Raw genomic sequence first — 52,347 nt, forward strand, 5'->3', positions numbered from 1 at the left:
TTCCGTGTGATAATGTACTCAATTTCCTCTTGCAAATCTGCTCTGGACATACTTGTGTCTCTGAGTTCTCCACCAAGTTGAAAGTAGAAAATAGAAATGAGAAAATACCCAAAAATCCGACTCTAAAATATTAGCAAAGAGTGCCATCTACCGGTGGTTCTCTTTAGTCCTCAAGGAGCTATTTGTCCTACAGATTTAAGGCGGCCGCTCACTGGGCAGCTTTTCTGCGCCAACCAGCCCTAGTTTCTAATTTATTAAAAGCTGTGACCTTTATTTTCATGAGGACTGGTGGGGAGAATATCTTGAACATTTTTCTATAGAGGAAAAGTTCTCGGCAGTTTCTGCCAAAAGCCTTAAAGGGTCATGCCCTCTACTTAGTTATCCCACTTCTGGGAATTTCTCTAAGGAAGTAAGGGGTGGGCTGTATTTTGGCTACATGGTTGTTTACTATGGCTTTTAAACGTAATGGCCAGCACTGGAAATAAACCAAACAGCCGACGGACTTGCTTTGGCAAACGTGGTGGTATCCAGACGGTCGGTGGAACATACAGGGGAACTGTGGAACATCAGGATGTGAGACAGTATTCTCCTGGCACAATCTAGTCTTGATTTATTGAAGAGAAGGATGGCATGTAACATTCCAAAGCCCCATTTGGCAGACTCTTGATGTGCTCTGGCTAAACGGGGTCTCCCCTTCTATTTTTCCAAGACCTGGGAAACCTGCCGTTTTGGAGGAAGAGCGGTTCCTGTTTCTCAGGTAGAGGGTGTAACCAGGCCTCAAGGCCAGTGCCTCTCCTGGGAAGGAACGTTTCCCAGGGCCTCTTGGAACAGGGAGGATTGGCCTTGAAGAGGCGGGACCGCTCTGTAGGAAGGCGTACCCTGTGCTTCAGGGGGGCAGAGCGGTATCTGTTGTGGGGCTAGCAAATCACGACCCCTCTTAGGCGGCCTTTCTCTCTCTCCTGTTTGGAGTCCCAGAGGCTCTGGGGCCAATCTGGGCGGAAGAGAACCCATCGCAAGCCCCCCAGCTGCTGGAAGATGGGCTGGACGTTGGGCCGGTGTCGTGGCCGCTCTGCACACTCTTCCTGCTCTCTGAGTGCTGTCCTGTCATCTCCAGAGCGGCCCCGGGGTTCAGGGTCCTGGCGGCAAGATGCGGGGTGCAGGAAATGGGAAGTGGGGGAGGACGAGGGAGGGGCAAAGGGAGTCTGAAGACACAGACTCAGAGGTGTCGGTGCTGGCCATGGTGTGGTCGGCAAGGGACCCGAGTTAACAAGGCGGGTAACTATGTGGGGGGACGGGTGCGAGGTAGACTCGCCGTGGGGTCGCTCAGCCGCATATACAAACCACGAAACATTACGCGCGGTGCGCCTGAAAGTAACACAATGTACCCATCAATCCTCTCTCCGTAAACCTTGGGGCGGGGGGGACACAGGGGGAATTTCACGGCAGCAGCGTAATCCTCGGGCTTCGACTCAGGCTCCTGCGCCCACCCCTGGCCCCATGTCCTTGGGGCCACCAGCTCAAGGACCTGGGCAAATCCAGCCCCTCTCTGGGCCTGGGTTTCCCGGGCTCCACGTGGGGAATCATCGCTCCCAGTACAGAGGAGTACCGAGAACAGTGTCGTCCCGGAACCACTCTGTCAGTAGTGATCACCGGTAGGGGTGATGGTGTCTATAAAACGGCAGATTTGATGAATTGAGCCCCGATGTGCTGAGAGCAGCCTCCCCCTGGTGTGCGTGCGAGCGTGTGTGCGTGTTACGTGCGACGTTTTCTTCTATTTCCCTGTCGTTTCTACACTTTCCACAGCGAGCATACACTTCTTCCTCGTTCTCAGTCTCTCTAAAGGTCCCATGTCCCAGAGCCCCAAGGTTGGAAGGAAGCTTCCCAGGGCACACGCATGAGCGAGCGCTGCGTTCTGGCCCCCTTCCCACATCGAGCTGCCCCGAGCCTGGCTTGCGACTCCTCCCTGGGGAAGCCAGGAGTCTTCGGGAAGTTGCCCTCCTGCTCCCCTGGCTTCGTATCCGACTGCCGTTTGGGGCACACTCTGATGTTTTTGGCCTTGGGGAAGAAAAGTGTGGGCCCCTCGCCCGGGGAGAGTTGGACAGCCTCACAAACCCTCGATCACCGGAAGTGGGTTCGCTGCCTTTCACAAATATTCCGGCAGTCATCGCCCGGCGAGCTTTCCTTAAAGCAAGCCTCCTGTCCCTGAAGGTAAAGAGAACTTGCAAACCACGCACACAGGGTGATTTTCTGCCTTGCTGAGAGACCCTTGGCTCCCACAGACGAGGGGCTCACTTTGTCTCCAGGGTTTAAAAGGCTTCCTTCCCACCCCGGGGGGTACTCATGGGTGCCCCCGCTTTGAGCTGCCCCAGGCAACACCTGCTGCAATGCTTGCAGCCCAGCCAGCAGCCTGGCTTGGAAAGGAACCTCCAGCCGTGTGTCTGGGCGTCACGCTGGGCCTCAGCTTCCACACGGGTAAAAGTGGGGCAGTAGTTGGGGGTAGAACGGACATAAGGGAGCCGCCCGCCCCCATGGGGTAACCTGCATTACGGCGGAGCCCTGCAAGGGGTGGGAATGAGGTGACCCTTCGTTGGCTCGGGCCCGTGAGTCTGTCTGCCGCTCCAGGGCTGTGCTTTGAATCGCCCCGCCAGCTGGTGAGGGCCTGGGCCTTTACAGCTGTATCAGATCCTTGCTCTCCTTTTGAACTTCTTTTTCCCAGGAAAGGGCAGACCCAAAAATCCCTCACTGATGTGGAAATGTGCCCCCTGTCTGCCTCTTCCCAGTCCCATGAGAAATATCTGTGTCCTTTTCACCAAGGAAGCTTCCTTTCTTTTCCTGGAAATTTGTTGGTAAAAGCCATGCTTTTGTTACGCTCAGCTGCTGGTTTTTCCTGTCCGCATGCTTGAAAAGGCAGGACGGCCCTCAGCAATATCTGAAATGAAGTTCCGTTCAGGAGCAGACCACACGTGGAGTGGTTCGCCCGGCCAGGACTTGGGGATGCTGTATGTTATTTAAGTCCTGCAGCAACATCGTGAGGCCCTGTCTGTGGCTGGAGAAATGAGGCCTAGTGTGTTCAGGAGGGGGCCGAGCCCAGCCTCAGCCGCAGGGTGGGCCTCCTACACGGGCAGCCATGTCAGCCACCTTCCAGCGCCAGATGGACGGGCTCGCGGATTCTTCTAGTTCTCGGAGAGTGTCGTTCCCGCTGCTCCTGGAGGCTCCCTGCAGGTCCGTTGTCCTCGGGCAGAATCCTCGCCCACTCTCAGGGAGAAAAGAGCTCCCGACTTCCCTTCACAGAATCCTTTTGGCTCCATTCACATGCTCAGCAAGGCCACCCAACTTTCTCAAGATCGTAGGCACAGAGATGGTCACAGTCTTCGTGGCTCCGGGTGGGACCCACAGCCCCAGGGAATTTCTGAGTAACAGCAGGGAGGTTAGAGAGATCGTGGGGCTAGGTCTGCACCAAGGGCTCAGCCAAGGGAGAAACAGAAAGCGGTCCTACCACCGGCCACTGGGCTCAGGCCTCCCTGCTCAGCGTGGTTCCCCGGTTTGGCCCCATGGGCGCACTCAGGAAGAGCGCCCGCTCTTGAGGGTTACGCAGGAGGCAGGGGCAGGGAACGGGGACGGGGCGGAGAGTTCAGGCCAGCCCACCAGTGGGGAGATGGGGAAGAAGCAGGACCACATGCGGGAATATTAGCCGCCAGCGTGAACTGTGAGGCGTCACGCTCCGTGAGAGGAGCCAGGCACGCAGGATTGCACGGTTCCCCGTACGCGGGATGTCCAGGGAAGGCAGCGTCTAGAGACAGAAGGTACATTCTCGGTTGTAGGGGGAGAGAGCGGGGGCAGGGGCAGTGACTGCTGATCGCGGGTTCTCTCCGGGGAGACAAAACGTCGTGGAACCAGATAGAGGTGGTCATTGCACCACAGTGTGAATGTGCTGAACGCCACTGAACTGTCTACTTTAAAAGGTCTAACGGGGGCGCCTGGGTGGCTCGGTCGGTTGGGCGACCGCCTTCGGCTCAGGGCATGATCCTGGAGTCCCGGGATCGAGCCCCACATCAGGCTCCCTGCTCGGCGGGGAGTCTGCTTCTCCCTCTGACCCTCTTCCCTCTCGTGCTCTCTCTCTCTCATTCTCTCTCTCTCAAATAAACAAATAAAATCTTTAAAAAAAATAAAAATAAAAGGTCTAACGGTCACTTTTATGTTACGTGAATTTTAACCTCAAGAAAAGAGAAAAGGGTGCTGGCCTGGACTTGGGGGCCCTGGGTTCAAGTGTGGCCTCTACCACTGTGGTTAATGGTGCTCCAGGCAGGGCCCCACTCAGCTTTGGAGGCTCAGTTTCTCTTTTATGAAGCAGGGCGGTGGGAGAAGCCGAGGGTGAAGCACCTCACCAGAAAGGGGATCTTCCAGGACTCACGGGGGACTGGTTCCTGGGGTGCGGGCCTCCAGTCCTGGCTTACTTTCCCAGTGTGGGCTGAGCTGGAATGTGTGTCCGAGGAAGCGTAGGCAGAAGTGGTTCTAGTGCTACCCTCACTGCGTCTTCTGCTGTGGTCACTCGTCCGGGCGTGGTCACTCGTCCAGACATGGTCACTTGTCCGGGCATGGTCACTCGTCCAGGCGTGGTCATTCGTCTGGGCGTGGCCTCAGTGGCGGGAATGTCTGTGTCAGGCAGCTGATGAGCCTCTGAAAATGCATGTCTTGCTGCCGCCACGTGTCTCCCCTCCTGCAAGCACTGACCATTTCAGAAGACCCTTCGGACCCGCCAGCAACCGGACAGCCCTACAGCCAGCTGGTGTCAACGGCCCCACCCATCTCTGGCACAGTCAATCATCAAACCATTGACCACCCAAGCCAATTGGGTCTTCCCCCTAAGAGGTCTGGGTTTGGGACTCAGGGCTTTTCCTGGGGGTTTATGCCAAAGGCCTAATGAACAAGTCAGAACACTGGTTGGACATTTTGGTCTTCGTCTGATTTCTTCATGTAGATCATATGCAACCGGTGCTGGGCTCTGTCCTGCACCTCCTTGCACAGGCTTGTTTGGGAGGTGGCCCCCACCTTTTTAAAGGGATATTAGTTGAATTGTGTCCCCCTAAAACAACAGAGAGAAGTCCTACCCCCCCACCCCAGGTCCTCAGAACGTGGCCTCATTTGGAAATAGGTGATTGCAGAGGTAACTAAGGAAGATGAAGTCATCCTGCAGCAGGGTGTCCCCAGCCCAGTGGGACTGTGTCCCTACAGGAAGACGGCACGTGAAGACCGGACACAGTGACAGTGGAGAATGGCCAAGGACCACGGGTGACCAGAGGCAGGAAGAGGGAGGACAGGTCCTCCCCAACCGGCTTCGGAGGACACATGGCTCTGATTTTGGACTCTGGGCTCCAGAACGCTGTGAGAATAAACTTCTGGTGTGGAGAGCCCCCAGCGTGTTGTGCTTTGTTGTAATAAGCCCTAAGCCGGTCCTGAGATATTATAGAAAGGGTGGACACCTGTGCCCAGGCCCCTTCTCGGACCTGGCCAGTCGTGTCGGCCCGTCAAGGGCACAGGTAGAGCTCGCCTAACTTGTCTGCGTGACATTCCCCCGGAGTCCCCATCTCACTGAGCACCCGTGGGTCCCTGTGTGTGCAGCTCCGTGGGGGGCCTGGCTCTCCCTGTGGGCACGTCTGAGCCGAGGGGGCCAAAGGCCCCAGCAGCTGGGAGAGCACGTCCGTGTAGAATCATCTTCTGGTGGAAGGAGGGACAGATGGACCGAGGCAGTGCTGTGCCAGGCAGCCTCCATGACGGGGACCTGCACGCGCAGATGTGAGCTTGCAGGGTCTCCTCCCGCCTCAGACTGGCCACCTCCAGGCCATCTCACACCCTGAGTTTGCCTCGCTCACGGAGTACAGGGGGAGGAGGTAGTTCCCAGTGGTCAGCCTGCCTCCTGCGGCCAGCTCAAGCCCACAAGAAGGAAGTGCAGGAAGAGCCGTCCTGTTCCCATCGCTAGTCCCAACCTGAGTGGACACAGACAGTGGCAGGGAGGTCTGGGCTGCCTCTGCCTCCCACCCCCGGGCAGCTAGGGGGAGTGGGGCAGCCTCGGGATGAGGTCCTGCCCGCTGGGCCCCAACACCCCCCTGGCTCCCTGAGGCCCCGGGGGCAGCACCTGCCTGCTGGGGGTCTGACCCCAGACATTTCCACCCTGTCCACGTAGCAGTGTGGCCCACACACGCATCTGTGTCACCGTACTCGGCCCTTTGGAGGTTCTAGAAGTGAGTGGGGCGTGGAAAAAGGAAAATGCCAATCAAAAGTGTAGCTCCCACACCTTGAGGCCAAGGAGGAACGATCGGAGCTGCAAGGGGTTGGCGGGGGGGGGGGTCCCTCCACCTTCTTCCCCCGACCTCCGCCCCAGACTTCTAGGCCAGCAGAGCGAACCCTGTCCTCTGAGCCGTGCATCAATGCCTTGACCTTACCCTTGACCCCCCACGTTCTCTGGCTCCCACAGCCAGGGGGCCAGAAATCACAGTGCAAATGTCTCCAGCATCCAATGCTTCCAGCCCCTGCTGCCGACGTGGTTCACCATTGGGTCTGTGTCTGGAACACGAGTGACACGGAGCCCTGGTCACCTCTAGCGTATTCCACACTTGCTTATTACATCCCGTCTCTGCACTACCTTCCCCGTTGATGCACGCCCCACTGGGGCCAGACCCTGTGCACTTTGCTGTTTTGTTCACGGACATATCCCGACTGTCTTGCACACTAACTAGTACACACTGGCTGGAGGTGTTTGATAAATGGTTGTTGGACGTTAATTGCAGGGAAGCTGTGTGTTTCCTTATGGAATCGCGGATACGGATGTAAAGCCTGAGCTATACACGTGCTGTTTGATGTCTGTATCTTTGATTTGTGTTTATATGTTCAGGGACCTGGAACACCTGTAGGGCGGCCCCCTCTGAATTTCCAGAATTTAGCAAAAGGATCAGAAGATTTCACTTTACTTTAAAATAGTTTCCCTATTTCAATGCTACTAAGAAAAAAAAAATTCACAAACTGACACAGGAAATTCTGATACAGTATAATCTTGACATTGAAAAAATACACAGCCTTAATCTTCAGTGCAACAGTCGGTGAACGTATCTTAAGTATGACGGAAACAGAAGAGCTTTTTTCCTGTTGACATCCATTCTAACATTTCCATGGACTTGGGGCCAGGCATCTCACTGCTGAGCAGCCAACATGGGCGCCCAGCCGCGTATTAGTCAATGCACGGACAGGCTGACTCTCACACTGAACTTGCTCCCACCTTGCCCTGGATTATCGGGGGAACTCATCCTACATCCTACAACCTGGCACTAAGCAGTGCCAGAGCTGAGGTGTGCCCCTTGCGAGTAGCTCTTATAAACCTGCAGAGTCCGGAGACACCTACACTCTTGGCAGCCAGGGCTTTCAGAGCTGCTCACGCAGACCCCGTGGCTCTTCCTCTGTGTTTTGGGCACAGTGGCTGCTGAGCCAAGGCCACACACACCAGGTCAGGTACAGGACTCAGAGCAGAAAGGTAGATTTGGGGAGGTGAGAATTCAGTTCCATTCTTCAGAAATCTCTGGGAGGATAATGTTCACCACCCTACACAACGCTTTCTATGGTGAGGGCCAAACACCTAGGCTACTTCATGCTGTCCATGTCTGTTCCATGCTGCTCCATGCTGCTCCTAGCTGCTCTGTGGTGCTCCATGCTGTTTATGCTGTTCTATGCTGTTCCATGTCTGTTCCATGCTGCTCCATGTCTGTTCCATGTTGCTCCATGTCTGCTCCATGCTGTTCCATGCTGCTCCGTGTCTGTTCCATGTTGCTCCATGTCTGCTCCATGCTGTTCCATGCTGCTCTGTATCTGTTCCATGCTGTTCCACAGCTTCTCCATGCTGTTCCATGCTTCTTCATGCTCTCCCTCACTTGCTTTCACACACATCAATAGGACATGCAGTAGCACAGAGAGGGTCAGTTCTCTGGGGAGGTGCCGAGGAAAGAATCACTGCGGAGGAGGCACTTGGGCTGAGCCTTGCATGATAGAAGTTTATGAGCAGAACCAGGAGGGGAAGGGCATTCCCAGGAGAGGGAACAGCATGACCCAAGGCCTGAGGCAAGAGCACGCCTGGCTGACTTGGAGAGGGCAGGTAGTACCTGAGCGTTACTGGTCGGAGTACCTCACTCAGTTTCCACAGACGAGTGTCTATTCTGGGCTGCAAGTCAGCAGGTAGATGAGGACACCACCCTTGCAGGGAAGCAAGCCGTGGACCAGGGACAGGATGAGTGCCCTGTCCAAGCACAGGGCTGGAGGGCTGCAGGGAGGGGGACAGAGAAGGGGGCTCACTAACACAGCTGTGGGGCAGCAATGCCGGCAGAGAGGACCCCCGCACTCAGAGGCCAACGCGGAAGGGAGCTTGACCTGCAGGCGTGGTAGGAGAAGAGTGGGTTAGCGGGGGCAGGGAGAGCTGGAAAGAAGGGGGGTCCTCAAGAGGCTAGTGGTGCAATCCAGCTGGGGCGCGGCAGAGACCACGGAGGACAGCGAACGGATCTAAAGCACGTGACGGACTAGGGCTGCCACCAACAGGATCCTCGGCTGTCTGGGATGCGGGGAGCAAGGGGCAGGAGCTCTGAGGGGCTCCTCAAGGCTGGCCTTAGCACTGGGGGGGAGAGGTGCCATTTACTGAGATGGCGTTGGTGGGCGCCTTCTGGCAGGAGGCCAAGCGCACAGGACGAGGAACCCTGGTGAAGGCCGAGGGCTCTGGGGGGTCTTGTGTTCCCGGTGTTTCTGCGGAGAGGTGGGGGAGCAGAGGGCAGCGGGCGGGAGAGCGGGGTGTCCAGGCCGGGGAGACGTGGGGTGAGAGGGGCCCAGACTCCTGGCTGGTGCAGACTGGGTGGGGGGGTGGGTGGGCAGGGGCAGTCCGCGAAAGGAGTGGCAGCGGGTCTTGTCCCCAGGGGCAGCACGGAGGGGATTCAGTCAGCCCTGCGGCCCACCAGGAGAGAGCCTCCCTGGTTCTCGAGTTAGGAAGGGGAGGGGAGGGAGGAAGGGACAGCAATTTGCCAGGAACCAGGCACTTCTTACACATTTGTATTTTAAAAAATGAGAAAATAACATAAAAGTACAGGGAGGAGGCTTTGAGCTTTCAAGTTTGGGCCAGAGTTTCCACAATAGGGTCCTCAGCCACAATTGTACCACACTGAGAGCCGGTCCCACAAACCCGCGGACCTTGACCTCTGCATCTGGCGGCCATTCAGGACAGGGAGTGGGAGCATCTGTGTTTGTTTTTTGTACCATTGCTTTGAGGGCTGAGAGCCACGTCTTTCCTCTTGGGGTGTTTGTGGTTTCAGTGCAACGCATCCAGGCTCGGTGTGGCTCCCGGGAGGGTCTCAGTGTCCCAGGGTTAACGCCGGCTTTTAAAAATAACTGACAAAAGAAAACACCTACCAGGAGACTTTCAAAGGCGTCCGTGCCCTCAGAGGAAAGGCTTACATCAGCATGAAACACGAGGTTGAAAGTTCTCCCACCTGCTCCTGGAATTCTGGTTGGGACACGGTGTTACCGCGTGGCGGGTAGAACCGAGCCCAGGCTCTGCTCTTCCTCTTGCAAGGCCCCTCTGCACCCCTGGGCCTTTCTCTGCCCCCAAAGTCCCCGTGGAAAGGGACGGCGCAGAGAGCCCATTCTCCAATTCCCCACATGCCTTCATTATCTGCAAGCGTGATTCTCAGAAACTGCGGGACGTCTGAGCGGTCGCCTCTTTGGCTGGAAGCGTCCATCCAAATGTGACTGCAGGGTCTGATGGCATGAGATTTTTCACTGAACGGTACAGTTCAGGACTTGATCTTTCCGATGGGAGGCGGCCCTTTTTCTTGTCTTTAACTGCACACTTCAGAGGAGGCAAGACCCCAGCCCCGCCCAGGGCCCTGGCGGACCACCTCCTGTCAGAGAGCGGCTCTCTCTCCCATCTCCGCCTCTTCCTGGGTGAGTCGTCATCGCTCAAGTGAGCCTCAGTTTCCCCATTAAAACCTGGAGGCTGTTTCCCAGAACATCCATAGAGCTTGTTAAAACAGCTAAGTGGGATGGCCGGGGTCTTGTCCCTAGCCACCCAAGCCAGTCACTTGGGAAGCTTTCTCAAACACCGCTCCCCAGAGCAAGGGAACCACAAGCTTTGGGGGTGAGGGCTGGGCCCATGTGATCGGACACGTGCTCTGCTGTTCAGTAAACTCCTCTTAATTATGAATGAAGTGACCGGAGACATGAGCTTAGACTTGGAACAGAAACATGTCCATTTTGGTGAGTTCCTCCTTGGATATCTCTTCTGACGGCTTCAAGCCAATCCTCTCAGCTAGCATCACGACCAAACTCAGCCCTCTTAAGCGTCAAAACATGTTTATTTTAAGCCATTTCTGTTGCAAACGAACGACCTGTGGCCTGATCAGTACAGAGGCGCCTTCCCTCGGAGGCGCCAGTCACCTACTGGTATAGCAAGTTTGTGATGCCCACAGAAGTGATGGACTTGACATCCCAGGTGGCCTCGTGTCCTGTCTGCAGGGCCTCAGAAACCTCAGCTCTCAAGTGGGCCGTCACGTAATATACCTGCTCCGGTCCCGTTAGAGAGCTATGCTGTCCAACATGGCGGCCCCTGGCCGGTCATGGGTGGCATTTGAATGCGAGTAATTAAAATCATGTACCGTTACAATTCCGTTCCTCAACTGCACTTAACCCAGTGTAAGTGCTCAATGGCCATGTGTATCCAAGAGCTGCCATATAGGACAATGCTATTCTGGAACATCCCAGAAAGTGCTAGAGGACAGCACGGTTCTAGAACATTCCGCCATTACAGAAAGGGCTATTGGACAGTGCAGCTCTGGGGCATTTTCAACACCCCTCCCTCTCACCCCTGCCTTCCCCCAGCACCTTTCCCAACCCATCCCCTCCCCCACCACCTCAAGAGGAGACCAGGCTCAGTGCGGTTTTGTGCCCACAGTGTGGACGGCTGCATAATGGCCCAAGGTGTCCTTGTCCTCATCCTTGGGACCTGTGGATATGTGACCTCACGTGGCAAAGGGACTTTGCAGCTGGGATGAAGGATCTGGAGGTGAGGAGATGAGCCTGGACGACGCGGGTGGGCCCCGTGGACTCACAAGGTCCTTGTAAGAGGGAGGGCGAGGGTCCAAGTCAGAGGGACGCTGTGGTGATGGAGGCAGAGGCTGGTGGCAGTGACATGCTTTGAAGGTGGTCTTAGGAGGGGCCCTGAGCCAAGGGACGGGGGCGCCTCTAGCCGTTGGGGAAGTCTGGAAACAGCCAGAAGCCTCCAGCGGGAGCCAGCCTGCCCGCACCCTGACTGTCGCTCCCTGAGACCCGTGTCTGCCCTCTGTCCTCCAGACTGTAAGGCAACAAGTGCACATTGTTGGGAGCCACTGAGTCTGGGGCAGCTGGTACGACCACCACAGGACACTCTCCCTGTGCACGAAAGCCCACCTCCCTCAAGACTCGGGCGTCGTGACACTGCCCCAGAAGACAAGAAATATTTTTGGTCTGAACCAGACTTTACACCATCCGCTTCTCCTCGACGTCCTCCCCCAGCTTCGCACCCAGGCGAACAGCCAGGCCCCCCACCCATCACCGGCACACCCAAGCTGGCTGGAGTGGAGGTGCCTCGGTGGGCTCTGTGGGCGCCCCGGAGGGCCTGTGGGGCTGCCTCTGGACGAGGCATTGTAACAGCTCACCGTGAGGGTGAGCTTTCCCAGCAAAGATGGTGTGTAAGGAGGTCGGGGTGCTTTCTCTGCAGTGGAGGCCAGAGCCTCGAATCGCCCAAAGCCAGACTGCAAATTGTGGAAACACCACGGGAGGCTCTGAGATTGGGGAAAAATAAAAATCTCTGCCAAGACAAACCACATCCGTATCATACGTTCTCTTTGATTTGAGATGCTATTTGTGGCCTGTAGGGAGTCTATTTATTCTTTATCTCCCCGAAATGAAATGGAGGGTTTTTTTGTTTTTTTTGTTTTTTTTGTTTTTGTTTTTGCTGCACCTCGGTGGATTCCATATTTTCCGCGTGGGGATGGGGCCGTGGTCTGTCTGTCCGTCCCCGGACTCTGAATGCCCGACACAGGCAGGTCGTCTCCACATTCTTCACATTTCCAGAGAAAAAGATAATCTTAGTTTTTAAAATGTAAACAAGTAATACCTACTTACTTTGCGGGGGGAAGACCATTTAGGGGAGGAAGAGGAAGAAAACATGCAATGCGTATGTGCCACGTCTCACTGTGCGCCGGGCAGAAAGGTAATGTTGGGAGACAACACGATGGGTTGTTCGTAGCTTTGCATCACCACCAGAGGGGAATATTCGTGATGCTGTGAGAATAAAAATGCTATTATCAATCAGGATGTTCCTCAGCCTCACAAAGGAAGAAAGCTCTAACACAAGCTTTAGGATGGGTGAACGTCGGGGACGTGGCGCTAAGTGAAAGAAGCCAGTCACAAAAGCCCAAATATTATAACGGTTCCACTTATGTTTTATTGTAGCGCCGTCAAAATCGCGGAGACAGACGCTTGAATCCGGGCTGCCGGGGGCTGGGGGCGGGCGTGGGCAGGGAGCGCGCACTGGGGGGTGGGGTGGGGTGGGGTGGGGGGCAGAGTTCCAGTTCTGCAAGATTCAGAGAGCTCTGGGGCCGAGCGGTGGGACGGCTGCACACCATCACGAACGCAATAAATGCCACAGACGCGTTCACTTGGAAATGGGTAAAATGGTAATTTATGTGATGAGTGTTTCATTACAATTAAAAAAAAAAAAAAGGCAGAACGACCACAACTAAATGGCACCGGGTCCTGAGCGCACATTGGAAACCCCCTCGGCCATGAAGCCGGAGCGGGGGCTCGAGCCGGGGATCGCAGGCGGCCTCAGGGGCCGGGACGGGCCAGGAAGCCGCGGTTTCCTGCCAGCCCCCCGACGCCTTCCAACTGGGCTTCTAGAACTGTGAAGGAACACATTGCTCTTGGGTTAGCCCCTCCAGTCTGTGGTCATCTGTCACAGCAGCCCCAGGACGCTGAGACGCCCAGGAGTCTGGAGGCGGGGAAGACGCACGTGGGTCCCCGTCCCTCGGGAAGCATGCAGGGGCCATGAGTGTGGAGAGACAGAGGGCGCCTGTCTGAGACAAGGAAGCGTGGGCGGGTGGCCCGGGTCAGCGGGGGCTTGCTCGGGCACTGCCATGGGCGCCGAGATACCCCGTGTCCCCACATTTCCGTTCCCTACCCTACTGAGGCTTCTTTGAAGTAGTTTCTTTTCCCCGCAACTGTGATGCACAATGACTGAAACAATGATCTCTTTCTCTCTTTTTAGTGTCAGAGGCGACATCCACTCGGATGCCCCCTTCCGCAGCCCGGAAGGATGAACGGACCTTCCGGTTCATCAGGGGTTGAAGTGGACGGTAGTTGTCCACCATCGAATGCTCTTCTTCACCGAGCGCCGAAGACAGGAGCGTGCGAAAGGCAGCCAGCTGCAACGGAGAGCAACCAGAGTGGGCCGGGTGCAGGTACGGAGAGAACCAGCTCCCAGACGGCCCTCCTGCCGTGCACACTCGCGCTCCGCCCCACCCCTGCCCACACACTGAATCAGGGATGGCTGCGCACGGCCGGCACAAGGTGGCGGAGGGGACGGCCAAGCTCGGTCAGAAGAGGCATCGAAGCTTCCGCCTTGGTTTCCAGCGTCCTTGCCCTGGAGAAGTCAGCCGCTGTGTAGTAAGGACTGCCAAGCGGCCTCCATGAGAGGAGCCGAGGCGCTTGCCAGCCGCCGAGTGAGCCTCCAGCCTGGCTCAAGCTTTCAGAGCCCACAGGACTTCTGACTGCAACGCTGCGAGCGATCCCAAGCCAGAACCACCCCGTACTCTGACCCCCGGCAACGCAGGGGGATACTAACGGTGATCGTTTCCTTACGCCTCTACCGTTGGGAGTTGCCATGCGGCAACAGTCAACGAACACCTATAACGTAAAACCTAAGCGAGTACATACAACAGGAAGTAACATTTGACTCGCTTCTCACTGAAGGAGCTAAAAGTCCATTTTGATCACCTCATTTGTTCTCCGAATACACTGAAGAGCTCTGCAAGGATCACTCCCATGTTCGATGACCTATGGAGCTGGGGTTGTGTCTACACAGTGACCATGTGTGGAGCAAGCTGGCAGCTGCCCCCAGAGTCATGGAGGGCACGGAGGACCCAGGCTCCCGGGGCTCAGGCACAGGATGTCCTGCACCTGCTGTTGGCTTGCTCAGGAAGGCAGCTTCTCTCCCCTCCTCCACCCACCCCCTATCCCCCCACCCTGCAGCGGTGCATGCACCACCCCCCCAGTTCCTCTGCTCGGGGTAAGGGGCTTCTGCTCTGCATTGCTGTTTAATACTCACCCCCATCTTAAAAGAATTAGCTCGTGTTTCTATTTCCTCCCAGACGGCAGTGTGCAGAGACTGTTCTCGATGGACCTCATCACTGCATCTGCTGCTACCCATCTCCCACCCTCTTCGGCAGCAATACCCGACATGCATGGGTGCTCATTACGTGTGTGCTGAGTGACAGGAGGGGTCTTGGTGACCAGGGGCCATTTTTCGACCAGGGTCCTCCTTGTGTTGCTAACAGTTCTGATTTGGGAGAAGAGTGCATCGCTCGCTCTGCCTTCCAAAGCAAACAGCGTCATTCCACGACTTTTGCACGAGAGGACGTTTGCAGAATCACGAGGCCGGAGCCTCAGAAAGAGACTGGCAGGGAAGGCCCACCCTGCACGGGGACAGGGGCCGTGGCTGCGAGCTTGCTGCGTGTCTGTCACCCCCAGACTCTGAATGCCCGACACAGACATGATGTCTCTGCATTCTTGAGATTTCCAGAGAAAAAGATACTCTAAGTTTTTTAAGTGTTAACAAGTAATATCTACTTACTCTGGGTGGGGAGGAGGAGGGGAAGACTATTTAGAAAAGGGAGAGGAAGGAAGTCAGAAGGAGCGCAGGCATCCCTGGACATCCAGGGTTAAATTTCTGGTGTAAGTGTGCGTGCCAGACTAGGGCATTACTCTGTGAGCACTCGCTCGCCTCCTCCCCGCCCCGTGGGCCTCAGCCACTGGGACGTGCTGTGGCCAGCAGCTGAGAGCATGTGGGCTCTGCTGGTCTTCTGCGTTTCTGTCATGCACCACGGACCCAGCTCTGGGCAGCCACTGGTCCAAGGAGCGCAAGACAACCTGGGCCCGGCCCAAACCCCAACCCCCTGCCATCCACAGCCAGCCCACGGACCCAAAGCAGGTAAAACAGATGCTCGTTAGGAGCCATTGAGTTTTGGGGTGGTTTGTTAACCCGCATTGTTGTAGCAATAGCTGACTGACCTAATCCTTCTGGAATTTTCTCTCAACATGTATAACTTAATACAGCCCGTGAGAGAAACTCTCAGCAAACTCAATTGTTTACCGTTCTATCATCCAAAGAAGGGGGGAAAAAAGCTCCAAATCTCCTCCTCTCCTTCAGTGACCCTACTTCTTTCACGGCTTTGCAAAATTCATCGACGATACTCCTTTCTCGGCTAATTTGTTTACCTACAAATACCCACGGAGGTCCCATCATGGGGACCCACGTCCCAATTCTAACGTCACTTCTGTTCTTGCTGAAGTAACTTCAGCCCGACACACACACCAGAGCAAAGCCCTGACCTTGTTCAGCCATTTGTCATCAGGGAGACTTGCTGCGCCTGCATTCGAAACCGCTGAAGATTAAGACAGAGCCGGTGTTACAGTTCGCCTAGCTCCTCTTTAGCTGGAGAATCCAAACCACACCGGACAACGAAACCCGTGACGCACGCTCACAGTGTCTCGGTGGCCCTGAACAGGACTTGAGCCCTCAGGCCCTTCCCCCCACGCCGGTTCGGGCGCAGCTCACCTGGCTCTGAGCCACTTCGACAGGCTGCTTCTGGATGATCCAGGTGACCGACTCGCTGAGCGGAGGCGTGGTGAGGGAGCCCGGGTAGGTCCAGTAGTCCCGACAGGCAGGCAGGAGACGGGCGGGCTGGAAGGGGCCCACGGCAGCCCGTGCGCCCTGAGAGACCAAGACCGCAGGTGGCGTCGGGTCTCAGGCAGAGACGGTGGCGGTGGGGGGAGGGGGGGGGTGCTGGCAGGAAGGGGATGGTGCCCCATGTTTGTCCCAGCGACCAGGCCTTCATGGGACAAGTTCGGTCCTGGGATAAAGGTGGTGAGGCCGCAGTTGTCACATTTGGAAGCAGAGCAAAGAAAATGTGACCCTCCCGGGCAGAGCAGCGATGCCCACCAAAGGCTTACACGTTTCCTTTCTGAGTTTTTCGTGTTTGCATACCTCCGCTGTGAAAACAGGACATTTTTGAAAACAATGGTAAAATAACCCACGTAACATGAAATTGACCATCCTAACCATGTTTAAGCACAGAGTTCTGTGGCTCTAAGGACGTTCACGCGGTGCGACCACCACCACCACCCATCCCCAGGACGTTCCTGTCTTCCCGAGCAAACTCTGTGCTCATTAGGCACCCCCTCCCCTGTCCTACCCCCGGTGCCAGCACCGGCCCCCACCATCTACTTCCCGTCCCTGTGGATCTGAGTCCTCCGGGGACCTCTGTGAGCAGAACCGCGCAGCGTTGGTCCCATTGTGACGGGCCGACCTCACTCTGCACAGTCCTCTCCAGGCCCATCCACGCTGCGGCAGGTGTCAGAATAGCCTTCCCAACACTCCACTGCATGGATCAACTGCATTTTGCTCATCCGTTCATCCCAAAACAGACGCTTGCCCCTCTGGCCTATTGTGAGGGATGCTTTTGTGAACATGAGGCACCCATGTCTCTTCAAGACCTTGCTTTCAGTTACTTGGGGGACATATCCAGAAGGGCATGTACCGGATCCCACGGTAATTCTGTGTTTAAGTTTTGAGGAATCACCGGACTGTTTCCCACAAGGGCTGCCCCAGAAAATATTACTCTTTCTAGACAGTTGGTGTTCTCTTTGAAGCAGGCCGCCCTGACCATTATGCCAGGATTCTCCCTCTCTGGACGCTGTTCTCGACCACCAAGCACCAAGCTCCCTGTGCTGCAGCCGAGGGGGGCTCGTGTCAGCGCCTCCCCCACGTGGGAGCCTCTGGTCAGAATCTGTGCCTATTGGCTTTCCAGCCTTCATCAAAGGATCGGGCACAGCTGCCTCTCTGCGTTCCGGGGGTCATGGATGGGGCACCTCCTTCATTCATTCACCCACAGCTACGTGGGGCACCCCGACTCTATGCTGGGCACGGGGGGGACGGTGGCAGGAGGAGACCGGGAGGACAAACTACCCACATTCACGGGACTCACTTTTTACCAGAGAAAAGCAGAGCACACGCAAAATAAGTAAGTGAAATATCAAGTCGTTCCAAGCACAGTAAGCATGATGGAGGAAATTTAAGTAGGGCAGTGGGATCAGAAATGCTGGGGGGGGGTTAGCGGTTGGCGTGTTAAGAGGGGATGGTTCTCAAGGCCTCATAGAGGACACGTTTGAGTGAAGACTTGGAAGGGCTAAAGGAAGTTTCTAGGGGGAAGAGCCTTCCAGAGAGTGGGCAGAGCCAGTGCAAAGGCCCTGAGGCAGGGTGTGGCCTGAAGGGCTTGAGGAATAGCACAGAGGCCACCTGGCTGGAAGGAGTGAGTGAGAAACCAAAGCAGTAAAGCGGTGGAGGGCAGGGAGCCTGCAGAAAGGGACCCCCCCCCCCCCGCTTCTGCCCAGGACTAGGGAATCCCTGAAGAAATCCACCAGCAGGGGCAGGAGTCCCAGGGCTGCAATCTGGTTGCCACTCAGCACAGTGCCGGGTGAGGGAAGGGTGCAGACAAAGGAGGACCTATTGGTTCTCCAGCTGGGGGCCCTCCAGCAGGCTTTTGCTCAGTGACGGAAGGATCTCTTGGGGTCCCTTGGGTTGGCAGGCTCAGGACCATGGTCCCTGCTGCTCTGGAAAGCCAGGGAGACCAAGGCCGAGGGCACAGCCCTGGGAGCAACGCCACGCTAGCCAGCGCCGAGGTACCGGAGCTGTAGCCCCGGGCGGCACTGTGGGAGGGTGTCCAGGCACGGGGCGGACACACTTGTCCCCAGACCCTGCGTCTGAAGGCACAGTTCCTCTGTGGGGGGCGTGTCGGAACTCCCAGTCCCTCTCGAGGCTGATGACGTCACCCTGTGTGCTCTGGTGACGTCGTGAAGGAAGCAGGTCACAGGTGCACTTGGGACAAAATGCAAGAAGTGTGCAAGAAGCACCGTGGCAAATCCACACACCTCCCCCTCCCCCGAAGGGGCTTCCGAGGCTGTGACTGTGAGGTTTCAGATCCACCCACAAGAGGTGTCTCTACTTTATTAAAGAGGAATGTTGGGGTACGTAGACGGGACTTTCTCAAAGCGGTAGAGCCCAGACGCTGCGGGAGCCTGCCCCACCCCGAGGCTGGCTGTCCCTCCTTCCCTGGGGCTGCAGGGGTGGGGGTAAAGGCGGCGGCTTGTGTGGAGGGCCGGCTGGATGCACCCACCACCACTTTCCCGCCAATTAAAGTTTTGGGAGGATCCGTGACGACACATGTGTCAGAACCGCAGAACGGTAGGCCACAGAGATGGTGTCTAACGTTGCCAATGTAAAGAATGGCTCCGGACGTTGGGGGCACCCAGCATGGGGCGCAGAGAAGGGCCACTGAGTCTAACGGGACCCCATCCCCCCGGCCCGGGAGGCACAGACGCCCACCCTGCAAGCTGGACCTTTTGTGTCCTAGGCGCTCACCCTTCTTTCTCAGGTTGGGAAGCTGAGGCCAAAGACGAGCGTCAGGCCCAGAAGCGAGGCCCAGGCACCTTCCCTGACACCCAGACGGCCCTGGGGAGCCAGACGCGCTCCAGAGCTTCCGCGGAAGGAAAACAGACCCCAGAGTAAACAGCCCCTCGCGGCCAGGTCCTTCCCTTCCCACCAAGAGGTGGAGGCCACACCGTGTGGGAGGTGGACGCCCGGGGAAAACATCCTCAGTTTACTCTGGCTGCAGACCAGTGGGGGAGAGGATGCTCCCAGCACCTTGACCTTGGGAAGTTCCTGAGCCTGTGGACGGGGCAGCAGGGGGTGATCTGGTCTCGGTCCCACGGGGCCAGCCCCAAGGTCAACATCAAAGGGAACACACTGCCCACATCAAACAGACCCCGTGAAGCCGCCGAGGAAGGGCTGGCCCCCTGCTTTCATCTGGAGCCACTTGGGCCATTGTTGCGACAGGTCCGGGCCCATCCGTCCACGTCCAGGGACCACCAGGACTCCTCGCATCCTGCAATTCTTTTGTTTGGTACTGAACAAATAAACTACATTTCTTAGGAATTTCCATGTGTCCATCAAAGTCCTTTCTCAGCTCATGTTGGAGGAAAGCTGCATTGTTGTCCTTGTCTTTTTGAGCTGAGCTTAGTGCAGCAAGGTGCACCAGGGAAGCTGAGCGAAGACGCCCTCGCGGAGGGCGAGCGGGTGGGCTGGACTTTCTTCCTACCCCCGGCCTCCCTGTTCTCCTGGGGTGGGGTGACCCTGAGATCCCGCACCGGGAGTGTGGCAGGTGGCATGTGTGTGGACACTCCTAAATGAAAGATATTTACTGCAGTCGGTTTTAAAGCAAACATCATCCCTAGGAGATGTCATTGCCTGGGAGAAGTCTAAAGATTCTTTCAAGCTGATCGGTTTAAGGAAAAATACTACGTAACGAACAGTACCAGTGACAGGCGGACGTGGCAAACACCTTAAGATGCTGCCTGAGTGGCTGAATTTTGGGAAAGTCGGAGGGAGTCCAGCACCCCCACTGTACTGAGGAGGGAGGGGTCCACGGGGAGCAGGGACCCGCGGACGTCCGGGAGTGAGCCCGCTGGGGACGCGCTGGAATCAGCCCCAGGGAGTCCCAGCCCCGGACCGGGGACTCAGACCCCCTCAGCCAGACCCTTCCACCCATTAGATCTTTTGTTGTTGCCAACGAGTCATTAATCTAAGCTGTGCCCAGTGCAAACCACGCAGCTTACCTTATGCTTGATTTCCGGCAAGACTTCCACCAACTTCTGCAGTGCCTCGTGCCGGGCCCCCAGCTGCACGGCACAGACGGGAAAGGCCGGCGTGAGAAGGCAGCAGGCGGGAGGGCGAGCCCACTCCACGCTCCACGGACGGTGGTTCACCCGCTTCGCCGGGGGAGCCGCGCCCCAGCAAGCTTACCTTTAGAAACACGCCGATCACGGCCACGCCGTTCTCCCCCATTACGGCTTCTTTGTAATTTCGGTATCTCACCGAATTCCAGTGAACTAAATGCAGCTGAAAGAGAGAAGAAAGGAATTACGTTGATCACGGTGGGGCAAGACATACAGCATCTGCTCCGGCTTCCGGGCCGGACCCAGCACCCATTGCCCGGTTTTACCGGATTCAGGTGTGCCGCCTGCCTGGGGCTCCCAAACTCGGACAGAAGCCCAGACAGTAAGGGCCTGGGCGCTTCCGGCGGGAGGGAAAGGAGGCTCGGCTTCGCGGTGTGAAGCAGGACTTGGTGGCGGGATGGTGTGCTCTCGCTCAGCAATCCTTGAGCCAGCTTGCCAGATCGGCACCCAGACACTCAGTTACATTTGAATTTCAGATAAACAACGCACAGTTTTTAATGTGAGTATGCCGTCCAAATTGCATTTTCCCCCTATGTCTGTCATTCTCCTCTGAACCTCATCTATGTCTCTATTTCGCGTCCCTCCTTGGGTTTTCCTGAGCCCAAACTCGGCATCAGGATTGGCCAGCTGGCAAGGATTTAAGTGAGGGGCAGAGGACGAGCCAGGGAAACAGGGGAGGCCAGGTGCCGGGGCCTGGCTTGGGTTCCGTGTGATGGGGGCTCGTGGTCCTGCCGAGGCTGAGCTTGGCCCAGACCCAAGAAGGGGCCTGGGTGTCCGCACATCAGTCCTTTTACGGGAGGAGCTGTGCCACAGGCCTTTCTGAGCGGCGACCCAAGCCTCAAGTCCACACCGGCAGTCCAGAAAGCCCTCCAGCCTGTCGTGGTCAACGAGACCTTCCCCGTGCAGCTGCTGGGTTGTAGGGCTGGGGGGCCTCTGCCAAGGGTGTGGGGTCCACGTGTGCTACAGGTGACACCTCACTCCCAACAAACCCCAGTGCTCCCGGCCACGGGCACTGGGGCCAGCGAGGGTGGCCTGGCCTCTCCCGGCCCTTGCATGACTCACCTGGAATCCGCCCCCCTCCACTGCTGTCCCAGTGGAGTCACCCAGAAATCAAGACAGCTGGGCCCAACGCCCCAGCTGCAGGCTGCTTCCTTCAGGGACCCCACCTTCGAACTGGATTTGCCTTCCAAACCCCCGCAGGAAATGGAGGCTCCCTCATGGGCCAGAGGCACGGCCAGAACGGGCCCGGCAGCCCCTGCTCGGCTGACCCAGGGAGAGCCGCCGGGGGACCCAAGCTCCAGTCTTGTTTCTATGCAGCCGCCTCTTCTGTGAAAGCATCTGCTCATGGAAAACCACGTGCAGACATACAGTTACCAAGACAGAAGGTATGCTGCCAGAGGAGAAAGAGCGTATCACAAGCCCTGCTCCTTGACTTTTGTGTTATTTGTAAACATGTGCACACTTATAACAACAGGTGTAACTTCCTGTTTATACACTGTCCCCAGAGGTCACCTCTGGGTGTGAGATTACAGGTGGTGTTCATGTTTTAGTGTGACTGGATCCTAGCTCTATTTTAACGGTAGCTTCCATAACAATGGCAGCGAAAAGTTAGGACAAAAATCGTCCATAACTTGAAATGCCTCAGGAGGTCAGGTGGTCGGTGGGTGGACGGAGGGACGGGTGGGCGGACAGGGGAGTGAGAAAGTGAATGTGGCAAACTGTTAACCATCACATCTGGGTGGCAGCCTCACAGGATGTCACGGAACAGTTCTTCCAGGGTTTTTTTTTTTTTTTTTTTTTGTATGTTGGAAAAATTTCGTAATAAAATATTGGGAGAAGTCTATAAACACCACTTACTGCCCCCCCCCAAGCTGCAAACACCAACTCCTACATTCATCCCTACCGATTTTCTCTACAGAATCCCATTTTGGAATGATGCAAGCATCTCGTCGCTTCAAGAAGATGATCTCTGTTGTAAGGATTTTCAGATCTCTGTCGGAGGCCCCGAGTTCCTCGAAGGACCGGAAGCTTCTAAGTCCATAATCGATCAGCAGCGGGCACGTGGCTGAGGGAGTGGCTCTTGAATCCCAGCTGCTGACCTGGGCAAGTCCCAGAGCCACTTAGAACCTCGGTCTCTCCTTCTGTTGGACGGAAGCGTGAACGGTACCCTGGTCTTAGGACAGCTGTGTGATTGAATGGGTAGGGCGACCCACGGCTCCGGTTTGAGCCCCGAGAGTCCAGTGTCCCGGGAATGCTCCCTTCCTGGGCAACCAGGCTGGCCGGTTACCCTACGCGCCAGCCCAGGCCGTAGAAAGCACCCACGGCGTAGCGGCTGCTGGGATGGCGTCTACCGACCTCTGCCGGGTACCCGCGGTCGTCCACCGTGTGCTCTGAGCCCCGCTCGTTGGCCGCTCCCCAGTGGAAATGGAACTGCTTTAGTCTGTAGAGGTTTTCCAAGGGGCCACCGCTGATCCCTGGAAAACGAAACCAGAGGAACCCGTGTGTTAGTTTGTCTATTTGTCGGACTGCCTTTTGCTGTGACAGCGCCTACCTACACGGAGGTCACACAAGTGTCCTCCCGAGAGATCGACATCCTGCAGAAAGGACAAACTGAAAGGCCGGCTCTTGTCTGTTCACCTCTGTCCCTGTACCCCTCTGGCCCCAGCGGACCTCAGCCGACCAGAGCGAGTGCAGAACTCAGCGCTGCCACCAGGTGGCGGCAGGGACTTCATCCCCTTTGGTGCCACAGGAAGGCATGCTAAGATGCATGCCCATCCTAGAAGGTTTCCAGGCTTTTCTTTAATTAAAAAAAAAAAAAAAAGATGTCTTTTGAATGAAAAAGTGGCAGCGTAAATTCCACCACCAAAGAATTCCATAAACTAATATGTAATGAGCGAGATGTTCACGTAAAGAAATTCCAAGAAACAGCACGCTGCCTTCCCCGTCAGCGCCAATCTGCATGCAGTCCCTGTTCCAGGTAGTCTCACTGTACGACCGGGCTTTATTGGTGGACTCTTTTCTAAGTCACCCTGAGTCCCCGGCGCGGCCTCCCCGAGAGCTGATAGCAGACAGGAGCGTCCATGATGGCGCACTAAAGGGCCCCGTCCCGAGTCCAGGGCGAGGGCTGAGAATTCCATGCACAAGGCTGGCCGAGCTCCGGCTGCACTTTGCTAACAGATTTCCATCAGTGTTGCTACGGATAGAATGGTAACTGTGGTGCATCTTGCTTTTAACTGAAGTGAGCACACGGCTACTGGGCTGGGGGGCAGGTCAGGAGGCCCTCCTGCAGATGCCAGGGATGGCCCAGCCCACATCAGCTCCTCTGGGTGACCAATGCTATTGACAACGTCAGAGGCCCCTGGCTGGTGGTGTTCTTGGTTCTGCTTTCGCCATGAAAAGTACAAGGAGCAGAAAGAGCTGAACGGTAAAGTCGAAAACAGATTGAGTTCACGATTCCTGCCCTTGACCAGCTCAAAGAGCTCCTCTCTGCCTTTCTTCACTAGAAAATGAGGGTTGTTGGTCTAGAACCTCATTAAGTTCTTGTCTAGTTGTAGAGTTCTACGGTTTTATGAGGTGATCGACTCTCCTGAGCGCACACATGTGAATTATACCTCAATTTTTAAAAATACACAGAGGGAAGCATATAAAAACGTCCTAAGTCCCAAAGCCCGAATCTACAGGTGGCCACAGCACGGGAGCGTGGAGGAGTCGCTCTGCAGATGAGAAAGCCTCCCAGTGGGTTCGAATCACAAGGCTTTAATGGAGATTTTCTGTGGCTAAAATGACAAAGCGGGTTGGATTTTTTTCCCTGGGAGGGGGAGGTGAACTTGAGCCCACTGGCCTTTGTAGTTTTGGGTTGCCTTGTAGTTTACCAGCAGACGGTGGGCAGTTTGCTGGTAATCCCAGCAACAGGAGCTAGGATTTGAGCCCAGGTCTGACACGAAAACCCACGCCTTTTCCACTTTATCCTTCCAAGCAGAAAACACAATTTCAGGAAGTTACAGGACCACGAACCCGGGCAGTGGAAATCTCTGTGCTTGCTCCTGCCTGGCGCCCTCTATCCGTGGTGCAGAGGGGCTTTGTAGCGCTGGCCAACCAGGGGACTCGCTCTGCCAAAACGCACCCGTTCGTGACCAAGAGGCAAGCCCGAGGGGTGAGTGTGGCACTTAGAGTCTGAGCAACTTTCCTGCAGGAGGTGGCCGGGGCCCCGCGGCGGAGACGGTAACATGCTCACCCATGCAGGCCGACATCCTCTTTTCTAGAACCAGAGCGCCAGAAGGCGGGAATGACAGGTAGGCCTGGACTTGCAGCTTACCTCCGCCTCACACTTGCCTGTCTGAGCCTCAGCCTCCCCACCCGTGCAGTGAGTGTTGGTGGGATAAACGGAGGTGGTGACGGGGAGTGTGCCTGGTGGAGGGTTGTCATGACGATAATCATGCTGGTAAACAAGGACTTGACTCCATCTGTTAAAAAACAATTACCAGCTAGAAGGTTCTTGCAGGCCCTTCCCGCTGAAGCGGGAATTAGAATTAGAATTCTATGTAGGCACGTACATAAGGTCTCCGAAAGAGCGACAGCAACTGTATGCAGCATAAATCCACCCCTGGCTGGATGTCCGCTAGAAGCCCGCCAAAAATGCCCTTGTAGAAAAATCTCCCGTGGTGCCAGGGATGGGAAGCTGCGGGGACGGGAGGGGCTTGTGGGCGCGCCCCGCCCACTACTCCTTCCTTTGTAACTGGAGAGCTGCAAGGTCAGAAGCCTGTTCCAAGGTCACCCTCTGCACAGGACTGGGGCCCACAGACAGGGCCCCGCACTCTCCCGACGTGAAGCTGCCCCTGAAGCTGCCTCCCACCAGCCAGACTCCAGCCCGTCTGCTTCTGCAGGAGAATGAAGCATGGAAGGCCATCCTTTGGAAACCTGGGGTTCTGGCCCACCTCAGAAATGAATGTTCCCGTTCAGCGGGGCCTCCAAGACACATGTCTTTTTCAGGGTGACATCTGGGCCTCTGTAAAGGAAGGACTCCATCCTGGGCCGGGACCGGGCAAGCTCCTAACACCACCTCCCCCACCCCAAGGCTGTGGCACCTCCCTAGCCTTATCATATGCAAACACAAACAAGGAGATAAGCAAAACTTGAGCTTTCTAGGACGACAAGTGAGGAGGAAGGAGGAAGTTTATAGCCTGGGCTGGGCTGGAATGGTGCCCTGGGGCAGGTCGGTGGAGACACCGACAAACCTGGACCTTTGGCTGATGCAGGCATGGCGCCCCTTTCAGCCTTTGAGTGCCCCCAGGAAGAGGGGAAGGGCAGGTCAGAAAGCAGAGCTTCTATGTTCAGGAATGCCCTCAGTCACCCGGCGACCCCATCCCAGGCCTGCAGCAGGGTTCCAGCCCCTCGGCTGGTGCAGCAGGGTTCCAGCCCGTGAGCCTTTCCTGCCGGGAAACTTAGGAACTCAACTTAAGGCTGCAGCCCTGGATCAAGTAACCTCAAGGTGACTTTTCATAATGACACTGCAGTGCCAGGGTAGTTCTCTTTCATAAAACTATTTAAAAAGGCAAGCCTGATTCTGGAGAAGGGGGACTTCCACTTGCCAGGCCCCAGGCCCCAGACTCGGTCGCCAGGAGGGTGGGTGTGTCTCACCCGCCGGTCTCCCTGAGCAGGTGCATCGAGACATAACGGTGGAATTGCTGGAGCCACTGCCAGACCCTGCAAACGCCTGGAGGAATCGGACTCCACGGGGAAATCTGCTATCCCCAGGAACTGTTGTGTCTGTGCTTACAACAGTCGCTGTTAATAGCCATCCATTTGTCAGCTCAGAGCTTTCAGCAAGAGAAGCAGGCTTTTGGCAGGCACGGTTGTTTTAAGGCTTAAATACAAGAGAAGTTTGAGATGCTCTAATCAGTTAAAATTGCAAATAATGCAACGTCGCCAAGTGTTATCAGCCCGTCCTTGGTGCCACCCCAGGAGCTCGCTAGTGTCCTGGAGCTGTGACGGGCAAGACGAAGGGCCCGCGTGTGTCGCCTGCACCAGCGAGGTCTCGGTCATTGTCCCAGCAAGCCGGACCCACAGCTGGGGGCCAGCACGCGTCGGGGCTGGAGCGGCGCAAGCCACCCCCCAGCACCCCCGCTCTCTGGGTGGTTACGCTCCAAGATCATCACATAGTGGCTCCAGTTTTAGAGCCAGGCCGACTTGGACTCACTGATTCAGCGTCGCTCAGCTTTGCACGGGCTGTTTTTACCTCTCTGCGTCTCTCCCTGGCGCGGCCCCTGGGACCCAGAAGGGGCTCCGTTAGTGACTGCGCCTTCTACTATTATTACCGGTATTATTGTGCTTCCCAAAACTGTCACTGTCATCACCATCAAAGCAGAGACCCGCGGAGACCCGAAGTCGCTGCGATGACTGTCAGGACGGGACCTGCGCGCACAGACACCGAGGGGCAAACCATCTGCAGGAAGTGTCCGTGAGAAGGGGCGCGGCCAGCCACAGAGGCGCCAAGGAAGGAAAATCATTCATTCACTCGGCAAATATTCGGGGAGCTCCTATGATATGCCGCACCGTCTGCTGGGCATAGCGATGGAGAGAGAAGGGGACCGATGCGGTCCTGCCCTCTTGGAGCTTGGGCTCCGAGGGACAGGCAGACGGTGTGCTGACGGTGAGCGCGAGCAGTGACGGGGGCGCGGTGGGGTGCGCTCTGCGGGACCTACACTAAGCAGCACAGGGGGCCTCCCTGAGGATGAAGAGAAAGACGGTGTTAGGCCGAAAGTGACAGGAGGTGGCGAGGGCAGGAGGGAGAGAGAGCAGGCCACCATGACGGCACAGACCGAAGGTCCGCAGGGTTCCTGCAGGGCGCTAAGGGGCAGGTGCTGCCGTGGCCCAGGAGGGGAGCCTTTGCCGACAGACGGAATGTTCCAGTCTTTAAAAATGGATGCATTATGCAAGGTTCAGCCAAGACCCTCAGCTGTGTGAGTGCTCAGCTGCCCTGGCCTGACCCCAGGGTCCACTCCTGGGTCGGCGTGCCGGGAGGAGACGTGCCGTGTGCGGACGGAGCCCCTCTCCACGCGGAACCCGGGGATGGCTGGGATCGGGGAGGCCCAGGAAGTCGCTGCCCAGGGAGGCTCTCCACTTGCAAGGCCCGAAGATTAACCGTGTCTGTGGCGGGCTCTCCTGAAGGTGTTCCGTGCGTCTGTTCAGCATCTCCTTCAGAAGGTCCCAAAATTCATCTTCCCAAGGCCTCGCTGTGGCTCCTGACAGTCTCTCCTCTTCTTCCTTTGCTCCCCATGGGTCTCTCCCCCTGTCCCCGCCCCAGACAGCCTCCCCTTGTTGTGCTCCACATGCCGTGGTTAGTGGACCCCGCTCCCAAGGGCCGCGCGGGGTCACGGGAGGGGGTGCCAGCCGGGCTCGGGGCTGGGGAGGGTGGGGATGGGCGGCACCTTCTCCCTGATGTGTCAGTTACCTTTCAATTTCGCTCTTTGTGTGAGGCTTGGCCGAGATCCGCTCCTGAGCAGGGAGTGTGTCTTGGGACCTAAGGCTTCCCCAAGCACAGGGTGCTTACTAAGACTGTGCCGAGAAAGCGGCCGGAGGGGCTGTCCTACAGATTCACAACTGTAGCTTCTGGTGCGGAGCAGGAATGATGAATTCCGGGGTGGGCCTCGGAAGGAACGCGAGCAGCCGGTCAGTGACCGGGAGAGGGGGACAGCTTCCACACTGGGCAGCACTTTCCGAGGGCCCCAAGGGGACCCACCTCCCATTTCTAAGTTAACTGGAGCGTTTCGTCAGACAGCTGCCCACGACCCGCAGGGCGAGGCCATTACGGACGCACGGGGGTGGTGGCGGAGTGTTGGACCAGACGGGGCTCAGACTGGCCCCAGGCACGCGGTCTGTTCCCAAGCCTGAGGAACTGGCCATCTAGAGAGATGCAGGAGGGAGCAGGAGCAGAGGAGGGGAGGAAGGAAGCCTGCCTCAGCCTGGTGCAGGTGACTCTGGGTCTCTAAGTGGGCAGCATCGTGGGGGGTGGGGGTTCACAATACAGACACTGGCCGGTGGGGGCGGCGCGATCCTGGGGTCACCGGCCGGCGGGTGGAAGGGTCCCGGGGGATGTGGGTCCTGAGTGCAATGGTGCAGGGGATGGGAAGATAGCACCGCATTCCTGCTGCCGTATCCGTGACCCATCCCCCGGTCCCATCTCCAGCCTGCCTTTCCAGGAGGGAGCCCATCGATTCGTCTGGGCAGCTCCATTCGGGCTCCAGTGGCTCAAGTCAGCTTCTCTGGCGGGCACCTACAGTTCCCCCGCTGGTGGAAGTGACCTTGGCCGACTTTCCCATCACGCTGATCTGCAGGTCTGTCTCTACGGCAGGGGCAAAAATCGACGGAGGTCCCACGGTGTGCGCTGGGCGCTGATCTCGGTGTTGAAGGCTCGTGAACTTCTCTGCTCGCAGGAACTGGCCCAGATGGGACCTCTTGGCACTGGGGGTGGTGAGCAACCGTCATTTAGGCGATAAAAGGCTGTTACTGGCCCCACCTTACAAGTGATTTAAAATCCACTTTGATGTGGCTTTAGTGCCTGACGCCTCATTTGCCCATTACTGTCCTTGCAAGGGAGTGACCCTCCGGGGGGGCTGCCCACAGGTCAGGAGGGGGCCTTTCTACCTCAGCCAGTTGAGTGGGGGTCACACAAACAACACATGGAGTCCTGGCGGTCAGCCGGGCCCGCAGCTGCTTCTCTGCCCTCTCCATGCTCCCTCCAGTGGAAGCCATCAGAAGAGCACGTGGCCAGAGCCTCCTTGGGATCCTTTCATGGCCAATGAGGGCAAATGCGATCATCCGATCACCCGAGTGTTAATTCAGCTCACAGGGTGTTGAGCGCTTCCCAGGACCCTCTTCCAATCCTCCCGAGCCAGGGTCCGATCTTCCCCTTACAGAGGAGGAGCCTGAGGGTCAGAGAGTTTAGGTGACTTGCTAGAGCTGAGGACATGTCTCACACGTGTCTCCTCAAGGGGACCTCCCTGCGGCCTTGAGAGCTAAGTGCCCATCTGGTGGCCCGGGCGGGCGCTGTCGCCGCTTACGGGAGGGTCGCCCTGAGGGGCTGGGGCAAGGGGGCTTCCCGGGTGAGGCACTGTGTGCGTGGGGGGGGGGCGTCTGACGGTGGGGGCTGTCTTTCCCTGGTTTCCTCCTTGCTCCCTCCCCTCCTAGGAAGCTCTCTCCCTCCCACCGCCCCTGCGTCACCCCCCCTCCCTGGCCCTCAGCGCCACTCTCTCGAATTCCTTGGAATGCCCTGCTGTCTCCACTTCTGTTACTCATCATCGCTGGCTGGCGCTCCAATCTCCAGGCACTCGTATCCCTCACCCGCTGGAAAAACTGCTGGAACCTTCCATGCTGACGGAAAATGTCTCGGCCTCCTTGTTGTGTTTTGCTCTGAGTCTCTGGCAGTCACCTGTTGGAGTAACCTGACCTGAGCGATCCCAGATTGCGCACCATTACTTCTCCATGATGTACCTTCCCCGCTCACTTCCTCTTTTGCTCAGGAGGCACTTCCTTGCCGTCCATCCAGGGGTTTTTTGGGGTTATGGGCGTGTCTCCTGATTCTCAGTTTCTTACTGCAAACGTGTTTTAGCTCGCGCCATCGTTCAGCTGTGTTTTAAATTTCCTTTGCTCCTGGCAGTCCCTAATTTCCAGTGGAGGTGAGCGAAGACAGAAGATGTAGAAACGGGGTTGGGGGGAGAGGCTGGGACTCAAGCTGGGGATGGGGGCGTGGGGCCTGTGAAGCGGAGCAGGAGAGACGGAGAGAGGAAACTGGGTTTTTGGGAGAATGACAAGTAAAGTAAAACCAGATTGGCCTGTGTGGACGCGAGCCACAGGGGGAATTATCTGGTAATTTATATGGCCAGGGAGAGACACCCAGATAATTCTTTCAGTCTGTGGCCGGGCGGTGGGGGGGGGGGGGGGGGGGGGGGGGGTAGATCGCTTTGAACCAGATTAAGAAGGTGGTGGAGAAGCCAAAAAGTGTGGGTTAGGACCAGGCCAACACACAGGCCTAGCTGCATCAGGGTGCAAAAGTCTTGAACTCCGAAAGCCACCTGAGTCCGGGGTGGGCCTCAGTCAGCTTGGGGTCAACAGCAAGCTCGTCAGGCCCAGCGGCGAGGGCACGGAGTGTGCCTCCCCGCCCCGACCACCCTCACTTCCGGGCACTGCACCTGGCTCCAGGGCAGGCTTGTCCTCACTCACCGTGATGGGCTTCAGCAGCCACGCTGGGCTCTGAGGGTCAGCTCTGGGGCCCGAGCTGCAATCGTGGGGGGACAGAGGCACTGTCTCTCTCTCTGCCACTCAATCAGGATGGGGAACCAGAGCACCAAGCGCCATTTTGCTCCCCTTTGGGAATCCCCTGCCTGGAGTGACTCCACCAGGAAAAGCAGAACCCACGGGGAGGATCTGGATTCCTCCCACCTTCAGTTCCGTTCCTTCCATTCCTCCAGGGATCTTCCGGCCACCTGGCCCAGCCACACCCTGGACTTCTTAGGGTCGGAGCCAGTGAGGTTCCCTCCTGTTTGCTTCTGACAGCCTGAGTTGAGTTTCTGCCACATGCAACCCAAGAAGAAGTCTTGCCCAGTGCAGAGGATGCCTCACTTGGGATCAGTGACTGTGTTGGGAGCTTGAAGCCGGCTGAGTGGGAGTATTTACACCAGGGAAGGTGGCAAACGCTACAGATGGTTTCCTGTCGCTCCCCCAAGTCCTGGAAGGCCAGGGGCCAAACATTTACCAGCCTTCCCCGAACCAGTCTCTGAAGGGCCAGGCCCACGTGGGAGGACAGACCTGGTGTCTTCAAGCCCCGAGCTCTGACTGCCCGCCTCCGGGGGTCAGGCACAGGGTCCCTCCACCCTGGGCCTCGCAGGTCTGCCGCTGCATGGCGTTTGGGCAGAAAACACAAGGACGAGGCTGCCGATCCTCTACGTGTGTATCCCTTCGATTTCTTCTCTCTCAACTCAGCCCCTTGTTTTGGTCCTTCTGGACTAGGGTTCTTGGAAACAAGGGACAGAACCGTCCATCAAACTGACCTACGCAGAAAGAGAGAGAGAGATTTATTGGTCCAGGGGCTGGTTTGGCCTCAGGCACAGCTGTATTTAGAAGCTCCAACGATGGCCTCGGGCCTCAGTTTTTCTCCAGCTCTTGGCTTTGCTCTGTCCTGAAGACCAGGGGCCCCGGCTTGCCGCTGACTGCCACCCAGCGCAGGCAGGAAGCGGTTCTCTTCCAGCGTCTCCCAGGAGAATTCTGGCGCTCAGTGGTCTGACTTGACTTGCGCGCCCACCCCTGGACGGATCCCCAAAGCAGAGGGCGCTGCTTGGATTGGCCATGCCCAATTCTGTGAGTTATGCTCTGGGTAAAAATTCAAGACGTGGAAATACTTAACCCAAAGGAGGCTTTGATTTGTGATTCTCAGGGTAATTATGATCTGTAATAGCCTCGTTTGCCAGCCTCAAATCTGACCCGATCTCCCACTGGACACAGGATCATCCAGAGTCCAAGACACACCTGCTGTAAGACATACAGCATACAAACATAATAGCAACAACTTCACCCTTGAGGCACCACAGGTGCGTCCCCGCTCCACCTGTCCGGAGAGTCGGGCGTGGGCTTCTTGCTGCTGGGTGAGGGGTGGGTGTCCCAGGCCGACTCCACTGCCCACTGGCCCTCCCGTTGGGGTGCGCTCCCTGGACATGGGCCTGGCTAGGACCCTGAGCAGGCGGCTGGTTCCCTGGGGACCTGACCACGAGCCCAGAACATTCTCCCCCTCTGCTAATGCTTTCCTCCCTTTACGTGGGGTCAGCGTCTATGGCTTCACGCCTGATCTCTGTGGATGCTGGGTGCAGATTTTTTTCCACAGAGGTTCAGGCTCCTAAAATCCCCTTCTTTGGAGGGCAGAGAATCCTGCCGTGAGGGCTCTGTGGCCTCTCGCCATGAATCTCTGAGACTCATTTTTCTTTAATCTGTGAAATGGGAGCTAACACCCATCGCACACAGTCATGGCAAGGAGTGCTCAAGCGTAGGCACGGAGAAGGGGCCGTTAAAGGGTGGATGTGGGGGCGGGATGTGAGCTTTCCACTCACAGGAACCCGGCTTGAACCTGACCCTTCACGTGCTGCCCTTCCCTCAGCCTCTGTCTCTCCTTGAGGGGAGCGAGGACACTGAGCCTCTCCACTGTGGTGTCTGTTTGGGGCCATGCTGTTATTCATGGGATGGATGTGCTTTTTAAAGAGGGTGTCCACTTGTCTGTCCCGCAAACCTTCCGCCTTCTAGCAACGGCATCGCCATGTTCCTGGGGACCACCACTTCCCGGAGCATGCCGGCACCCTGGGTCTTGGTCATGGTGAGGATGTCAGTCAGCGTTCCAGGAGCTCCACTGACCAAGGGTGGGGTGAGTGCCACGCTCAAGCCACCAGACCCTTTCCCCTGGGGATGTCAATGATTCCGTCAAATGTGTCTTAACGATGCACATACAGAAGTCCAACGTGACCCTCACAGCTTTTCGTATTTTACGACTTAAAGGAAAATAAACCTGTTATATAGATATCAGTAAGACCCATAACTGCGCATAATAATCGTATGGGAGGAGGTGAACTCTACGGTAACTCATCCCCAACCATATCTGTTTTTCTCAAAATTATTATTCCCATAACTGTTAACCAAGCAATTAAAAGTTCAGGAGCTATTATTATTCCCTTTTTTTTTTTTTGAGAGAGAGAGCGGTGGGGGAGAGGCCGAGGGAGAGAGAATCCCCAGCAGACTCGCCACTGAGCCCGGAACCAGAGAGCCTGGAACGCTGAAATCAAGTGTTGGATGCTTAACCGACTGAGCTGCCCAGGCGCCCCAGGAGCTGTTATTCTTTATTCAGTCTTTTAAAGTTGCTGCATAAAATTTTTAAAAATGATACAAATGTGCACATTAAACCTGAAAATCCAATTTTAGTTTGCTCCTTGGGAATTTGAACTTGGAACAGACTGACAAGGGCAGAAGAATAGTTGGCACACTGAGTAAATAGGTTCATGCATCCCTGCCCCGGGCTGGCTCCCGTGCTTTCCAGGATCTGGGCATGCAGCTCGCCCTCCTCTCTGTTTTTAGCCTGGCTCATCCTTCCAGGAAGTTCGTCTGTGCAAATGTCGGCCAGAGTTGGCCTTCTGGTCCCTGGCGCTCAGCGAGCCCTGTGCTGTGAGCAGCGTTGCTAAGGGTCACTGTGAGCAGCTCTGGGCACACAGGCAGCTACTCAGGGAAGGCGGCCTCCTACTTACCTGTGGGATGGGGAGAGAGTCACCTGGAAAGGTGAGCCCCGCTGTCTGAGAAGCGCCTCGCAGGGTCTGGCCCAGGGAGAAGCCGGCGCCCCACTGCCGGCCGGTCCATCAGAGGAGGGCCGTTGCGGCGGGGCGTCTGCTTACTACCCGGGCCCTCCCCCAGGAAGGCTGGCCCGTGGCCTGCACCTGGTTCAGGGTGCCCGGAGTGGGCGCTGTGCCAGCTCAGGTGTCTCCCAGAATCTTGAGGACACTTTGATGGGTGGGAGTCCAAGCCCAGGGCTCGTGACAAAGGCGGGTCACAGGGCGGGGCGGGACCTTCCCCGGACGATGGAAGCAGACTGACGGTCCTGGGGCCTGTGTTCGGAGACTCGGCATCTGCCTGAAGGCAAGTCCCCACTCCACTGTCCTGCCGCTGACCACGTAGGAAGCAGCCAGAGCGGGTGACCATAGCCCATCTTGTGCGAGGCTGAGCGCTTCCCCACGGTGGTCTCACGTCCCCCCGCTGGCCATTGAGGTGGGCGCCCTGTTCTCCACCCCCTGGGGGAAGAAATGGAGGCTCATTTGCTCCTCTAACTTTCCATTCATTGTTCGTCCATCATTCGACTGAGCGCCCATGATGCTCCGTAGGAAGCAGTCATCCTGCCCTCCTGGGGCTTTGCATCCTCACGGGGCAGTGGGTGCAAGAGTCCGATAAAACTGGGCTTACAGAAGGGATGGGCTGAGGGCCAGCCCACAAAGGACCTGGGGCTGGGGGCTGGGTCAGGGATCCCCAGGTTCGAAGACTCCCTGGGAAGACTCCCAACACTCTGCACACAGCCGTACGCGTGGCTAAGATTATCACTGTGAAACGACACAGGCGAATCCGCGAGGAGAAATGGGGCAGACCGCGCTGGCCCGAGGACGCCAGGTGCCAGCCTCCAGAGCCCGCTCTGTGGAGTCACATGGGACACGCGGAGCATCCCTCCCCCCCGGCAACAGGTTGTGATGACACACGTGAAGTGATGTCCCCCAGGGACGCCCAGAAGACCCTCGGTGCCTAAGGTTTTCGTCGGGGGCTGGTCACAGAGGCACCCTCTGCCGTTGTGGACAGTGATCCCCACTCCCGGAAGGAAGACAGAGGCTCGGCATAAACAGGGCTCGGGGGGTACCAACGGGTGCTGAAGGAACACCAGACGGAATCCAGCAGCAGCCCGGGTGTGAATGCCTTCCCAGACCCGACGGAGCCTCCATCCCAAACCTGGTGAGAGTCCCGGTGAGTCTCTGAGGGCGGGGTCCACATGAAGCCCTTGGCAAGGTGCTGAGACCCAGTCAGGGATGGAGGCTCCAGGGCCACCTCAAGGCCTCGCCACCTGCCCGCTCCAGCCCTCCCCTGCTGTACCCTGTGCTCCTCCCCTCCTCCCTTGCCAGCAGCTGGGCTTCTGTGGGGCAAGAACCAGCAAACGTACCAGGCTCTGGATGCCCTGCCCCATCGTCAGCACAATTTCCTTCTTCCTCTGCCTTCAGGCCGCACCGCCACCTCCCCTCTCTCCCCCCACCTGCTCTGCTCTTCTCTGTGACGCACCATATACACACATTGCTATGAGCCTCTCGTCTCTTCCTGACCGGCCCCTGGAATGTCCAGTGAAGCTGTGCGCACGTCAGGGTGGGCGTTATAATCCTGTGGATGAGCACCACCTCCCCACCCTGCAATACTGAGACACCTCTGTTCCTTGCCCCCCAAACACCACGCATAAGCAAAGTCCTGGGCCCCTTCCCTGCCCAGCGTGGCCCCCCTCTCGGGCCGTGACGGGAGAGGAGAAAGCCCTCCTCTCCGCAGCCCGGGCTCACCTGATCCCTCGGCCGAGTCGTCGAATTCCACCTGGAAGAAGTAGCCGGTGTTCCAGACGTGCAGGCAGCTGGCCGCGGCATAGGAAACCCTGAGAGGCTTCAGCTGCGGGTCGTAGACGCTGTCCCTCCAGCGGATGTTGATGGGCGACTGTCGGGTGCCCCGCCGCACGGAGGCCGGGCCCTTCCAGAGGGGGTGCACTGGGGCGAAGAGAGGGAAGAGGAGGCCTTCGCTGAGACGTCGGAGTTATTAGTGCCTCGGGGGGAGGCAGGGACCCTCACAGATGAGCCCCCAGAGGAGACAGCCCTCGGGGAACTGGCCCATCACGGAGCCCGGGGGCCACCAGGCTGCCCAGCAGGTCTGCCCGCGTGTGCGGGGCCCTCGCTCCGTCTCCTCTCTGGGATCATCCGCCAACACTGACACTCCGGCGCGGCATCCATCAGATTTCGATCTGTGGTCATGGTCACAGTGTGGTCACAGGAAGTCCGTGCCCGCCCATCAGGGAGAGATGTGGCCACCTGTCCTGCAGGCCGCCTTCAGGGCCTGGAAACAAGGCCTTACGATGCTCTGAGCTGTCGCCGGCCTTCTCACCATGGACGGATGGGTGACAACGGCCTCGGGGGCCAGCGTAACTGCCTGGACTTTTGTCCCAGCTTCCTCCCGCTCTAATTCGCTGTCGTACCCGCAGCCTGGGGCCTTCCATGGTCGGCTCTCTCCCCAAAGCCCCCCTGAGCTGGCACAGGTCATAACTGCGTCTGATGCGACGTGACCTTTAACACACGGAGCAGCCTCCTGAACCACCCCCGGCCCCATCCCCCCGTCGGGGAGGCCGGCACGGAGCGGGGCCGCACGTGCAACTCGCCGGTGGCTGGATGTCGCGGGGGTGGTCCTTGTCCCACCAGAGGCTGAACTCGCCCGACACAGAGGGGCATATGGTGGGCAGGAGAGGGCGTATTTCTAGGTTACATTTGCGGAGCAGCGCGAAGGGGCTGCCAACCCCGTGGAACATAGTCTCTGCCCCCAAGTAAAAGGGCGTGGCTCATCCCCACAAGTGTCGGGGCGAGGCGGCTGGACCTGAGGAGGCCTCCGTGCTTGCTCGCCACAGCCGTGTACCCCCAGGGCCACGCTGCTGTGCCCAAGGTCGGTCTTGCCTTAACCGACGCCGGTCTCTGCCGGGAAGTAATAAAAGTAAAATGTTATCCCCTTTTGATCTCAACCAGTAGTCATGGCGCTCCTTCTGTGGGTCACGCACCGGCCCCCGGGCAGGGAAGGACGGGGGTTGCGTGGGACAGATCTGGACAGAGCGAAGCCTCCTGGCAGACGCAGGAGCCAGACACGCCCGCGGGAACGTCGGGCACACACCGCGTGGTAGGAAGCAGCTCTCCCGAGGAGTGGGATGCCCTCACGTGCGGCGTCTGCCCTGTCCGTGGCCGAAAGGCTCCTGCCGTGGCCGGGTGTCAGCTGCCAGTGTGGATGCCACCAATCCCAGGCTTAGGAAGAGGCGCACACACGGAAGCAGGGCTAGAGAACGCCTGTCTGGAATGATTCTGGAACCTTCTGTAGTGCTGTCTTTTCTCGCTAGGCCAAGCCACCAGTGATTTTCAGTCAGAAAGAAGCCCCCCCCCCCCCCCCCCCCTGTTACTGTCTGCCGTTTTGTTGACCCTCCGGCGGTCCGCCACGGACCTGAAGCAGAGGACCCTCCTTCTGCTGCGGAGTCGGGTCCTTGTTGGGTCCCTGAGAGCCTAACGCTAGGTCACGGTGCCTACGTCATTCACCCTGCTTCCTCCCGCCATGAGGGCGTTTTATCATCTCATGTCCTTGCCAGAAGGTGAGTGCGGTAGATTCGGCTGTTTTCAGAGAGAGGCCACCTTTCCACAACTTTACTACAAGTTTACGTTAGAGTTGTTCTATTTCGTTATAGGTTGTGTTGTTTATCTCGTACTATGCCTAGTTAGTACATTAAACTTGCTGTAGATATGTGTGTATAGGAGAGAACAGTCCTATAAAGTCCCGTGCCTGCTGGGGGTCCCGGAGCAGATCCCCTGCGGAGAAGGGGGGACCACTGTGTTTAGGAACAAACTTTCTTTTTTTCCCCAAGGGAAATGTGCTGCCAAATACCAATACCCAAAACACTAGACTGGAGGCATAAATGTCTCAGGAAGCCCCAGTCTCCCCGGTTTGGCAGAATATATTCTGTGCACTGTGGAACTTGGAAGTAACCGCCGAGCCCTCGGTTCTCCTGAATGTAGCCGGGAGACCAGGGTGTGAGTAGATTTAGGCGCTTGGCACAAAATGTCACTTGGTCCTACACACGTGTGTGCAGATGTGTGAGAATGTGGTTGGTAATAGTTCAAAACTGGGTACCATCTAATGTCCCCCAACAGGGTAATGGTTAAATACAGGGACATCCACGCGACGTAGCACTTGGCAAGTGTCTGCAAGGTGCCCGGCGCGGTTCTGAGACTTTCCATTCCTGACCTCATTTCTGCTTCCAACAGCTCTGTAAGGGAAGTACTGTGATTACCCACCTCTTACAGGCGATGCAACTGGGGCTCAGAGAGGTTAAGAGACTTACCCAGGGGCACACAGCCAGGATTCCAGTCTGGGTGGTCTGATGCTCTTCACAGTCGTACCAAGTATGAAAGAGGGGACAGGTGCCAAGGGACAATCGTGAAGATGTCTCCAGTGGACACTAGAGAAAGCCATGGTGCCAACCAATATGCACAGTGGGGCCACTTTTTTATTTTTTTGAGAAGTATTGTGAATGTGTAGACACATTCTATGAGCATGGAGGAAAGCGCCAGAAGGCTGAGCTCTCAGGTAGACATAGCAGTGACCTCCAGGAATTGGGGTTGGAGGAGGCACAGGTAGGAGGACCTTTGAGTATGGTTTGGAAATTTACAGGTGGATCTAGGGTGGGCACAGGTTTTGCATTCCTAGCAAGCTCCCAGCGGGGGATGCTGCTGTCAGTCTGGGACCCACTCTGAGTAAGGGTCCATAATGTTCACTGAGAGCCCTGGCTGTGGCAGGCTTTCTACGCCTGTCGTTCCATCTTTACGTGACCCCGTGTGACCCGTAGTCCTCCCCTCTTACAGGTGTGGAGACTGGGGCTCAGCGAAGCGGCTGGCCCCGCTCTCACCTCTGACATGAGTCGCTTGTCCCGAGTGCCCACACTCAGGAGCCGCTGGTTGTGAAGCCCATGCTCTTTCAACTGTCCAAACCTGGAAAGTGCAGATACTTCAGAAAAGTGACCTTCAGAAGTGACCTTACTGCCAGCCTTTTTTTTTTTTTTTTTTTTGACAGAGGGGAAATCTGAGACCCAGAAAGAGAGAGGCATGAGTCCAAGGTCACAGGGCGTTAAGGACGGGCACCTCTGGGGTGCGGCGGACCGGGGCAGTCTTTGGACAGGGCTGGTTGCATGATCTGTTTGTGGCAGGTTTGCTGAAAACATTCTCTGCCAGACGGGTTTTGGAGCGGGGCTGGATGTTCCTAATAACAGCTCATCTTGGGGAGCACTTGCTACGAGCCTTCTTCTGAGGATATCACCCTCCTGATGGCCCCATGGAGCTGAGGTGAAGGGACTCGCCCAAGGTCACCCAGAGGAAAAGAGACAGAGTGGGAACCTGAACCCAAGCAGTCCGGTCTGACTTCCTCCCATTTTGGAACACGCTACAGAATTAGCCAAATGTCAGACCGCATCTGGGGAAATTCGAGGATCTACTTACAAGTGTCATTCCGATTTCTTTGTGCACAGGGACCCTGCAAGCACCATCGCTCCGGCCTTCGCAGATGACTGCGGAGAGCCCCCCACATCTGCTTGACCAAGACGGAGAAACCAGAGGACTTCCGAAGGCTCCTGCCCAACACCAGCGTCCTTAGCATCTTGGGTCTGTTCCCCGTGGACCCCAATAAAAAGAGGGTGATTTTCCTACTATCTGCTCTCGCTTTGATCGGGACGACCATGAGATGGGGTTGACCCACCTCTTTTTGTAGAAGCTCACCCAACCCCCTGATCCGGATGGTTAAATTTCAACCCATGCCTGCCCCAGCATTCTGGGTGATGTTCAGTGTGGCTTAGGGGTGGGTGCTCTGGGACAAGTGGCCTTCGCTGTGGCCAGCCCCTGGGCTCACTGAGCTTTGATCTGGTAAACAGCAGAGCGTGCCTAGGGGGTTAGGAGAACATTATGGAGAGCCCAGTGCCAGTACTGGAAAGGTGAGAAGCAAATAGAAGAGAGAAAAGTGCCTGTTCTTGGGTGTTGACCCCTAGGCTCTTCCGCCTCAGGCCACCCAAGGCCGGCCCGGCACCCGGCCACACTGTGTGTATGCATAGGGAACGAAGAGCAGGTTCAAAAGTGCAGGGACAGGAGTTAGCCAAAGCGCTGCTGGGACGGAGGGGCAGGCGAGCAGGTGACCCCTTTCTGCCCAGGGCTCCTGGAAAAGCAGCCAGTGCCCACTTGCCACAAACGGACATGATCTGATCCAGATTCGTTCTGCCTGCAGTAAGATGTCCTGGCTGGTGCACTTGTCTCAGCACAAATATGGATGGTGCCCCTTTCACGCACAAAGTGTCCGCACTGGGACAGAGAACCTGGTGGTCAGCCTGACCGAACAACTGGTAATGTTCTCAGATGCCAGACAACAAAAACACCCTACTCTGCACTAAACTGTAGTTTACTCCTCCAGACGCTTTTGCCTTGAAATGGACACTTGAGGGTTTGTACGGAATGATTTTAATTTCTGTGTGTGTTGGGGGAGGTTTAAGCTTATAAACGTCAAAGGGTCAGGGACGTCATGACTTATCATAGAATCCTGGAATCTTAGATCTGGAAAGCCCCCTGCCCCCCAGAACAGGGGCTGTGAACCTTGGGTCCACGTGTGGGCTCCCAAGGACCCTGGGGGTCCCACGCTCAGACCGCTCTGCAGACGAAGCCAGTTCTCTGGTGGCTCGTGAGTTTGACCGCCTTGCTTGCAAGCATCAAAAACCAGCTCCAAAGTCCATGTGCGTTTCTTCCACGGGGTCATGTTAGACAGGTGCCCACCCTGGGGTGGCTTCATGCACTCATTCATTCGCTCATTCATTCATTGACTTCTGGCTCAGTCTCCTCATCTGTAAGGTAGGGGATAGCAGCACTTGCTCTGTTGTGATGTCGTCAGGGTTCCACACGCTGATGCCCGCGGAGCACTTAGGACACAGGCATTTCCATCACGGCGCGCTGAGCTCAGCGCTCCAAGCCCTGGCTGAGCCCTGTCTGAACGCGGCTTCCCGGCATCGGTGGGCCCGTCCGTGGCATCTCACAGGCCCCCGCGCTCTCAGTGCCATGTCCTTGGCTGTCCTCAGCTGCTCTGCCATCTTCTCTGCCTACTGGAGGTAGACTGCCCTGCTGGCCGTCCCCCTAGTTCTGGGGTCTCCCTGACCCCCTGCAGCCGCACAGCAGGGCTCTGCTTTATTGAGAGGATGTTGCGGGCCCCGGCGGTCCTGCATGTGCCACACAGCGGACCCAAACATCATTTCAATCACTATTACAGCACAAACTGAAATTTCCGCCACTGAAAGACATACAAAAGCCCTTTATATGCATGTGGTGGAAAATATTTGAAGCAGGTCCAAGGTGAAAAAGTGAGTCTCTGTCTTTCTCAGAGTGAACTGCTGATAGCAGTTTCTTGTGGCTCTTTCTGGAAATACCCATGACAAAAAAATCCTACATATATCTCACTATTTTTAATACAGGAGCTAATCATATCCTATATAAAGGGTATATATCTATAAATGTATAGTGTCACTTGATAATTATCATGAATAAGTTTTTGCACCGGTGTTTTTTAAATTTTTTTATTTCTTTAAAGATTTTATTTATTTATTTGACAGAGAGACACAGTGAGAGAGGGAACACAAGCAGGGGGAGTGGGAGAAGGAGAAGCAGGCTTCCCGCTGAGCAGGGAGCCTGATGTGGGGCTTGATACCAGGACCCTCGGATCACGACCGGAGCCGAAGGCAGATGCTTAATGACTGAGCCACCCAGGCGCCCCAGTGCTTTTTTTTTTTTTTAAGATTTTATTTATTTATTAGAGAGAGAGAGAAAGCACAAGCAGGGGGAGCGGCACGCAGAGGGAGAGGGAGAAGCAGGCTCCCCGCTGAGCAAGGAGCCCGCCTAGGGGGCTCGATCCCAGGACCCCAGGATCATGACCTGAGCCAAAGGCAGATGCTTAACCAGCTGAGCCACCCAAGTGCCTCTACATCAGCGTTTTTTTGCTCTGTTTTTGAACTATAGAATATTTCATTATAAGATATACCATAATTTATCAAATCACTCCCCTTACAGATAGTCTATTTTTTTTTTTTTTTTGTCTCATAAATAGCACTGCACTGAGCATCACTGAATGGAATTCCCAGGTCTGACATCTATGGGTCAATGGATAAATGTATTGGAATGGATGATATATGTGCTAACTTACTCTCTTGACAGAGTGTACCATGTTCCATTCTTGCCCACTCTCCTTGTATTTCGAGCCAAAGAGCCTCATATTTATTGAGCCCAACACCTTCTAATTCCTAGGTATCACCTTTGCACATGAAACACCAGTCAGGGAGCTCCCTATGATCTGTAATTATCTGCCTGAACTGAAAATTTCTCACGTGGAGTCATGATGGTTAATTTTGTGTCAGTTTGGCTGAGCCACAGTGACAAGGTGTTTGGTTGAACATTATTCTGGATGTTTCAATGTAGGTGTTTTTTGGATGTGATTAACGCTTAAATCAGTGTACTGTCAATAAAGTAGATTATCCTCCCTGTGTGGGTGGGCCTCACCAAATCAGCTGAAGGCCAGAATAGAACAAAGACTGACTTCCCCTGAGCAGGAGGGAGTTCTGACAGCACTCTGCCTTTGGGCTCTGCAGGTCTCCCCAAGTTTCCAGCCTGCTGACGCCCCTTACCCTGCCCCATTGGATTTTGGACTTGCTAAGCCTCCCAGCCCATGAGCCAATTCCAGACTTCATTCCTTTCCTTCAAGGTGGAGGAAGATAGGGATTTCTATCTTTATTTCCTCTCACCGGTTATAGTGTCTATTTTGCACGTTTCATAGAGCACACAGTGTCATACCTAATACAAAGGTACGATTTATTTGTAAACACACTTGAGTTCAAGGGCATGCCAAAAGCTTTTTACTGAACTGAGTGTGTGATCAAAGTGCAGAGCTCGCTGTTCTGTGAGACCGCTCGGGTTTCTTGGCATCACTCTTGCCAAATAGGGCTTTATTCTTACATGACAGAAATTCAAATCCATTCTTAAATGCACCCGCTTGCTCTCCAAAGTACTTTAAGATCCCCAAACGGTACAGACACTGTCCATAAAGAAATTCTATTGCAGTTGAAAAAAAGAGGAAATAGGAGAAACCCTGATTGGACAGAAATCTTGAAAATACGTGCAAGTTTCTATGTGCCTTTTGTTCACAGCAATTTCTTTTGTTCTCCATGGATTTTTTATAGTAGAATTTTGGGCACACGCTTTTATTGATTTTATGGATTTATAAACTGGTTTCCCTGATCTGAAGAGCTCAAGGGGATGCTTTGTAGTGGAAACCTCTTTTTCATAAGGATGTTAAGACCCAGCAGTGCTTTTGTGATATTCATCACCTGCCCAGCATAATTACACTATATTCTGAGTCAGATGAAAACCAATGAATCATGGCTGCCTGGGAGCCCAAGAGTAACATTTTCTCCTCCTTTGCTGAAACATACTCAGCCTCTCCTTCCAGAAAGCATGAATCAAGAGCTTCCAGGAACAAAGAAGCACCACTGGACCGACATCCATGTTGACATCACTGCTCACATGTGTTCAGGTGTCTCTTTTGGGTCTCGTGCTGTGTATGCCTGCGTGACACCTGGCTGCTTTCCTCTGATAACACCTCCTGACAATCACCTGAGTTTTCCCTGGGACACTAGCCCTCCCCGGATGGCCATCCAAGATCAAGCTGACCCCTGTCCCTGATGCATCTCAGGTTTGACCAATCAGAGAGAAAGTAATTTACAAGTAAGCCTAGCTGACCGATGAGTGTTAGCCCTGGGAGTTTTGCTGCAATCCTAGGGAAAGAGGCACTACTGGTGATGATCGTTAAACTGGTACGATATGCACTGTGTGCAGTTGCTGGGAACACTTCTTCAGATCTCGCCCAAGAATGGAGAGAAAACTGAACCCAGGGATGGAAAGGTTGGACAAGGAGAGAGAGAGAGAGAGAGAGAGAGAGAGAGAGAGAGAGAGAATATGACATTGTTTCGGCCAAGCGATTCCTGTTCCTCTATCCTGAAGTTCTCTTCCAAACCTTTCAGTTATGTGAATCAATGAGTTCCTTTTATTTTATTCAGCTAGTGTACACTTTCTCTGTATTCCAAAGGGCCCTAACTTAGTAGGCACTTTGGTCTCCATCTTACAGATGAAGGAACTGAAGTTCAGGGCAGTGATGCATATTGTCTAAGTCCTCCCTTGCTGGAAAGTGGCAGAGGCAGAGCTCATGTATGTGGCTGTGAGCTCATTATCTCATTGAGCCTTGCCTCCTGGCTCTTCGCTTCCATAGGTCTACCCATAAGGTGCATAATCAGTGCATGCCGCACTGAAATGGCCATTCACCTATTCCAAATGCTTACCTGATGCAAGGAGATTTTTGGTTTGGAATAAAAAGTGTGCATGGAAGCCTACGCCCCAATTATCTACTGCTGCCTGGCACATCACTCCAAGGGGTGGTGGCTGAAGACAACATTGACTGAGCTTACACATCTGCAATCTGGGCGGGGCTCAGTGGGAAGAGCTCCTCTCTGCCCCTGGAGGCATCTGCTGAGACAGCACAGCTGGGGCTGGAGGACCCACTTCCCAGGCGGTACACCCACAAGGCTGGCAAGGTGGAGCTGGGGTCCTTCTCTATGTGGGCCTCTCTGAGTCAGGAAGTCAGCATTTGCTCACCCAGAACGATGAGGAGTGTCATTTAGGAAGTCAGGCAGGTTCTTCAATAAAGTCAAATGTGGAGTGAATATGAGACCCAGCAATTCTGTCCCTAGGTACACACCCAAGAGAAATGAAAACATATGTCCACAGAAACACTTGTATGCAAATGTTCACAGCAGCATTATTCACAATAAGCAAAAAGTAGAAATTACCCAAATGTTCACCAATGGAAGAATGGATTAAAAAAAAAAACAGTACCACAAAATGCAGTTATTCAGTCATTAAAAGGAACGTGGTGACAGTGATCAAGGCCGTGTGGTACTGGCCAAAGAGTACCCAAATCCCTCCGTGGGACAGAACAGAGCTCAGAAACAGACCCCCATAAACATAGTCAACTCGTCAATGACAGAAGAGCAAAGGAGTACGATGAACAAAACCAGTCTTTTCAACAAACAGTGCTGGACAACTGGACATCCCCACGCCAAAAAAGAAATCTTGAACAGACCTCACGCCCTTCACAAAAATTATCTTAAAATGGATCACAGACCTACACGTAAAATGCAAAACTAAGAACTCCTTGAAGATGACACGGAAAATCTAGGCGACCTTGGGTGTGGTGACGACTTTTCAGACACGGCGCCGAAGGCGCAGTCCAGGAAAGAGATCACGGGTCAGGAGACTTCACTGAAGTGAGAAACGTCTGCTCGGTGAAAGACACTGTCAAGAGGATGAGAAGACAAGCCATGGACTGGGACCGAATATATGCCAAAGACACAAAGAAGGTACACCAGCGAAAGGGAACTCTGGGTGAACTCTGGACTCCAGGTAACCACGATGTGTCACGGTAGGTTCACGAGTTGTCATAAATATCCCAGTGATATTTGGGGGATGCGTGTGTGTGGAGGGGCAGGGAGTGTATACACCATGTCTCTACTTTGTTTATCAACTTTGGTGTGAACGGAAAACTGCTCTCAAAACTACAGTTTATTATTATTATTATTATTATTATTATTATTATTATTAATAAAGATGTGCGGCCCCGACCCGTGCTACACCAGGGATCGATGAGCCCTGAGAGCATTACACTGAGTGATGGGGGCCGCGCTCAAGGGGCCGCATGTTGTAGAAGGCCATTTGTATGAAATGTCCGGAACAGGCAAATCTGTAGACATGGGAAGTAGACGAGGGGTTGCCGGGGCTGGGGCCTGAGGGAGTGACTGATAATGGGGATGCGGCTGCCTTTGGGGAGGATGAGAAGGTTCTAGAATGAGTTAGTGGTGGTGGTTGCAGAACATTGGGAACGTACTTAAAGCCACTGAATTGTACATTTAAATGGTTAAAACGGTAAAGTTTACGTGATGTGTATTTAAATATAAAAAGGAGGCGGGGCAGCAGTCAAGCAGGTTTGGCTAAGTGTAGACAGACCGGTGGGTTATTTCGTGACTTGGCAGAGGCACCACACTGGCACCTACGGAGTAGGCAATAGTGGCAACCGCTAATGCTTTATTCACAGTGGTAGAGGCGCCCAAGTCCTTGGCATAGATACAAAGTTTTAAAAAAAAACCCTCGGGGTAAGCATCCCCTTTGTGCCAAATGCTGTGGTGAGCACTTTCCATGGTCAGTTTCAAAATTTAGACACAACCTGCAAAGTAGGTCCTATTGTCCCACTTTACAGATGAGGACACTGAGGCCAGGAAGGTCGTGTTACTGGTCTGGAGCCGCAGAGAGGAACACGAGCTGGGAGCGGAATGCACGTCAGGCTGAGTTCAAAGGCATGTGATCTCACAGGTGACTTTTGTGAGGTCTTTTACCCGCCCCATTTTCCAGGGGTGGTGAGAGTACCTGAGGTCTTAGAAACTTTCAAATACACAATGCGGCACCAGTGGCTGTGGTCCTCATGCTGTACATTAGATCCCCAAATGCATTCAACTTAAAACTGGAAGTCTGCATGCTGTGACCAAAAGATCCCAAGTCCCCCACCCGCCGGGCCCAGCTAACCACAGTTCTACTCTCTGCTTCTACAAGTCTGACTTTTTTAGATTCTACATATAAGTGAGACCATGCAGTATCTCTCTGGGTCTGCCTGGCTTACTTCACTCAGCATGGTGCCCTCCAGGTTTGTCCCGTTGTCCAAAATGGCAGGATGTCCTTCTTTCTCGTGGCTGAACAATATTCCATTTTTTAATCTATGCCACAACGTCATCCGCCGATGGACACTTAGCTCATTTCCATGTCTTCCTATTGAGAAGAATGCTGCAGCGTTCAGACATCTGTTTTCATTTCCTTTGGATATTTACCCAGAAGTGGCTGCTAGGTCAGATAGTGGTTCTATCTTAATTTTTTGAGGACCCTTCCATACTATTTTCCGTAATGACTGCACCAGTTTGCATTCCCACCAGCAATGCATGAGGCTTCCTTTTCTTCCATCCTCACTGACACTGGTTATCAATTGTGCTTTTGATAACAGCCATTTAAAGAGGTGGGATGTGATACCTCATTGTGGGTTTGATTTGCACTTTCCTGATGCCCGGTGATGTATCACGTACCTGTATGTCCTCTTTGGAAAAATGTCTACTCAGGTCCTCTGCCCATTTTGAAACCTCTCTCTCTCTTTCTTTTTTTTGCTTGGAGTTGTATGAACTCCTTATATATTTTGAATATTAACTTCTTATCAGATGTATGGTTTGTAAATATTTTATCCCATTCTTTAGGATGCCCTTTCAGTGTGTCATACAGAACCTTTTTAGTTGGTTGTAGTCCCACATTTGTCTGGTCATTTTGTTTTGCCTGTGATTTTGGTGTTGTATCCAAAAAATCAACACCAAGATCCAAAGAAGGAGCTTTTTTCCTATGGTTTCTTCTAGGAGTTTTATGGTTTCAGGTCTTACATTTAAGTTTTTAATCCATTTCGAGTTGATTTTATGTATGGTGTAAAATGGGTGTCAAATTTCATTCTTTTGCATGCGAATGTTCATTTTCCCCAACACCATTTATTGAAGAGACTGTTCTTTCTGCATTGTGTTTTCTTGATGTCCTCATTCAAGATTAGTTGACCGAATGTGCATGGGTTTATTTCTGGGCTCTCTATTCTGTTCCATTGGTCTATCTGTCTGTTTTTATGCCAGTGACATACTGTTTTGATTATGATAGCTTTGTGATAGACAGTAGTTTGAAATCGGAAAGTGTGATGCCTCCCGTTTTGTTCTTTTCTCTCAGGATTGTTCTACCTACTTGGGGTCTTTTGAGGTTCCATACAAATTTTAGGATTGTTTCTTCTATTTTTGTGGAAAATATCATTGGAATTTTATTAAGGATTGCACGGAACCTGTAGATTGTTTTGGGCAGTATGGACATTTTAACAATATTAATTCTTCTGACACATAAACATGGGATATCTTTCCATTTTTTTTGTGTGCATCTTCTATAGTTTCTTTCATCAATGTCTTATAGTTTTCAGTGTACAGATCTTTCACCTCCTTGGTTAAACTTTTTTTTTTTAATATTTATTTGACAGAGAAAGATAGTGAGAGCAGGAACACAAGCAGGGGGAGTGGGAGAGGGAGAAGCAGGCTTCCTGAGGAGCAGGGAGCCAGGCAGAGGGCTCGATCCCAGGACCCTGGGACCATGACCTGAGCCAAAGGCAGATGCTTAATGACCGAGCCACCCAGGCACCCGGTTAAACTTATTAACTATTTTATTATTTTGATGCTATTGTAAATGGGATTGTTTTCTTCATTTCTTTGTCAGCATATAGATTTTCACATGTTGTTTGTACGTTCCGACAGTTTTTTTGGTGGAGTCTTCAGGGTTTTCTATGTGTAAGATCATGTTATTTGTAAACTGAGACATTTTACTTCTTCCTTTCTGATTTCTGATTTGGAGGACTTTTGCTTCATTTTCTTGCCTAATTTCCCTGGCTGGGGCTTCTGGGACTCTGTGGAATGGGCACCCTTGTCTTGTTTTGGTCTCAGAGTTAAAGCTTTCAACCTGTCACCATGGAGTGTGACGTCAGCTGGAGCTTGTCATACATGGCCTTTATTATGTTGAGAGTTTTTATCAAAAAGGATGTTGAGTTTTGTCAAATGAGTTTTCTGCCTCTATTGAGATGATCATATGGTTTTCATCTTATCAATGTAGTGTATCACATTATGGGTGGGTACGTTTCCCTCTGTGTTCCTGGGTGGGTGGGATTGTTCCTATACCAGTTACAAGGGGCTAGAGTTGGGTCTCAGGGCTGCTTCAGGAGGGCTACAGCCACAGATGGCTCTTAAATTATTGTTGCTGAGGGGGGATGTGATGGGAAACCTCCTATTCTACCACATTGCTGACAGACTTCCTGGTCCTCAAACCTCTTGATGGACCACAACGTGTGGCTGTGGTGGGATCCATGCCTGTGGGAGATGAGGCTACAGTGGAAGCTGACTGCTACTTCTTTCCATTTCCCCTGAATTATCCTGTGGGCTCTATTTCCCAGGACTCCAGTTCATCCCCAAACTTGATCTCTTGCCAGCAGGTGTTTAGTATGTCCTGGAGTAGGAGAGGAATTACAGAATGTCTCCCTTAGGTGGACAATTACAAAGAGACGCTGTTCAGGGTAGTTTCCAAAGTGATGGGTGGTGGCCAGTGGCTGGTAGTGCCTAGAGTTCCCCATCTCAGGGAATGGTACTTCCAACTGGTTTTCCATATTTGCAGGCCCAGGTGGCATCCCAGGTGCCCCTCTCCCTTACCTCTGCCCCCAGTATTGGGTTTATGGTCAAGTCCTGTTGATTTTATCCCGTGATATCTCTTGATACTATCCACTTCTCTGCACCTGTCTCCACTGTGACCACCCTAGTTCAGGCCTTCATCATCTCTTGCCAGGACCCCTGCCACAGCCTCCTCAAGTGCTCTCCCCAAAGCCACCTAGGAACCTTCCTCCCCACCCCCAATTCATTTTTCAACATTCTAGTAGAGTGACTTTTGAAAATGCAAATTTGATCATATCTACCCTTGTCCCAAACCTTATAAAGGCTTTCCATTATTTTAGGATCAAAACAAAACTCGTCCCTTGGCCAATAAGAACCTGCATGGCCCACATCCTAACTACCTTTCCCGCCATACCTCACAATATTTCTCTTCAAGGCTCTAGCACTGCTTTGGCTGTGTGACCCTGGATGTGTTGCTTGACCTTTCTGAACCTCATGTTCTTCACCAAGACCAGGGATTATAATATGTGCCTAGCTCAAGGCATGGCAACATGGTAATATGATTATTTCTTGAGTCAGACCTTCTGCTAAACCCTTTACAAAGTCTACTTCATTGAATCCTCCCAATATCCCCATGAGCTGTGAGTTTGAAATGCCAGTTTCCAGAGGAGACGGTCGAGGCTCACAAGGACTCACCAGTGTAGTTTGCCACAGAAGAGCTTGGATTCCAAGCCCAGGCCAGGGCAACTCAATGTCCCTGCTCTTGCAGACAACAGTACTGTTTTCTAAGCCTTTCTTGGGCAACGGGGAGTTTCGTGAATAATTGACTTCTCTCTATCCTAGGGACATCTTCAGGAACAGGACTTTTCCGCAGAATTCCAGGATTTGCTTGAAGTGGGCAACACACAGTTTTGAAGAAGGGGCTTCTGAGATCTTTGCAAATGCCCAGTGCACACACATGGAAGGGGTCCCCCATTTCTGGTGCCATTCAGGCCAGAGTGCACCTCCTTCTCTTCTCATAAAGCCCCCACTAACATGGCACTAGCCTCATTAACTCCAGAACCTGAACTGGATGATGATGATGATGATGATGATTTTGAGAGAGACAGACAGACAGAGAGAGAGAGAAAGAGAGAGAAGGGGCAGAGGGAGTGGGAGAGAAAGAATCCTAAGCAGGCTCCACACCCCTCACGGAGCCTGAGGTGGACTCAATTGCATGCCCCGAGATCATGATCTGAGCTGAACTCAAGAGTCAGATGCTTAACTGACTGAGCCACCCAGACTCCCCGGGACTGGATTCTTGTATGAATTGACTGGCAAGGAGGAGGGCTCTCTGCAATGAGGAAGCAACCCTTCATTGGTAGACAGTTGTCTTTGTCAATTTCCAGCTATTTAATTATTTTTAAAACCATGGTTCATCACCTAGACGTCGATACTGAGTAACACTTTCCTCTATTTGAACTTCCTGGGCAGCAAAATAAAAAATAAATCTGAATCATCAAAAACAAAAAAGAGAAATCCATGACTCTGGCATAAGCACAATTATAATTTTGACTGGCTTAATTTCTGATGATGACTTAGCAGTGGCTTGGAGCCCAGCAGTGTGCAAGGCCTCGCCAGAAAGGAGCCAGCAACCCACACCTGCAACGGAGCTGCAGACAAGGACTTTGCGATATTTTGAAATAATTTGAAAAATATCAGTCTACATTTACCTGCTTTGTACTCAGATATTCAGGTGTCCATGGTAAGAATTCTTAGTTAAGTGTTTAGATTGGCTACGGTTGAGGCAGAGGTGGGAATAGAATCTCTAAAACTGTTTTGCCCCTACTCGGCTCTCAGGATCTGTGTGGTTAGCTTCCGACACCCTTTTCCCCACTATGAGCAGACTCTAAACCAGAGTGTTTTGGGATTCCAAACCCTGCTTTTGTCTTTTTCTAGCAGTGTGACCTTGTTGAGCAATTTTCCCTCATCTCTACGCAGGACAATTCTCATTTCAGTGCGAATTATCTTTTCTTTAAGACACCTTTCCTGCAAAGCTAACCCAATGAACGACCTGCCTCGGTGGATCCCCCAAGTGTTAATTCTGAAAGAAACTCTATCAAGGTTGCCCAAGCTCAGACAGCTTGTTACTGCCCTGAATCAGGTTTTTATCACTGGCAAAAAGGGACGTGGGCAGGAAACTTACACAAACAGTAAAGCATTTTCTTTTCCAAATGAAAATAGCTCCCTAATCTTGTTTTTGGATGCTCGAAGGAATTCTTGCTCGTTGTAAACAACTCAGAAAAACAGAGGCTAGTATAAAGAAGAAAACTAAAAAGCAGGGGACTCCCATCATACGCGAAGAACAACAGCGATACCAGTAAACAAGAGTAACACTTCCGGGAATCGTCCACCGCCAGTGATTTTTTTTCCTACGAGTACCAACAAACGCGCACTTACGCCACATGCGTGTAACACGGCCACATCCGTACTGTATGTTGGTGCGTAACACAGCCTACACGTTACATACGCCCGCAACACGTTAGTCCCACATGGGACACGCCACATCACTAATACACATTTTTTCCCACGCGTGAGCGCTGGGAAGTGTGGACACACGCCGGGGACCCCGAGCACCAGCTAGTACTGGGGGGTACCCCCCGCTGGAGCCCCTGCCTCCCAACTACAAGTCCCAGTAGCTGCGGGCGCGGGCGCCGACGGGACACCGGAGTACGGAGAGACTACAAGTACCGGCAGGCTTGGCGCACACGCAGGGACTACGATTCCCGGGAAGCACCGCTCGCAGCTCGCGCAGGGCCCTCCGGGATATGTAGTCGTCGCGGGGAGCTAATTCCTATTCATTCAGCCTCAGAAGAAACGTACGTTCCTCTCACGGTCCACCGACGCGACTTCTCACTGGGCTAACGAGGAGACGGAGCTCACGCTGGGGACGTAAGGATCCTGAGAGGCCCCAACGGTGGCGCGGCAGGAAGACGCGTGCGCATGCTCGGCGCTCGCTGGCGCGGGCAAAGGCGCGCGCGGGAGGCCTGGAGCGGCCGGCCCCGCCCCCTCGCCCTGTCCCCGCGCCTGGCGCGCCCCACTTGGAGAGCCTGCGCAGACGATGCAGGGCGGCGGGCCGCGGGGAGGGACTCGCGGCGCCTGCGCAGAGCGGCGGCTTCTCTCGCGAGGACGGACGCCATTATCGCATCTCCCCGACAAACACCACGAGAATTCCGCAGCCCACACGGTAATTGCAGCTCCCGCAGCCGGTCGCGTCTCCACCTCCCCCTTCCCGCGGGGCGAGAGCGAGAGCGAGAGCGAGATCTCCCCTCCTCCCTCCTCCCTGCGCCCTCCTCCGGCCGCCGCGCCCGCGCCCGCCGCCCCCGCCCGGGACAGCCTGCGCGGCCGGCCAACGGCCCGCCGCCCTCGGCCCGCTCGGCGCGCTGCGCTCCCCGGGCCCCCCCTGCCCGCCTCCCGCGGCTCCTCCGCCCCGGGCCCGTCGCCGCCGCCGTCAGCTTCCC

At 54.7% G+C, this 52,347-nt stretch overlaps 2 protein-coding genes across 8 annotated transcripts in view; one reads left to right on the forward strand and one right to left on the reverse strand.

Moving 5' to 3' along the window:
- Positions 1 to 12,756: 12,756 nt before the first annotated feature.
- CA5A (carbonic anhydrase 5A) lies at positions 12,757 to 39,139 on the reverse strand. The gene is made up of 7 exons (XM_025860391.2): positions 38,955 to 39,139; positions 35,232 to 35,429; positions 22,486 to 22,604; positions 20,198 to 20,293; positions 20,011 to 20,073; positions 15,896 to 16,051; positions 12,757 to 13,484 (listed from the first exon to the last, which is right to left on the reverse strand). Exons 1-7 carry the CDS (start codon positions 39,109 to 39,111, stop codon positions 13,242 to 13,244), a joined length of 1,032 nt encoding a protein of 343 aa, XP_025716176.2. The 5' UTR covers positions 39,112 to 39,139; the 3' UTR covers positions 12,757 to 13,241.
- A 12,160-nt stretch (positions 39,140 to 51,299) lies between these two features.
- Positions 51,300 to 52,347, forward strand: part of BANP (BTG3 associated nuclear protein) — a 128,705-nt gene continuing 127,657 nt past the window's right edge. Inside the window, exon 1 of one of the 7 annotated variants that reach the window (XM_025860352.2) lies at positions 51,300 to 52,073. In XM_025860352.2, the coding sequence (XP_025716137.2) occupies positions 51,948 to 52,073 (126 nt within the window). In that variant the 5' untranslated portion in view covers positions 51,300 to 51,947. The remainder of the gene's footprint in view (positions 52,074 to 52,347) is intronic. The other 6 variants (XM_025860349.2, XM_025860351.2, XM_025860353.2 and 3 more) reach the window with 6 other exon arrangements.

Source organism: Callorhinus ursinus, unplaced genomic scaffold (assembly GCF_003265705.2).
Source record: "Callorhinus ursinus isolate GAN/ISIS: 27379988/994484 unplaced genomic scaffold, GSC_fseal_2.0 scaffold46, whole genome shotgun sequence".
NCBI lineage: Eukaryota > Metazoa > Chordata > Mammalia > Carnivora > Otariidae > Callorhinus > Callorhinus ursinus.

Coding starts and splice junctions, on each gene's coding strand:
- CA5A (XM_025860391.2), bottom strand. CDS start 39,111: ATGCTAAGGACGCTGGTGTTGGGCAGGAGCCTTCGGAAGTCCTCTGGT. Junction 20,294..22,485: donor ACCGCGGGTACCCGGCAGAG/GTCGGTAGACGC, acceptor TCTCTCTTTCAG/CTGCATTTAGTTCACTGGAA. Junction 13,485..15,895: donor TCGAAGTGGCTCAGAGCCAG/GTGAGCTGCGCC, acceptor TCTCCGTTGCAG/CTGGCTGCCTTTCGCACGCT.